This window comes from Populus alba, chromosome 17, assembly GCF_005239225.2.
Source record: "Populus alba chromosome 17, ASM523922v2, whole genome shotgun sequence".
In the NCBI taxonomy this organism is placed as follows: domain Eukaryota; kingdom Viridiplantae; phylum Streptophyta; class Magnoliopsida; order Malpighiales; family Salicaceae; genus Populus; species Populus alba.
Genome location: NC_133300.1, coordinates 20,772,450 through 20,843,704, shown reverse-complemented (window position 1 = coordinate 20,843,704; position 71,255 = coordinate 20,772,450). Strand labels below are relative to the sequence as shown.

Below are 71,255 nucleotides of genomic sequence, written 5' to 3'. Positions count from 1 at the left end.
AGCCCATAAATGTACAACATCATGGACGTATCACCAGAAAGTACATAGTTTAGAAAACGCTCAAGAAAAAGCAAAACAAGGAGGTTTCACCTACTTCTCAATCAGAGAAAAGCTTAGTTTTGTAAATCTGTGAACCAACACAACATAAAACATATATATACACCACATGCATCTGAAAGAGTTGAAATACCTGATGCTTTTCCTTCCATCTTGGAAAAAAGGAAGTCCCTAGCAACTGAAACAAGTGGTCCCTCATTTCATCATTTGTCACCAACAAACACTTATAGCAAACAGCAGCATATAACCAGTACCTGTAAATAAACATGGCACAAATACAGCAAAGGAATTATAAAGGAGAAAGTGCCAAACAACAACCACGTAGATTGCTAGGATGCACCTTAGCATTTGGTTGTGACACTTAGCAAGTTCTATCATACAAGGCCATAACAATTGTTTAAAAAGATGATGGTTTGCAAAGATTCTAGCGTTTGTACTCAAATACCAAATAACTGAAATCATAGCATACATAAGAGGTCGGTATCTTTCCTACTCCCAAAACCTATGGCATGCAGCAGAACCAGCAACTCCACTTGTTACGACAGGCCCAAAGGTCACCTCTAGAACAATTTGAATTAATGCAAAAATTTGATCCTTTGGTAATCCAATCAATAAAAGTGATTAGCTTGCAGGGAATCCTAAATTAAAATAACACTGGATAAAAATTTATTCATCTTGTATGTAACGTTGAAAGAGTAATTCTCTTAGATCCTCACACATCAAGGCAATTTCCTGCTTTTTGGTCCTGAAAACATTGAGCGTTACTTTTCTTTTTCCAGCAACCAAATTGGACATCCAATGGTAATTCTAACACGTTGTTAGTTAGTTGAGAGTTTTGAAAGAGAAGAATTGCAAGAACTTCTGGTACTGTGCCATAAGTGTAGACCTTCAATATTTTTGGATGGAGAGTTATGCAAGACTTTTAACCAATCACATAGCACTGAGACATGTGTTATGAGATAAAATATGATTTTGTTTTGCTACAGTTGGTATAATTTTGTGGAAGCTTTTAGGAGCAATTACTTGTACAGCGACTGGAGTGCACTTATTTATGATTTTGGGATTTAGACTGTCTTCATTGTAAACTTCATAGCAAAGAACTTGCAAAACAGGGCAAGTTCGTATGAATACAACAGTCATATATTTCATGAAATGCACACTCACCAATCATCATTGGAACCAGCCGGAGTAACATAAAGTGCACCAGAATTTTTCCACCTCTCTAACAACTTCTTATTATAAGGACTCTGAGCTGGACCGCCAGTTACACGACTTTTATGCAAAATAACGAGTGGCAATTTCTTGGATGGACTCATGTCGTGTAATCGATGTACAACAGAATTAAGCTACAATTCAAAAGAAGCATTCAGCGTCCCATCAGCATTTCTTGCTATAAAGATATTAAGAAGTGTAATCTCATAAGAGTTACTCAACAGGCAACTTACCTGGGAGAAGCTGAAAGTCTGTTGATTGATAAGACTCAAATTAGCTCCATCTACAACTGCATCAAATGGACCATGCCGCTGAAGCCAATCCTGAATCAGTTCATTACGTAAGTCAGTTAATAGCTTGTTGGCAATTATTTTATGTGTTATTAGCCTTAAGCATACAGACAAGGCGGAATCTACCATTTTTTATTCATTAAAAATTCAGTGACCAAAAAGTTATGGAGCATGTTGAGATTTGAGATTTTGATGGGAAGAAGAATACGATCATAAACAAACTAGTGATATACCAATGATCACATAGACCCATCCAACAAATTCTCATAATGTTGAGCATATTTTGATTAAAGTTCTCATATGGAGACTCTTTTACATGCTCAAGCAGTGGCGACAGAGAAACCAAGAGCTTTAAATTGATCAATTATTTAGTGACCCTTATTATGTTACAGAAGGGATTGTCTCGCACCTGGAACCGAATAAAATCAGCCTTAACGTCTCTTCCCAAAGCCAACTTAGATAATGAGATAGCAAAGTTCTCCGTCTCTCTTGGATCAATATCAATACAAGCAAGCCTCTCACCACAAGAACCACAAACACCCTCCTTGTCCATTTGAGTCCTGACCACTCTCCACTGCCCACATCCTAACCACCCTTGTCCATGCCAACCTCCTCCTCCTCTCGCAACTCCTTCCTTCACCTTGCTCACATCCCAATTCTCCTTCCCAGTTTTTGCAGCATGTTTGCACTTAAACCAATCTTCAATAATCCCTACAGTTGACTCTGTGGCCTGCCTTACAGAGGTTCGCAACCGATGCAGCAACTCATACACCTTGTCAGCATTGTTTACATCAGCACTAACTTTCAGAAGAGCAGAAAGCTCAGGTTCTTCAGCCACAACCCCATATTCAATCATATGTGCATCAACTTCATAAGCTTTATCAGCCATCCCTGTCTTACAAAACCCAAACAACGGCGGACCATAAGACCTCAACTTCGGCAGAATACCAAAACCCTTCATTTGCTTAACCAAATCAAAAGCCATTTCAGGATCTTCCATTGCAGAAGCCAACCTTGCTGCATTTGTAAACGTAGCCTCATTGGGAGGAACTTTATCGATAATCATCTGCTGAAATATCTCGAAACCCTGTTTTCTCAAATCACTTACATTTTCACCTCCATTTTGAGAGCACAGATAAAGCAACACATTATAATGGTGTTGATTAAGCTCAACCCCATTTTTCCTCGCCTCATCATACAACCTAAGCCCTTCAACAACATCACCACGCTTTGAACACGCATTTAGCTTAAACTTAAGCACTCCCTCCGGTGCCTCTCGTCGTGCTTTCTTTTTCTCCCTTAAAGACATTACATTACCACCAACAGCTTTCTCATTTCTCCGCGATGTCCCGGAGATTGCCAAGTTGCAAAATTTAGCTTTTTTATTCACAAACAAATCATGTGCACCAAAAAAGTTCGAATCTTTTATGGGTTTTCCAAATAAATAACTGTAATTACAACGAATTGGGCTGTTCTTAAACAATGAAAGAGCATGGGTTTTCTTAGTAAAGTAAGAAAAAAGATTTGGTGAGGTTTTTGCAATAAAAGAAGGAACAAAAATAGTGCTTCTTCTACAGAGCAGCATTTCTAACAGATACTGATAATTCCTCTTTCAAATTCTTTTCCTAACTAACAAGCAATAATAATTATATACTAAATTAGAAATAAAAAACTACATGAAATTAACAAAAAAATTATATATAAAAAAACATTTTTAGCAGCCAAAGTTTCTCCATTTTTTAGCAGAAAAAACATTAAAGTTTCAATTTTGATGCAATACAGAATCAGAAAGTCAGTGATTTGAGAGAAAGAGAAAACCTTGAGGTTTTGGGGTTCTTTGAAATCCTTGACTTTGGAGGGACATAGCCAAAACCCTAAGACTGGGGGTTTGGTGGAGGAGAAGAAGGCGGTAATTGGATGAATCCGGATCCGGGTGATAACCCAGAAGGGCAAACAATGTGGGTTTTGTGGGTTTTGGCCCATGTTTAGTCCCTATGGGTTATGGGTTATGGGTTATGGAATGATGGGTTTATTCCTTTTCTTTTAATAATTTGACCCAAAAGGTTTTGTTTTTTTCTGTAAATATATTATATGAATTTAATGGCAAATGTAATTTCTTGGGAAATCTTTTGCACAGAAAAAATAGTTTTTTTTATTTTTTTGAACATTAAAATATACAGGATCTCAAATAGAAAAAATTAAATTAGGGAAGCTAGTTTTATAAAATATAGGTACTAAATTATAAGATATAGATAATATAAGAGTTCATTCTTTATGAGTTCTTTTTTAGTACTTTATACTAATATACTCAGTCCATTGATCTCCCTTTTGAATATGGCCCCATGGACTACATCATCCTATCCTTAAAATCGAAGTGGAACTCTCATTTAGAATCGGTATTTTGTTTCATGTGTTCTCTCACTAAATTAGTCACCCTTTTATTCTATGTCTCTAGAAACCATGACTTTTTTAACTTTTATATTGAGTTGCATGTTAGAAATGATGAATCCCCTGCATAATAGTGTCTAGAAGAGGATCTCGCACATTCAACGACTCTGAACCTTCTTCCAGTAGATTTCTTTGGTGATTTTCGTGTACATGTTGCTGCTCTTTCTGCATGCAATTAACAAAGAAAGATGACATATGCTAATAGTTGAAGAAAGGTGTTTCTGTCACAAAAATCAGTATTCCCACTCAATGTACTGGTTTGTAAAATAGGCATTACCATTCTTTTCTATAGAACCGAATAAAATTGGGTGATAAAAATCTCAGTTCATGCAAAAATATACTTGCAAGCTTCGAGAGTGGATGAATCCTACCAAACCCGTGATTCAAATCTTGGTATGGTTTTAATAACTGCTTTCCGCCATGCCAGTCACTTTTCCGGTTGATCTAACTATCATCCTACTCTAGATTTCTTGGATGTATATCAACATCATAAACGACACCCTTTAACCGAAATCATTAAATCTGTTTAATAGTTTCTGTTCTCTTCTTTTCAAGGAAGAATCTAGGTCCACCCCTATCTGAAAAATTGCCGAAGAAGATGGTGACTAATTCCTCATTCCAATCATTGCAAAATTGAAGAGATGGTATACCATATATGCACAGCAAGAGGAGACAATATGGAAAGACAGATTCATAGAGACCAACTCCCTTAAATGCTTGAAGGTAAATACAACAAGTACTGCTTTATGATATTGTACAGAGGCCAAAACAAAGCTAGGTGGCTAAGGGATTCACAGTTCAAAGAAGAAAAAGATATTGTAGGCCTTGGTAGTGAAAGCACAAACTGGGAACACTTTGTAATTGTGAGTTCTTTTAAAGAAGGAAGGTGGCTGGGTGGGGTTTTCTTTAATTTAGGACCTTCACGTATGCAAAGCACTTGGAGGCGAGGAAAAGCTTTCTCTTCACTTTCAGCAACATTAGGAATCCATTCACACCATTGTGGCATCCTCTCAAAAGGCAAGCTCTCGAGTGATTTGAATGAAATGCTTGTGGAAGTGCAATTTCCATAAAACTCACAACCTACACTCTCGACTTTATCGAATGCTTTGATCAGAAGTCTTTTTAGATATGCTAACTGACCGAGTGGTGGCAGGAAGGAACAATGGCATTCACTAAGCCTCAAGATCCACTAAGAATGGGTCAATTAACCAAGCAGCGAATCTTGAACCCCCATAACCAGCAATTACAAGACAACGCACATTCATATTAGGCTTTAGTTGATGAAGCACGCGTTCATCAAGAGAACCATGCGAATAATTGCTCCATCTCAAATCTAACTTTCCCAGATCCCTCATGCCTTCCAAATTATCTCCTAAAACATCTTGGGCGTCGACAACATTTTGAAGCATCCAAGTACGAAGTTTTGCCTCTAGGCATTTGAGCTCTCCTATTTCATTTATGCTGGATCCATTTTGTTTACCCACAAAAAAATCAGTCAAAGTTTGAAGCTTAGACAATTTACCCATTTAAGGAGTCATATGTTGCAGTCTTGTTCCTTTAATATCCAGATGATACAAGTTTGTTAGATTCTTCAGGTTGGTTGGCAACTCAACAAGATTCTTGCACCAACGCAAGATTGGTATCCGTAAGTTGTGCAAGGTAAACGGTTTCAGAAAACCTGTGTTCCGATGATTCTGAGAGGTTCATATACCATGGTTGTTTCAAGCTGCCAATCGAGTTAGGCAACTTACCTACATGGAGCAAAGATAATACACGAAGAGGCTGGAATCTTCCTAGAAAGTCACCGATTTCCTCATCATTCATGTTTGCCGAAAAGAACTTTGATCTTAACAAAATTGTACGCAAATTTAGTACTTCATCAGGGCCCACAGGATTGTTTAGATCTTCAGATCTAGTTCTTGCATGCGATAAGTGACGAGTCTTCTTAGAAACCTTCCAAGAATCACCATCATCTAAACAAACGGCAAACTCTCTATACACAAATTTTGCCAAGTCATTTGTGAGGTCATGCATTACGAATAATGGTGAGTTATCACTTACTTGTTCAAAAAGGGACATTGATACAAGATATTCAAAGCACCTGTATCATGTTTCTGTCATCTCTCTATTTCCCTCATATGGTGCAAATAACCCAGTTGCTCCATTTCCTTCAGTAAGGAATCTAAGGAGCAGCAAGATTGAACTATGAGATTGTGCCCGCATGAAGTCAAAGTCTCTAATTTCACCATATGAGGATGGTCATTTAAAGAGTCCTTTAAAGACATTTTGTTAATGGTTGTAGGCTTTTGTAGTGAAAGCTCAAACTGAGAACACTTTGTAATTATGAGTTCTTTTAAAGAAGGAAGGTGGCTGGGTGAGGTTTTCTTTAATTTAGGACCTTCACGTATGCAAAGCACTTGGAGGCGAGGAAAAGCTTTCTCTTCACTTTCAGCAACATTAGGAATCCATTCACACCATTGTGGCATCCTCTCAAAAGGCAAGCTCTCGAGTGATTTGAATGAAATGCTTGTGGAAGTGAAATTTCCATAAAACTCACAACCTACACTCTCGACTTTATCGAATGCTTTGATCAGAAGTCTTTTTAGATATGCTAACTGACCGAGTGGTGGCAGGAAGGAACAATGGCATTCACAAAGCCTCAAGATCCACTAAGAATGGGTCTATCAACCAAGCAGGGAATCTTAAACCCCCATAACCAGCAATTACAAGTCAACGCACATTCATATTAGGCTTTAGTTGATGAAGCACGCGTTCATCAAGAGAACCATGCGAATCATTGCTCCATCTCAAATCTAACTTTCCCAGATCCCTCATGCCTTCCAAATTATCTCCTAAAGCATCTTGGGCGTCGACAACATTTTGTAGCATCCAAGTACGAAGTTTTGCCTCTAGGCATTTGAGCTCTCCTATTTCATTTATGTTGGATCCATTTTGTTTACCCACAAAAAAATCAGTCAAAGTTTGAAGTTTAGATAATTTACCCATTTGAGGCGTCATCTGTTGCAGTCTTGTTCCTTTAATATCTAGATGATACAAGTTTGTTACATTCATCAGGTTGGTAGGCAACTCAACAAGATTCTTGCACCAACGCAAGATTGGTATCCGCAAGTTGTGCAAGGTACACACAGTTTCAGAAAACCTGTGTTCCGATGATTCTGAGAGGTTCATATACCATGGTTGTTTCAAGCTGCCAATCGAGTTAGGCACCTTACCTATATGGAGCAAAGATAATTCACGAAGAGGCTGGAATCTTCCTAGAAAGTCACCGATTTCCTCAACATTCATGTTTGCCCAAAAAACTTTGATATTAACAAAATTGTATGCAAATTTTGTACTTCATCAGGGCGCACAAGATTGTTTAGATCTTCAGATCTAGTTCTTGCATACGCACACAGGATTGTTTAGATCTTTAGATCTAGTTCTTGCATACGATAAGTGACGAGTCTTCTTAGAAACCTTCCAAGAATCACCATCATCTAAACAAACGGCAAACTCTCCATACAAGAATTTTGCCAAGTCATTTATGAGGTCATGCGTTACGAATAATGGTGAGTTATCACTTACTTGTTCAAAAAGGGACATTGATACAAGATATTTAAAGCACCTGTATCATGTTTCTGTCATCTCTTTATTTCCCTCATATGGTGAAAATAACACAGTTGCTCCATTTCCTTCAGTAAGGAATCTAAGGAGGAGCAAGATTGAACTATGAGACTGTGCCCGCATGAAGTCAAAGTCTCTAATTTCACCATATGAGGATGGTCATTTAAAGAGTCCTTTAAAGACATTTTGTTAATGGTTTTAGGCCTTGGTAGTAAAAGCACAAACTAGGAACACTTTGTAATTGTGAGTTCTTTTAAAAAAGGAAGGTGGCTGGGTGGGGTTTTATTTAATTTAGAACCTTCACGTATGCAAAGCACTTGGAGGCGAGGAAAAGCTTTCTCTTCACTTTCAGCAACATTAGGAATCCATTCACACCATTGTGGCATCCTCTCAAAAGGCAAGCTCTCGAGTGATTTGAATGAAATGCTTGTTGAAGTGCAATTTCCATAAAACTCACTACCTACACTGTCGATTTTATCGAATGCTTTGATCATAAGTCTTTATAGATATGCTAACTGACCGAGTGGTGGCAGGAAGGAACAATGACATTCACTAAGCCTCAAGATCCACTAAGAATGGGTCTATCAACCAAGGAGGGAATCTTGAACCCCCATAACCAGCAATTACAAGACAACACACATTCATATTAGGCTTTAGTTGATGAAGCACGCGTTCATCAAGAGAACCATGCGAATCATTACTCCATCTCAAATCTAACTTTCGGAGATCCCTCATGACTTCCAAATTATCTCCTAAAGCATCTTGGGCGTCGACAACATTTTGAAGCATCCAAGTACGAAGTTTTCCCTCTAGGCATTTGAGCTCTCCTATTTCATTTATGCTGGATCCATTTTGTTTACCCACAAAAAAATCAGTCAAAGTTTGAAGTTTAGATAATTTACCCATTTGAGGCGTCATCTATTGCAGTCTTGTTCCTTTAATATCCAGATGATACAAGTTTGTTAGATTCATCACGTTGGTTGGCAACTCAACAAGATTCTTGCACCAACGCAAGATTGGTATCCGCAAGTTGTTCAAGGTACACACAGTTTCAGAAAACCTGTGTTCCGATGATTCTGTGAGGTTCATATACCATGGTTGTTTCAAGCTGCCAATCGAGTTAGGCAACTTACCTACATGGAGCAAAGATAACACACGAAGAGGCTGGAATATTCCCAGAAAGTCACCGATTTCCTCATAATTCATGTTTGCCGAAAAGAACTTTGATATTAACAAAATTATATGGAAATTTTGTACTTCTTTAGGGCCCACATGATTGTTTAGAACTTCAGATCTAGTTCTTGCATACGCACACATGATTGTTTAGATCTTCAGATCTAGTTCTTGCATACGATAAGTGACGAGTCTTCTTAGAAACCTTCCAAGAATCGCCATCATCTAAACAAACGGCAAACTCTCCATACACAAATTTTGCCAAGTCATTTGTGAGGTCATGCATTACGAATAATGGTGAGTTATCACTTACTTGTTCAAAAAGGGACACTGATACATGATATTTAAAGTACCTGTATCATGTTTCTGTCATCTCTTTATTTCCCTCATATGGTGAAAATAACTCAGTTGCTCCATTTCCTTCAGTAAGGAATCTAAGTAGGAGCAAGATTGAACTATGAGACTGTGCCCGCATGAAGTCAAAGTCTCTAATTTCACCATATGAGGATGGTCATTTAAAGAGTCCTTTAAAGACATTTTGTTAATGGTTTTAGGCCTTGGTAGTCAAAGCACAAACTAGGAACACTTTGTAATTGTGAGTTCTTTTAAAAAAGGAAGGTGGCTGGGTGGGGTTTTATTTAATTTAGGACCTTCACGTATGCAAAGCATTTGGAGGCGAGGAAAAGCTTTCTCTTCACTTTCAGCAACATTAGGAATCCATTCACACCATTGTGGCATCCTCTCAAAAGGCAAGCTCTCGAGTGATTTGAATGAAATGCTTGTGGAAGTGCAATTTCCATAAAACTCACAACCTACACTCTCGACTTTATCGAATGCCTTGATCAGAAGTCTTTTTAGATACGCTAACTGACCGAGTGGTGGCAGAAAGGAACAATGGCATTCACTAAGCCTCAAGATCCACTAAGAATGGGTCTATTAACCAAGGAGGGAATCTTGAACCCCCATAACCAGCAATTACAAGACAACACACATTCATATTAGGCTTTAGTTGATGAAGCACGCGTTCATCAAGAGAACCATGCGAATCATTGCTCCATCTCAAATCTAACTTTCTGAGATCCCTCATGCCTTCCAAATTATCTCCTAAAGCAACTTGGGCGTCGACAACATTTTGAAGCATCCAAGTACGAAGTTTTCCCTCTAGGCATTTGAGCTCTCCTATTTCATTTATGTTGGATCCATTTTGTTTACCCACAAAAAAATCAGTCAAAGTTTGAAGTTTAGATAATTTACCCATTTGAGGCGTCATCTATTGCAGTCTTGTTCCTTTAATATCCAGATGATACAAGTTTGTTAGATTCATCAAGTTGGTTGGCAACTCAACAAGATTCTTGCACCAACGCAAGATTGGTATCCCCAAGTTGTGCAAGGTACACACAGTTTCAGAAAACCTGTGTTCCGATGATTCTGCGAGGTTCATATACCATGGTTGTTTCAAGCTGCCAATCGAGTTAGGCAACTTACCTACATGGAGCAAAGATAACACACGAAGAGGCTGGAATCTCCTCAGAAAGTCACCGATTTCCTCATCATTCATGTTTGCCGAAAAGAACTTTGATATTAACAAAATTGTATGGAAATTTTGTACTTCATCAGGGCCCACATGATTGTTTAGATCTTCTGATCTAGTTCTTGCATACACACACATGATTGTTTAGATCTTCAGATCTAGTTCTTGCATACGCACACAGGATTATTTAGATCTTCAGATCTAGTTCTTGCATACGATAAGTGACGAGTCTTCTTAGAAACCTTCCAAGAATCGCCATCATCTAAACAAACGACAAACTCTCCATACACAAATTTTGCCAAGTCATTTGTGAGGTCATGCATTACGAATAATGGTGAGTTATCACTTACTTGTTCAAAAACGGACACTGATACAAGATATTTAAAGCACCTGTATCATGTTTCTGTCATCTCTCTATTTCCCTCATATGGTGAAAATAACTCAGTTGCTCCATTTCCTTCAGTAAGGAATCTAAGGAGGAGCAAGATTGAACTATGAGACTGTGCCCGCATGAAGTCAAAGTCTATAATTTCACCATATGAGGATGGTCATTTAAAGAGTCCTTTAAAGACATTTTGTTAATGGTTTTAGGCCTTGGTAGTAAAAGCACAAACTAGGAACACTTTGTAATTGTGAGTTCTTTTAAAAAAGGAAGGTGGCTGGGTGGGGTTTTATTTAATTTAGGACCTTCACGTATGCAAAGCAGTTGGAGGCGAGGAAAAGCTTTCTCTTCACTTTCAGCAACATTAGGAATCCATTCACACCATTGTGGCATCCTCTCAAAAGGCAAGCTCTCGAGTGATTTGAATGAAATGCTTGTGGAAGTGCAATTTCCATAAAACTCACAACCTACACTCTCGACTTTATCGAATGCCTTGATCAGAAGTCTTTTTAGATATGCTAACTGACCGAGTGGTGGCAGGAAGGAACAATGGCATTCACTAAGCCTCAAGATCCACTAAGAATGGGTCTATTAACCAAGGAGGGAATCTTGAACCCCCATAACCAGCAATTACAAGACAACACACATTCATATTAGGCTTTAGTTGATGAAGCACGCGTTCATCAAGAGAACCATGCGAATCATTGCTCCATCTCAAATCTAACTTTCCGAGATCCCTCATGCCTTCCAAATTATCTCCTAAAGCATCTTGGGCGTCGACAACATTTTGAAGCATCCAAGTACGAAGTTTTCCCTCTAGGCATTTGAGCTCTCCTATTTCATTTATGCTGGATCCATTTTGTTTACCCACAAAAAAATCAGTCAAAGTTTGAAGTTTAGATAATTTACCCATTTTAGGCGTCATCTATTGCAGTCTTGTTCCTTTAATATCCAGATGATACAAGTTTGTTAGATTCATCAAGTTGGTTGGCAACTCAACAAGATTCTTGCACCAACGCAAGATTGGTATCCGCAAGTTGTGCAAGGTACACACAGTTTCAGAAAACCTGTGTTCCGATGATTCTGCGAGGTTCATATACCATGGTTGTTTCAAGCTGCCAATCGAGTTAGACATCTTACCTACATGGAGCAAAGATAACACACGAAGAGGCTGAAATCTTCCCAGAAAGTCACCGATTTCCTCATCATTCATGTTTCCCGAAAAGAACTTTGATATTAACAAAATTGTATGGAAATTTTGTACTTCATCAGGGCCCACATGATTGTTTAGATCTTCTGATCTAGTTCTTGCATACACACACATGATTGTTTAGATCTTCAGATCTAGTTCTTGCATACGCACACAGGATTATTTAGATCTTCAGATCTAGTTCTTGCATACGATAAGTGACGAGTCTTCTTAGAAACCTTCCAAGAATCGCCATCATCTAAACAAATGGCAAACTCTCCATACACAAATTTTGCCAAGTCATTTGTGAGGTCATGCATGACGAATAATGGTGAGTTATCACTTACTTGTTCAAAAAAGGACATTGATACAAGATCTTCAAAAGCACCTGTATCATGTTTCTCTCATCTCTCTATTTCCACTGTAAGCAAACAGAAAATCCTCAGCCATCCATAAAATAACTACATTCTCGTTGTAAAATTTATAACGTTTAGGAAAAATTGCACAATAGGCAAAACATCGTTTTAGACGTTGCGGCAAACAATAATAGGTCACTTTTAAAACATGTAGACCCTGGTCATCTTGCAAATCCCACATGTTGTTGTTCAATATTTTTCTCCATTCATGAACATTTGTTTTAGACTTTAAGAGACCCCCAAGAAACTTTGCAGCTAAAGGCAAACCCTTGCATCTTCACACAACGATTGAGTGAAACATTTCTTTAAATACTGAATGGGCACTACGATTTGCATCATTAAATGCATATTCTGAAAACAACAACCAGCACTTGTCACTGCTTATTCCCTGTAATGGAATAGATAAAGAGTTTGCAAAAGATTAGGGTGAAGATTTTGCAATGATGATAATCTTGTACTCTTCTCGTGTGTTGTAATGATAATCTTACTTCCCTCTACCCCAGCCATCAAAGGTGTGATTAAAAAATTGCATTCCTCTGGATCGTCATTCCAAAAATCATCTAAAACAAGAAATAACTTGTTGCCCTTCAATATCTCCTGGAGTTTACAGTGAAGACTATGAGGAGGCATGGAATCTGAATCCAAAAACCCAAGCTCTTTGAGAATGTTTTTTGTTAGCTTGAGAACATTAAGATCTTGCGAAACAGAGACCCATGCTTTCAGATCAAACCACTTTTTTACTTCATCATTATCGTAGACAAATCTAGCCAAGGAGGTTTCTCCTTCTGCATCATCAGATCAAAGCAACATCTTTATGGCCTCCTTAGATTGGTCCCTACCATAAACTTGAGTATGACCTAGTAGAGAAGTCAAAGGCATGCACCCATGAGATGGCGGTTGCTTCATTAGATGGAGGCTACAAGTTTTGTCTTCTAACCTTTCAAGTATTTCAAAAATCTTTTCTAATTTATGGGCCTTTCTCCTTCCTCATTCTTGCTTAAGGACAAAGAAAGGAGATAAAAAAGTTTCGCACCTGATACATGCTAGTTTGAGAACCAGCAACCAAAACTATTTGTTGAGCTTCACTATCAATCTTAATCAACAAGTCTTCAACTTCATAGATAACTTCTTTAGCATCCGCAATCCAAGTCTTCACAACCATCACAGTAAACAGATCTCTCCCAGCTTTAGTTATTTGCTTCTCCTCGGCATCATTGAGCAAGCCATTACCATTATTCAATGTTTCTCTCAACTTCTCAAGCTTTTCCTTATTGAGCTTCCCACATGTGCAAAAGCACAGGAGTCAACTGCTGGCCCAGAAAACCAGCAGCACCTTTCAGACATGCTAACGCAATCTCAACTGCCATGATGAATCTTTGCAGAGGGTGTGAGTGTGGACAGGAAAATGGTGAATTGAGCAGTGGGGAAGTAAAGAATAGCAAGATTGAGAATTTGATCGAAAATGTTTAGAATTTGCATAGGCAAAAGTCAACTAGGATTTGTTCTTGGCAGCCACGCATCACCCCGAAACACGTCTTATTAAACAAGATGAGAATGTTTTTATAAAGCAACTTGTTGCATTGCTTCCTATATGGACAACACTCCCCATCCACGGCCTCGTTCTGGCAACGGGTTCGACTTTCTTTGTTGTGCAAAGTGTAAGCCTCGATCCTGATCTTGTTTTGTCTATAAATGTTTTGTTTCTCCTTCAGGGTTTCGTAACAATTATAGTTCCATACGTCCATGACTTTTTAGTATCTGGATGGATTAAAAAACTTCTAATGCATCATGTTAGACCGATATGGATTCAAAAACTTCTGAAGCATCGTGTTGGACTCGTGAGAATTGCAATTGGGATAGCGTGCTCTATAATCTGTTGCATGGTATCAATGCTGGTTGAGACTCGCAAGTTGAATCTTATTAAAACACGTGGAGATGCTGAACCATTTCCAATGAGCACAGTATGGCTGGTTCCACAGTTTATCCTGATAGGACTCGTAGAAGGACTGGTTGCTGATGGCTTAGCTGATTTTTATAATATCCATGTAGATGAATCTTTGGAACATTATGAATCGCCATTCAACGAGTTTGCAATTGGCGTTGGGAAGTTCCTGAGTGCGGCACTTGTTCTTACTTTTTCAGGCAGCTGGTTTAATGACACTCTGAATACAAGTCATCTGAAAAATATTACATGCTGTTAGGTATTCTAAGTTCTGTGAACCTATGCTTTTATCTGCTTGTCATGTACGCCCACGCGTGGAAAGCCCTTCACGTGAATGGTTCCACTGACCCTGAAGTCTCGACTTAGATCACTCTCCTCTCTGCGCTTCAATGAAATTGCCGACCAAGGTAGCTTTTCGAGTTGTCAAACTCCAGTTGAAACATTGAGTACGAACACGCCCTTATTGAATCTCTTCAGATTAGTGATTGCTGAAAAATTTAAAGAAATTGGTATGAAACACAATCCCGTAATTAATTTCAGAGCAAAAATGATTAATCTCCCTCTCCCTCTCTCTCTCACACACACACACACACACTCAATGTACAAAAATTAATTTTGTTGGATCCTCTTCTCCATGGCCATTATGTTGACTCTGGAACCTGGCAATCCAGGGAAGTTACTGGCCATGGAACCACTTTTGAAAGCCCTGTGGCACTGTGTTGCACAGTCTCTACGTGTTGTCACAAGTTTTTTCTGTGTTGTAAAGATGTTGATTTCTGCTGTCCAAAACAAATATCAAAATCAAGTAGTTTGGCAAACTTCAGGCTATACGAATCATTGCTCCATCTCAAATCTAACTTTCTGAGATCCCTCATGCCTTCCAAATTATCTCCTAAAGCATCTTGGGCGTCGACAACATTTTGAAGCATCCAAGTACGAAGTTTTCCCTCTAGGCATTTGAGCTCTCCTATTTCATTTATGTTGGATCCATTTTGTTTACCCACAAAAAAATCAGTCAAAGTTTGAAGTTTAGATAATTTACCCATTTGAGGCGTCATCTGTTGCAGTCTTGTTCCTTTAATATCCAGATGATACAAGTTTGTTAGATTCATCATGTTGGTTGGCAACTCAACAAGATTCTTGCACCAACGAAAGATTGGTATCCGCACGTTATGCAAGGTACACACAGTTTCAGACAACCTGTGTTCCGATGATTCTGAGAGGTTTATATACCATGGTTGTTTCAAGTTGCCAATCGAGTTAGGCAACTTACCTACATGGAGCAAATATAATACACGGAGAGGTTGGAATCTTCCCAGAAAGTCACCGATTTCCTCATCATTCATGTTTGCCAAAAAGAACTTTGATTTTAACAAAATTGTACGTAAAATTTTGCACTTCATCAGGGCCCACAGGATTGTTTAGATCTTCAGATCTAGTTCTTGCATACGATAAGTGACGAGTCTTCTTAGAACCTTCCAAGAATCGCCATCATCTAAACAAACAGCAAACTCTCCATACACAAATTTTGCCAAGTCATTTGTGAGGTCATGCATCACGAATAATGGTGAGTTATCACTTGCTTGTTCAAAAAGGGACATTGATACACGATCTTCAAAGCACCTGTATCATGTTTATGTCATCTCTCTATTTCCCTCATATGGTGAAAATAACTCAGTTGCTCCATTTCCTTCAGTAAGGAATCTAAGGAGTAGCAAGATTGAACTATGAGACCGTGCCCGCCTGAAGTCAAAGTCTGTAATTTCACCATATGAGGATGGCCATTTAAAGAGTCCTTTAAAGACATTTTGTTAAAGGTTGTAGGCCTTGGTAGTGAAAGCACAAACTAGGAACACTTTGTAATTGTGAGTTCTTTTAAAGAAGAGAGGTGGCTGGGTAGGGTTTTCTTTAATTTAGGACCTTCACTTATGCAAAGCACTTGGAGGCGAGGAAAAGCTTTCTCTTCACTTTCACCAACATTAGGGATCCATTCACACCATTGTGGCATCCTCTCAAAACTCAAGCTCCCGAGTGATTTCAATGCAATGCTTGTGGAAGTGCAATGTCCATAAAACTCATAACCTACACTCTCGACTTTATCAAATGCTTTGATCAGAAGTCTTTTTAGATATGCTAACTGATCGAGTGGTGGCAGGAAGGAACAATGGCATTAATTAAGCCTCAGATCGAGTTAGGCAACTTACCTACATGGAGCTAAGATAATACATGAAGACTCTGGAATCTTCTCAGAAAGTCACTGATTTCCTCATCATTCATGTTTGCCAAAAAGAACTTTGATATTAACAAAATTGTACGTAAATTTTGTACTTCATCAAGGCCTACAAGATTGTCTAGATCTTTAGATGTACTTCTTACTTACGATAAGTGACGAGTCTTCTTAGAAACCTTCCAAGAATCGCCATCATCTAAACAAATGGCAAACTCTCCATACACAAATTTTGCCAAGTCATTTGTGAGGTCATGCATTACGAATAATGGTGAGTTATCACTTGTTCAAAAATGGACATTGATACAAGATCTTCAAAGCACGTGTATCATGTTTATATCATCTCTCTATTTCCACTGTAAGCAAACAGAAAATCCTCAGCCATCCACTAAAGAACTACATTCTCCTTGCAAAATTTATAACCTTTAGGGAAAATTGCACAATAGGCAAAACATTATTATTGACGTTGCGGCAAACAATAATAGGTCACTTTTAAAACATGTAGACCCCGGTCATCTTGAAAATCCCACATGTTGTTGTTCAATATTTTTCTCCATTCATGAACATTTGTTTTAGACCTTAAGAGACCCCCAAGTAACTTTGTAGCTAAAGGCAAACCCTTTGCATCTTCACACAACGGTGTAGTGAAACATTTCTTTAAATAGTGAATGGGCACTACAATTTGCATCATTAAATGCATATTCTGAAAACAACAACCAGCACTTGTCACTGCTTATTCCCTGTAATGGAATAGATAAAGAGTTTGCAAAAGATTAGGGTGAAGATTTTGCAATGATGATAATCTTCCGCTCTTCTCGTGTGTTGTAATGATAATCATACTTCCCTCTACCCCAGCCATCAAAGGTGTGATTAAAAAATTGCATTCCTCTGGATCATCATTCCCAAAATCATCTAAAACAAGAAATAACTTGTTGCCCTTCAATATCTCCTGGAGTTTACAGTGAAGACTATTGGGAGGCATGGAATCTGAATCCAAAAACCCAAGCTCTTTGAGAATGTTTTTTGTTAGCTTGAGAACATTAAGATCTTGCAAAACAGAGACCCATGCTTTCAGATCAAACCACTTTTTTACTTCATCATTATCGTAGACAAATCTAGCCAAGGAGGTTTCTCCTTCTGCATCATCAGATCAAAGCAACTTCTTTATGGCCTCCTTATATTGGTCCCTACCATAAACTCGAGTATGACCTAGTAGAGAAGTCCAAGGCATGCGCTTATGAGATGGCGGTTGCTTCATTAGATGTAGGCTACGTGCTTTGTCTTCTAACCTTTCAAGTATTTTGAAAATCTTTTCTAATTTATGGGCCTCTCTCCTTCCTCATTCTTGTTTAAGGACAAAGAAAGGAGATAAAAAAGTTTCGCACCTGATACATGCTAGTTTGAGAACTAGCTACCAAAACTATTTGTTGAGCTTCACTATCAGTCCCAATCAACAAGTCTTCAACTTCATAAATAACTTCTTTAGCATCCGCAATCCAAGTCTTCAAAACCATCACAGTAAACAGATCTCTCCTAGCTTTAGCTATTTGCTTCTCCTCGACATCATTGAGCAAGCCATTAACATTATTCAATATTTCTCTCAACTTCTCGAGCTTTTCCTTATTAAGCTTCCCACATGTGCAAAAGCACAGGAGTCAACTGCTGGCCTAGAAAATCAGCAGCACCTTTCAAACATGCTAACGCAATCTTAACTGCCATGATAAATCTTTGCAGAGGGTGTGAGTGTGGACAGAAAAATGGTGAATTGAGCAGTGGGGAAGTAAAGAATAGCAATATTGAGAATTTGATCGAAGATGTTTAGAATTTGCATAGGCAAAAGTCAACTAGGATTTGTTCTTGGCAGCCACGAATCACCCCGAAACACGTCTTATTAAACAAGGTAAGCATGTTTTTATAAAGCAACTTGTTGCATTGCTTCCTATGTGGACAGCACTCCCCATCCACGGCCTCGTTCTGGTAACGGGTTCGACTTTCTTTGTTGTGCAAAGTGTAAGCTTCGATCCTGATCCTGTTTTGTCTATAAATGTTCTGTTTCTCCTTTAGGGTTTCGTAACAGCTATAGTTCCATACGGCCATGACTTTTTAGTATCCGGATGGATTAAAAAACTTCTGATGCATCATGTTAGACCGATATGGATTCAAAAACTTCTGAAGCATCGTGTTGGACTTGTGAGAATTGCAATTGGGATAGCGTGCTTTATAATCTGTTGCATGGTATCAATGCTGGTTGAATCTTATTAAAACACGTGGAGATGCTGAACCATTTCCAATGAGCACAGTATGGCTGGTTCCATAGTTTATCCTGATAGGACTCGTAGAAGGACTGGTTGCTGATGGCTTAGCTGATTTTTATAATATCCATGTAGATGAATCTTTGGAACATTATGAATCGCCATTCAACGAGTCTGCAATTGGCGTTGGGAAGTTCCTGAGTGCGGCACTTGTTCTTACTTTGTCTGGCAGCTGGTTTCATGACACTCTGCATACAAGTCATCTGGACAAATATTACATGCTGTTAGGTATTCTAAGTTCTGTGAACCTATGTTTTTATCTGCTTGTCATGTACGCCCACGCGTGGAAAGCCCTTCACGTGAATGGTTCCCCTGACCCTGAAGTTTCAACTTAGATCACTCTCCTCTCTGCGCTTCAATGAAATTGTCGGCCAAGGTGGCTTTCCGAGCTGTCAAACTCCAGTTGAAACATTGAGTATGAACACGCCCTTATTGAATCTCTTCAGATTAGTGATTGCTGAAAGATTTGAAGAAATTGGTATGAAACACAATCCCGTAACGTAATTAATTTCAGAGCAAAAATTACTAATCTCCCTCTCCCTCTCCCTCTCCCGCTCCCTCTCTCTCACACACACACACACTCAATGTACAAAAATTAATTTGGTTGGATCCTCTTCTCCATGGCCATTATGTTGACTCTGGAACCTGGCAATCCAGGGAAGTTACTGGCCATGAAACCACTTTTGAAAGCCCTGTGGCACTGTGTTGCACAGTCTCTGCGTGTTGTCACAAGGTTTTTCTATGTTGTAAAGATGTTGATTTCTGTTGTCCAAAACAAATATCAAAATCAAGTAGTTTGGCAAACTTCAGGCTACGAAAAAGACACTAGAATAAAAGGTGGTTTTAGTTGATAAAAAATTAAAGTTATTTCCTCTTTTAATGCACATGCTACCCTCTATTTGATTGGTTGTCGAATAAAAATAACACTTTACTTAAATAACAAGTATTCACTAAAATAAAAATACAAAAAATATTTATTATTTCCATTAGTTGTGGAACTTTGAAAAGAAGGTGAAGTCCAATGAGCAAATACTTGTAATTGCCTTTAATTGTGGTAAAAAAAAAACTCTAAAATAAAGAAGGTTTCAATAGCAAAAAATATTTATTATTGCCTTTAATTATGGAAAATGAAAAAAAAAATCAAAATAAAGAAAGTGAAGTACAATTAGGTGATGCTAAAATAGGAAATGTGAAAATTTCAACAAATTAATTAGAAGATTTGAAGTAATTCTCTTAAAGAAAGGATTTGTTCTATTTGCCTTAATCAACTACTCCAAGACATTGTTCTATAATAGGAAAAAATGCAAATATTTCTCATACAATTAAAAGATATATAAAATGTGAGTTAATTAAAATTCTGATTTATTCCAAAAAAACATGATAATTATTATTTATTTTTTTACAGAAGTAAAATAATAAGAATAAAACATTTTTCTTTCTTTCTTTCATGGATGTTTTTTTCCGCAAAAGTAAAATGCTTTTTAAAATAATTTTTTGTTTGAAGATAGATTAAAATAATTTTTTTATATATTTTCTATATTATAACATTAAAAAATTAAAATTATAAAAATATATTAATTTAATTTTTTTAAGCTAAAAATACTTTAAAAAAAAAACACCTTCCAAAATACACACTAAATAAGAAATAAAAGTATCCCGCCCAAGTAATAGATCCAGGCCTAAAAAAGCCCAAAACACAAGCGTGGAACTTCTTACCCTCTGCCTCCGCCTCTGCCTCCGCTCCCCCACCCAGCAACCTTTCCAGGTTGATTGTAGTTCAAATCTCTTCGTGGCAGATTAATCGAGTAGATGTTTAGCGAGTACTCTCCGTGGCAGGGAAAAAAGCTGTGCTTCCAAGTTGTTAGTCCTACTCAGTCATCATCTGTATCAACCATGGATATTAAACACCACGTAGTATGTATACTTCCATGCAGAATCAACCATGACTCGTCTTATTAGTGCTCCCAGGCGGCTAGAATCTGAGATAGAATGGAACAATTTCTCTACCTGGCCCATTTGCACTTTTCTCTTCTACTCTGATAAATAGTGGTTTTATTTCTTCTTAATAAATCCTGTTTCCTGATTTAAAGAAAATCAAAACTTTCGGAAAACTGAGTGTTTTTGCGTTGGAAATTTGTAGGGTTGTATCCAATCTCCAAGAACAAAGAGGACAAGAAACTGACTGTGGTAGTGGTAGTGAGCAAATTGAGAGAACTGTGTCGCAGTTATTATTGGCTGAAACAGAAAAGGAGCTTGTTAAAGTGGCTAACCATCATCAAACTCAATGACTAGCCTAAGCAAGATCTAATCTGAATTATGATACCCTTTTGTTTACTACAGGCGAGCAGAGGAGCACTAAGAATCACCATGAACAAAACGGGACAAAAGAATAGTGACAAATTATTGCATGCATTTCAAATCATTGCACTAAAATATCATCTCATTCAACACAAAATATTTTCCACCAAAATTTTCGGGGTTCCAACTTCCAACATGTACTGAAAACTGGATTCAAAATATATCAGAGTAGAAGCAAAAGATGGCTACACAGAGCTCCAAATTATAACAATCCCAGTATTCTGCTGTTCTCTTAGTCAATGGCAATCGGAAATGAACTGATTTTAGAGCACGAACGCCTCGGGAGTATTAGCATAGAGAAAGGAAAATCCTGCTAAGAATTCATAAAGCGTCAGTGAGAAATTCTGCCAACATATAACATGGAAATCTTATTCTGGTATCACTGTTGTTAACATAATAAGAAACGTTTTCTTAGTTATGGTACCTTATTGTGGTGGATGAATGAAAGAGAAGCTCAGGGATAACTGCCTTTTCATTTGATCTTTCAAAATTCATCTCTATCTCAGTGTTGTGAGAAATCCTGGGCCAGTCAACACCACCCCATTATCAAGATAACTCGGAATCGTTTACTCAATTCATGCAATTGCACATTTTTAAAACAAATCAATTGGTTCTCACAAAACATAGCAGTATAGTCCATCTTCCACAGTACAAAATACCGCAATTCTTCTCCAAAGCGGCTCGTGTGTGGGCTCAATTTCTGCAATATACTAGCTAACAAATTGAAAACAGACAAAATAGTTGCCCAAACAAGCATATTGGTTTGTAAAATAGGCATTACCATTCTTTTCTATAGAACCGAATAAAATTGGGTGATAAAAATCTCAGTTCATGCAAAAATATACTTGCAAGCTTCGAGAGTGGATGAATCCTACCAAACCCGTGATTCAAATCTTGGTATGGTTTTAATAACTGCTTTCCGCCATGCCAGTCACTTTTCCGGTTGATCTAACTATCATCCTACTCTAGATTTCTTGGATGTATATCAACATCATAAACGACACCCTTTAACCGAAATCATTAAATCTGTTTAATAGTTTCTGTTCTCTTCTTTTCAAGGAAGAATCTAGGTCCACCCCTATCTGAAAAATTGCCGAAGAAGATGGTGACTAATTCCTCATTCCAATCATTGCAAAATTGAAGAGATGGTATACCATATATGCACAGCAAGAGGAGACAATATGGAAAGACAGATTCATAGAGACCAACTCCCTTAAATGCTTGTAGGTAAATACAGCAAGTACTGCTTTATGATATTGTACAGAGGCCAAAACAAAGCTAGGTGGCTAAGGGATTCACAGTTCAAAGAAGAAAAAGAATATATGAGATCAGAAAGCTAATCCAGAAGATAAAAAAGGAAAATAAATAAGACAGACAAAACATGATGCGTACAAGAAAAGGAGGAAATAAAGATATAAACAGTTGAAGGTGGAAAAACCAAGTAACAAGATGAGAATCTAGAGAGTTGCAGAAGATGGCAACTGCTTAAGCACCATTCCCCCTCTGATTCGAGTTCATCCAGCAACTGATGTTCTCAGAGTCCATGATCCTCAACTTGTTCAAAAAAGTTATATGTTCTAGTTAAGGGAAACTAAGGCTGTTCGATGAGGGCTAACTACAGGCAAAGGCGGATTCTTTGCTCTTCCCTCTCTTCGCCAGTTAATGTTGAGGAATGACTGTCTCTTTCTGCAGTCCGTTTCTTATAAGGTACAAACCCTTTCGTGCAATTTTCATTGAATGCTTTTGATCCAGATGAAGCTGATTTCTTCTTTGGCTTAAGCTCCAAAAATGGAGATGGCTCTTTTTCCTCGTAAGAAAATTGGTGACTTTCAGTCTCAGCATCCATAATTTTATCAACATTTTCCCCTTCATTCACTGATCCGGAGTTGGAACCAGTCCAAGATACTTCCTTGTGAATCTCTTTATCTTGGACTTCATCTCCATTTGAATCTAAATTTTCCACCGCAGGCTCATGCTTGTGAAATGGTATGAAAGGAAATGGCATGCCTTCATAAGAACCCCACCAAGGCATTAGAGCAGCAGAGTCGTTTTCTGTGGGACTTGAGTTTTCCTTTTTAAATTGTATTTGATATAATGCTCCATGAGATCCATGAGGCAGCTTGCTCCAAGTGGATTCCTCATTCCTGGACTGCAATTTTGCAGCTGTGATGTTCAGTGTTAATGGTTGCACAAGTTTCTCTTCAGTGGCATCTGGCAGCGACAATTTAGAAGTCCCCATGTTTGAATAAGATGGTTTATGGCATTCTGTGACTAATAGTGTCCTTCCAAAGAGCTTGAGAGTAATGGGTTCTTCAGAAGAGACAGTTTCTTTGGGAAATGAGTCAAGTTTCTGGACCTTAAAGAAAATAGAAAAAAACATTTAGGACAACCTGAGAATTTTTAGACATCAGAAGCAGAGTAAAAACCTTATTTCCTTTGAAGGGGTTTGCCAATACCTTGGGAAATTGCTCGTCAGGAGCTGAGCTAGCAGTTGGTGGTGATGGAGATCCATTGTCTTCAGGTGACGAATCAACATGATGCACACCACCAGCGGATGAAACTGGTGATAAGCTATGGTTTGGCATGTCTGAGTCAGTGGAACCAAGGGCATCTGAACCAACCGCAGACAACACCGATGTAGGAGATTGGTTTTCGTGTTCTGAAATGGAAAAATTTGGAGATGAAGACCTTAGCGGATTCTCAAGAATTAGAAGATCTCTTTCCAGCGGATGTGCCGATTTGCGAGGGTAAGGATGCATAGGTTTTCTTTTTGGTCTGGGAGGAGGAATTTCAATTGGTTCCTCTGAGCTAGTGTTGCTGCCACCAGATTCACGCGCAACCTACCTCAAATAAAAAGATGGTGTAAGAGAAAAATGAACCCATCAAAGATCACTCGCACTCCGGGGGCTCGTTGAAAATCCAACTTACTTTAATTGAGGGTATTTATATATTATGGTAGTAGAGAGCAGAAGTTGGAATAAGAGCAGTAAACCTTAGAGAAGAATTTCTGAGCATGGCTTCGAATCTGAACTGCAGTCTTTGTGCCTAAATGCTCTGCCAAACAAAACACACAATTATTTAGATTCACAAGTCACGGAAGAAATAAACTTAATTAAGAAACTTGACAACAAATTATACCTTCAATCCGTCTCCAAGCACGGCCATAAAGCTTTAGAGCTTCAAGGAACTTCTTATGCTCTTCCTCTGTCCATCTCTCTCTTTGTTTCGTAATTGTGTAAGGTTTCCTCGCCTAATTAAAGTAAAAACAACAATAGAATGAGTATCGAGTAATATTTGTGAAGGAATAAGATCAATCATAATTCATATCCAACATGTTAAGAATAGAACCTTGGGAGAGTAATCACTCCCACAAGAGAACTGCTCCTTTAGTTGGTGGTCAGTTGCCTTCTGTAGTGTAGCACTCGGTAAAATTCCATTGCCTGCTGGGAGAACCAGATTTGATCGAGTCCCTCCACACTGATCCTGCATCAAATTGTGGGAAACAAAGTCATCAGAAAGATATCCCCGCTTCCACCACTACCAGCCCCATCACACTAATCTCCATTCAATAATTGAACTAAGTATACAATTCTTTTAACTTCCAAACAATTCAATATCCATTTAAATTCATTACTTAAGCAGATACAGTAAAATTCTACAAGAAGAATCAAATGATCATCATATTTCATAAAAATCTAAACTAAAATACAAGTAAAGTAAAAATTACAATGTGCTTATGCTGCTTTCTGTTGCAAGAAAATAAGGCAAGAACTGTATTCATAAATAATAACAGGCCAAATGTTCACCAAAGCAAAACCTACCTGAAACTTCCATATCACACTCCCCATAAAACTACACTCGTAAAGAAACTTGCTTGTGTAATTATATAGACCGACAAAAGACACATCAACATGAACCATAAATCTTGCCACTTGCCACAAATAGTCCCTTTCAGACCACACAAGTTCTTACAACATGAATCTTTTTACACTTTAGGTATCGAGACCAGAGCTTTAACACAAGTATTCATTACATGGTCTCACTTTAGATCCATGTTTCCTTAACTTAAGTAAATCAATTCTTGCAAACAGCCACAGCAACAAAAAAGCAAAAAAAAAAAAAAAAAAACATTTTTCTTCGCAACTCTTTTGAATTACAAGATTTTAAAAGCAACCCTCAAAATTTAGCAATTTCATGCACTGATCCAACAAAAATAAACAAGAAAGTTAAATAAACTTAATTTTCATACCTGAATAGCCATAGCTGAAAAAACCACTCAAAATACCCTTCTTAAAGAAACTCTTACAGTACCCTTCTTGATGATATCTTCCTCAAACTCATCAACTAACATAATAACACCAAAAAATATATCTCTCCACTTTCACTTCTTCTCTGACACAAACAAAAAACGCAACCTGACCCTTCAAAGCAATGAAGTCAAAGCTTAATATTCTAACAAAAACCTAGAAAGATTGAAGCTTTTGGCTTCAACCAAGCTAAAAAAAAAGAAACCCAAAAGAACTAAACAAGCAACAAAGTTAAAGAAGTGAAGAAACAGGGAAAGAAACAGGGAGAGAGAGTGAGATAGAGAGAGAGAGAGAGAGAGAGGTGAGCGTCTGCCTGTCTATTTGGCTTGTGATGAAAAAAAAAAATAAGAGAGAGAGAGGAAGGAAGGACGCCACGTCAGAAGTATTTTTTTATTTTTTATTTTCTTAAGATAGGAAGCTTTAAGATAGGAAAGCTCGGGAATTCAATGGAATCTTGTGGCTCACGTCAAAAGAGCAGCTGGACACGTGGCATCTGGGTTTTTGTTTGTGTCTTCCCTTATTATTAGGCAAGCATGTTTAATTCGGTGGAGAAAAACATGGAGGCCAGTTCTTTCTTTCTTTCTTTTTTTTTTTTTTTATGGATAATTAAGCAATTCTTTTTATTATATAAACTTGCACTTGGTCTTGTCCACCTCTCTATTAGCCACAAATATTTTTAGATTTTTATTTTTTTCCATTGTTTTATGGAGTATATGTTGTTTAATTTCCTTAGGAATAGAGAAGAAAAGGTAATGGTGATTCTAGATGCTTTTTGCTTGTTGATAAGATTAAATAGTTCTTGCCTCTTGAGAAAATTCAGTTCACTTTGGCTTGCTATTAGGGCTTGTGAGGAGGACAAATTAAACTAGTTGTTACTTCGTGGATGAAAAAAAATTATGAATAACTTTTTTTAACAAATTGAAATTAATTTATTTTGATGTTAAGAAAATCATGAGATGAAAATATAAGAGTGGTATTTTATGAATTTAAGCTTAGCTAAGATTCTTACTTTTGCAAGGTTTAACATTTTTCATATATATATATATATATATATATATATAGAAGTTAAATATTATAAATTTCCCATTAATAATATGTATTCTGTTAGTTCCTTTTTAATTTTATTTTTAACTAGACAAATATTAATTGAAGTCAATTGTGTTTCTTTTTTAATTCTAACATGTTTTTAAGACTATTTTTCAATTACAAATTATTAGATTAATTTTTTAAGGTACTTTTCAACTACTGTGATGTGCTGATCATATAAATAAAATACTTTAAAAAATTTTAATTAAAAAATATTTGGATCGCGGTATCAAAACAAACTTAGTTTTTAATTGATTTGTTTTTAAAAATAATAATTAATTCAAATAATAAATGAAAAACAAATCTAGGAAATTGAGAGGATGAGTTTTCCATAATCCCAACTCTTTCCCATTTTTTATTTATTTTTTGTATATCATTTTTTGCCAATAGTTTTCTTCCTATTTCCCCTTCTTAATTAGCACTAGAAAATGCAAGAAGAACAAAAAGATGATGCTGACTTCATCGATCTTTCATGAACATGGAAAAGCACCACGTTGGGGAGGCAGTAGGCATCACAAACCCTTCTGTGATTGGTCTAAATTAGCCAGTACATTACCTGTCGTTCATACCTCGTGCTGTCACCTGTCAGTGGATCGCGATTGCTAGAGAAACATTCAATTCATTATCATCAATGAAAAGATATTTATTTTTTCCAATACAATAAATATTATTCCAATATTGTCGGTCCACTTTCCAATAAAAAAAATGCAAAGAATATTTTTTTATTAAATATAGTAAATAAAATGTTTTGTAGCATCATTTGGGTGCTTGTAAGAATAAATAAAAAAAACTCTAACGAGAAACAAATTAAACAATAAAGTTACACTGATTTAATTGAATTAATATTAAAATTAATTTACAATAATTTCAAGTAAAAAATTTAACAACTTAAGTTTAATAACTATATAAAAAACCTTAAAAGTTTGGCTTAGTAATTAAAAATGCAAAAAAAAAATATTAAAAATCCAAAAAAATTAAAATTCAATCCATGTCACATGATTATGATTTAAATTTAATTGAATTAATATCAAATTGATTTAAATTAAACTTGATTAGGATTTAAATTGTAAATTTATCATTTAGATTAAATTTAATAATTATTGTAAAAAAGACAGCTGTGATAAAAGGAAAGCTTAGCTTAAAGATGCAAAAAGAAACAAATTTTGTTTATAAAAAAATCCGAATTGATATTTTGTGACGAGGAAAAAGATTAAAATATCTACAACTTGTTTTTAAAATAATCAAGAAGGAAAATAAAATAAAATGTGCGTGACCACGAGAGAGAGAGAGAGAGAGAGAGAGAGAGAGAGAGAGTTGTGGATTGAAAAAGAGCCAGGTGACTTACTTTTGCACTTTTTGCCACGCAAGCACCACTGGCCGCCCTTGCTTATCAACAATGCCACGTGTATTTTCTAAGGAAAGAAGAGAGAGAAGAAAAGGGGATACGCATCATTGCTTAGCCATTCATTTTTATTTCTTTAAAAAAAAAAATCTAAAAAATCTATATCCACGAGTTTTGTTTTTTAGCTTTGAGAGTTTCTTGTTGGGAGGAAAGGATGACCTCATTCTTAAGTGTAGAGTGAACTTTTTGCCTTTTCAACCATCTTAGATCCATCATGATCTCATATGATGCACTAATTTGACCATGTCCTTCAATTTTTTTTTTTTCTTTCTAAAACCTAAAAGTACGGGGTTTTTAACATGGTTATCCTGTCTAATTTAAGATTTAACCTGAAAAAATATGTTAATTGAGTTACTAGATTAATCTAAAAAAAAATTAAATTATTGAGATACCTATAGGGTCATTAATATTTTTTTAAAAAAAATTTACTTTGTTTTGTTTAAAAAAATAAGTTTTGCTTCGGTCAAATTTGAATTGAGTTTCATTACACTAGTAATTTTTTTTATTTAAATTAAAATTCATTTAGAGTCAGTCTTGAATTACAAAGTTTTTAAATCAAACAAGACGAAATTTAATAGCTATGTTTAAAAATAATTGGAAAAGTTTTATAAGTGCCATGTGCATGATGATGAACACTCTCTTTTATTACCCGATTCTTTTTTATTTGTTTTTAAGCTATGCTAAGTTTAAATATTAAAAAGTAATAAGAAAAAACTTTAAAAACACACGAGAATCGGAAGATTTATGAGATTATTTAATGGTTTCATGTTAAAATCTCAATCTAATGACTCATAATGTTATTGAATTCATTTGTTTGTTTGTTTTGTTATTTATATTTTTTTTATTAAAAATTATATATTATTTTAAAACTTAAACTAGCATGGAGAGTTGATTTAGAGTATGCGCTCTAACCAGGTTAAAAATCCAAATAAATATGATGATTTAATCGATCTTGCGTGACTTAGTATAAGCTTAGTTTTGAACTTGTTAAATTTTTTAAATATATATAATGTTATTTTAATACTTTTTTAAAAAAAGTTATATTTTATAATCAATAAAGAATTATCCAAGTTAACGCTGTCAAGCTATAACTCGATAGCTGTCACAATGAGGATTTTAAAACTATAATTCTCTAATAATTTTTGTACAATTTCCTTGTAAAGGGAGATCCCATTTCATTTTTATCTGAAAGAGGTGGCCGACATTGAAAATCTAATTGGACACCTCCTTTTGCTTTTACAGGTGTCTATGACAGCACAACTATATCAAATCAAAGTATCTTCACCATTACAAAAAAAGGAGAAAGATAACGTTTGGTGTCCATCTATCTATAATTACAAGTACGATAATAATTTTGTTCTCTCTACGTCATATATATATATATATATATATATAAATAATTTTTGTTTATTTTCTTCAAATCTTAACAGTTTTTTCAATTAAAAAAAAATAAATTTATAACTTTTATATTCATATTTAATGCTTGGTTTACAGTAATTAATTAAAAGTTGATAATGATGAGAATTAATTCTGATTATTATTAAAATTCAAAAGTTAAATTAGAATTAATTATTTAATATTTTAACTTCCAAAATTAACTATAAAAAATGAGAGATAAAGAAAGAGTTTTTTACAGGTCTTTCTCTAAATTTTTACACTATTCCTCACTTCATTTTTAGTGTTTTTCTTTCCCTTTTTTGCTTTGTGTTTCCTTCTAAATCTAGAGCTTAAGTTTATTTTGTTGAGAGATAATTAAATTATTTTATTTTAGTTTAAAAATTTTATTTAGAAATATATCTAAACTAAGATGGTGTTATTGAAATATTAATTAATTGTTTAGAGTAATAAATCTTTAAAGACAAAGAATTCATCTTTGATAACAATAAAAGTTTCATTACTTTAAAATATCTTATTAAGTAAGTATCTTTTATATTTTAATTTTTTTAAAAATATATTTTTATTATTAGTATGCATGCTTAAACTTTGAGTTGATATCAATTGCAAGTTTGAATATATACTTAATATATATGCTGAAATTCTATTATAATATTTGTGTTTGAAAATATATTTTTTATTTTTTTATATTTATAGATTTAAACTTGTCAAATATATCAAAATATGTTTAGAAACCAAGCACTTGCTTAGATCATGGTTAAGTAAAATTCAAGCCTTCAAGGGGTTTCAACTACTACTCCTGACTAGCACAAAGTCATTCTAACCATAGTTTTGAAAAAAATGAATTTGTTTTAGCTTTAAATTTATAGTTAAAATATTTTAATGTTAAAAATAAAAAAATATATTATATTAATATATCACCAAACTAAATTTTTTTTTTTTTTAAAAACAATCTTATCGAACATAAAAAAGCTCAAAATCCATGCTTGTAGAAGAGCTTGGAAGAGACTAGCATGATGCATCATAATATCTGCCTTAGAGTTGTCCCATTCACCTAGGAGATTCTAAACTCCTGTGGCCATTAGCCTTGATGACAATACATGTTCCTGTCAAAGCAAAAATAAGGATAACATGAAGGAGAAAATTAGGTGCGGGGAGAAGAAGGGGAGCCATCCAAAATAAAAAGAAAAGCAAATGAGAAGATATACATATATATATATAAAAGCAAATATTGATATTAAGATGCTCATTTTATATAGAAAAGAAACCAATAATAATAATAATAATATCAAGGAAGAAAAGGAAGTCAAAATTCAATAAAGGGAGAGTTGAAAATTTGACAATCACAGCAAAGAGATAATACTGTAAGCCACAAATTCATGATGTTGACCAAACATGACCCACACACACACACCACCATTCAACCAACCAACCAACCAAGCGAAGAGGGTGTAGAGATAAATCAAGACCAGAATAGTGATGGCTAACATGGCAGAAGCATTTTGCATGGAACCACTAATAAATATTTATTGGCATTGGACGGAGAAGGAATATATATCTTAGAGAAAGATCTTAGCCTCTCATTTCAATGTTGATTGATTTCTTCCCCCATGTTAGGTGACACCTCCTCCTGCTTAAATTGCTCCATTGTATCTGCCCCTTTTCTTTTCCTTTCCTTTTTTTCTTTTCTTTTACCTTTAAGAGCTTTTCTCTTAGGCAACTATCACATAGTATCGGACTTAGGCTTTGTGTTGACATATGTTACACATGTACATTAATGTTTTGATGGATACCGTCTTGATTATTAAACTTAGTTTAGGCTAGCAAGTTAACCTGAAATTTGATTTATTTAACCCATGTTCTAAACTTAATTAAAAATAATAATTTATAATTAACGTAATTGATCTAATCAAAATTCAATTTATTTTTTTTTCTTAAAAAAATTATTTCAGCTATTTTTAAAAAATAAATCTTAAAATAAAATGGTTTTAAACTAACCTAAATCAATTTGAGTTACATTACCCAATCAGTAACCCAAACTTTAATTCGAGTTATGTATTGAATGGGTTTAATTGCTTTGCACGATGTTAGCCCCATCTTTGACTTTAGACTTTCAATCCTTTTCGTTATAATTGTTGTTCAACGTTCCAAAGGATAAATTGTTTATCACAATAAAAACATTCAAAACATAAAAGATATTCAAAGAAAAGATTAAATTTCATGCATTGTTTTGATATATTTGTTCTTGTTTTATTATGTTAGTTGAGTTTTGGCTTTTCTTCAATATATGTAGGAATAATTGTTTTGTGTGGGAGAAATAGGGTTTCCAAATTTTTTATGGCCATCTCTTGTAGTGCATAAAACTGCAAGAATGATAAGTCAAAAATAATATATTTTCAATTTATCTTTTCATTTACCATCAGTATTGCAGATGCTCTAAGAAAGATTCTCCAAAACTTAATGGAGATTAAGGTTTTTTTAGGTTTGTGATTGTGGTTTAAAGTATTTTTCATTTGAAAATGTATTAAGATGATGCTTTTTTATTTTGTAAAAATTATTTTTAATAGTAATATATCAAAACGATTCAAAAACATTAAAAAAATTAATTTTAAATAAAAAAAATTAAATAACCCAATACATAAATTTTTCCACCATCTCAGCACAATACATAAATACATATGGGATGGAGGAGGGAATAACCCAAACCTAAACATGTCCCATTACAATTCTAGCTTTTTTTATTTAGTTATTAATTATTTATTATCCTACTACAAGAATACAAGAATAGACTAAGTTTTTTTGTAAACGATTTTAAGTACATCATCCGTATCGTTAAGGCAATTCACCGAGATTTATGAATCCATTAATCAATGAGCATGTATTTATACATCAATTAAAGTTAAAAATGCCGTTTATATACATACATTAATTAATAGAATATTGAAACACTGAAATCCCAAAACAAAATCTAACAAAAACGTTTGAGAGTTAAGACTTGATGAGACTCGATCGAGACTCTAGGACTGGCCTGTACATAGCCTAGTCCCACAGTGGATTAGGGTTTCAAGTCCAGCCACTCAAAATGATAAAATATAAACCCTCAAAATATTATTTTGTATTTAATTCTCTATGTCTTAACATTTAAGAGGAGACAAGACACATAGTTTGCAACGAAATAATTTCATTTTTATATTCAATTTAGTTAAATTTTAAAATTCTAGTTCAGGTGAATCGGCTTATGCTCATGCATCCCAGCCTTACTCAGGGATCTATTTTCAGCCCATTGAGCAAGAAAAACACCTGCCTTGAAATCCTGTATATATGTAGATCGTTAGGGGCCAAGTTCATGTTGAAAAGAAGTATTGAAAACTGAAAAGCATTCTCCACCCTTCAATCCTACAAGTGAAACGGAGAAGACGAGAAGGTTTCCTCTTTTTTGTGGCTCACAAAGGGTTATTGGTGTGAAATCCATGGATCAAATTGCCATGTAACCTTCTGAAAATTGGTTTGAGCTTTGATTTGGATACACCAAACAGCAAAAAGGGAAATTGTCTCTTGTTTAGATCTCTTAATAAATTAGTCATTCACTTGCAAGAAAGACATCTCATCGAACAACTGAAACCCAAATTTCACCAAACTTAGGTTAACTTTGCACTTTCCTATACATGTGCGTGTATCTTCCTTAAATAGGTTGGGTGTGATAGGTTTTTTTTTTTTAATGTATTTAATGTACAAAACATCACCATCAAAGCTATAATACTTAACCATACCAGGGTCCCAAACACATGTTTCATAAAACAACAATACATATTCAAGATTATAGATAATAATAATAAATATTATTTATATGGTTCTTAACATGATTATTAGATCCGCGTCGAGATCCAACTTAACCTGATTAAGAGTTTGAATTATTAGTTGATTGGTTAATTTATGAGTTAATTTAAGTTTATTATTGTTTTTATTTTATTTTTTTTTTTTTAGAGTTTTCAATTAAGTTGGCGATTCCATGTATCAAAGTAGATTGAATTTAATAATTATAATGGTTAAACATAATTTTTTTTATATATATAATAGCTTGTCTTTTCAGTGAACTCAATGTAATGTCTTTTTAATTTATCTCTTATGCTCTTGTACCATGGACTTATGAAGAGCAAAGTTCTGATTTTAATATTTTTATTTGGTGAGATACATCGTTTACTTATTGCCAACCCTCTCAAATCGCAATTATTTTAGCATTTCTCCCTAAAATTTAATAACTAATAGAACCAGAAGTTTGTTTCGATATCTCTTAATTGAAACTAAAATTAAAATAATAAATAAAAATTTATCAAATCTACTCATAGCACATGAAATTATTGTTTTAAAACTGATTTAAGGCAAATTTATTTTTTAAAAATCAAAATAATATTGTTTTGGTTAAAAAAAATTCCCTGAAAAAAAATAACTGTATTACCCAATGAACTCAGATTTTTTAACTAGATTAATTTAATTTTTTAACTTAAACCATTTAATAAAATCCTAATACGGGCAATGCATGAAACACTTGTCGAGACATACGTGGAGTGGAGGGCTTGTTCAAACCCTCGCGTGAAAAAAGGCGTCACCTCCTTCTCCTTCCCCCTTGTTTCAATGCTATCTCTATGGGCTAAAAGGGAAAAAAAACGTTATATTCGCCTGCATATTCTCTTCTTTCAATCTAGAACAAATTGACCCTTCTTTCTTCCCTGTTCCAAAACCATCGTCTCTTGCCCACCAAAATCCATCACTCCTTCCTTACCTTTCACAATTTTATTTTATCCAAATTCCACAGACAAAATTTTATTTGATCCAAATTCACTCCCTCCCAAATCTTATTATATAATTAAAAAATTCAAAAAAACTCTGCTTTCTGCATTTTCCTTACACCATACCTTATTACAATTGTAAGAATGTAAGAAATAAAATAAAGTATTTTCTTATGAATGTATCGAGTATATATAGCTTGTCTTGAAGTCTGAAGATATTTAATTTGATTGGTTAAAATTAAAAAAAAAAATATATATATATATGAATTTTTCAGTCTAAATGTGGATGATTTTCTTCAAAATCATATTAAATACAGATTTAGTTTGATTTGCTTAGAACGTAATATTTTTTATTTATTTGATGAATAATAAAAATCTTTGAATTAGCTTACATTTCATTCACTCCATAAACGAAAACATTTGATTTGGTTTTGGTGGGAAGATGATTGAAAATAACTCTAATTAAGTCTCTACACTTATATAATAATTTTCAATTGAGTCCCAAAATAAAAAAACCATCAATAAATTCTTAGCAACAAACAAATCTCTCAATCGGTTATTCAACAGTATCTATTAATATTTTCCATACACAATGTGCATAATTTATGCACAAAATGGCTGCACTTCCAAGAAATTTGACATAAAAATCAATATTTGTAAGAAAAAAAGACTCGATTGAGAAATGAGTACAGCTTTAGGGACTAAGTTAGGTTTTAAGAAAAACACTATCACTTATATATACAGGCATCCATCCAGTTCCTCGAATCACCTTTCCTCCCAAACACTCTTAATTCCTGTTCAGTTATAGAATCAAACCTTTATCTGTAGCTTCTTAAGCTCAAATCAATCAACAATGGCTACTGATACAGCCAAGATCTCTCAGCTCAAATCAGCTGTTGCTAATCTCGATCAAATCAGGTACTCTTCTTCCCTCCATTTCAATTGATGATCAAAGTAATCACATTTCTTTGATGGATTGATGAATTAAGAGGTCCGTTTTTCGATTCTCTAATCTGAATTGCGTGTTTTCTTGCAGCGAGAGTGAGAAAACTGGATTCGTCAACCTCGTTTCTCGCTATCTCAGGTCATTCATTTTTCTTCCGTTTTTTTAAATTTGTTTTGTTCTGTTTTGTTGCTTGAAAATGAAAAAAAAAAGATTTCTTGAGCTGTTTTTGATCATTGTGATGTATTAGCGCTTTCAATGTGATCAATTTTATTTATTTATTTATTTTGGGGTCTGGATGGATTTTTTTTTGTTTAGATGATATGAGATCTGGGATTTGAAATTTATTGAATTATTGTTATTAATTGTTGAGAATTTGTGTGGTAAAAGTGGGGAAGCGCAGCAAGTTGAGTGGAGTAAGATTCAGACACCTACTGATGAAGTAGTGGTTCCTTATGATACCTTGGCGCCAACTCCGGAGGGTAATCAATAATGATCTAAGTTTATTTGGGATTTTTTTTTAGAGCTGAATTTGAGTGGTTATGGGTTAAAGTGGTTTGAATATGTTGCAGATCCGGAGGAAACAAAGAAGCTATTGGACAAGCTTGTTGTTTTGAAGCTTAATGGAGGTTTGGGGACTACAATGGGATGCACTGGTCCTAAGTATGTATAACATTCGCTTTGATATGGACAATGCATTTTAGTTTGTTGATCAAATCACTGCAAGGAAAAAAAGTGGCAACTTTCAGATTGATGGGCCCCACTGTGGGCTTGTTGTTGTCTGTGTTGAATAGAACTGCCCTTTTGTTTGCGGGGCAGAATGTATGTTTTGGAGAGGTAGATGATGATGAGCTTGATTTATGTTGTTGTATTTTGCAGGTCTGTCATTGAAGTTCGTAATGGATTGACATTTCTTGACCTTATTGTCATCCAGATTGAGGTTAGTTTTTGTTATTTCTCTTGTGTTTTAATTTGATTTTGGTTACATGAAACTAAATGTTTTGATTGCTGCAGAATCTTAATAAGAAATATGGGTGCAGTGTTCCCTTGCTTCTAATGAACTCATTCAACACTCATGATGATACACAGAAGGTGCTCTATCCTTACTTTTTTTCCCTGCTATATGTATTTTTTCCTTGTTAGACTTTACTTGTACACTAACCTACTCTTTTGTCCAACTTAGATTGTTGAAAAGTACTCGAACTCAAATATTGAGATTCACACTTTTAATCAGGTTTGTGATACTACTGCTTGATCAGTTCTTTGAGATTCACCTTTCACTTTGCTGAAAATGTGAAATCACAAATTTACACAGAGCCAATACCCTCGTCTGGTTGTTGATGATTTTGTTCCATTGCCTTCCAAAGGACATACTGACAAGGACGGATGGTATGGTTTCTAATTCCTGTATGATAGCATCTGAAGTGCAATGCTCTTTCAGTCACTCAATTTTACTGTTTTCCATGCGCCATCTTTATATATTCCAACAGATGCACTGTGGACGTGATAGATAAACTGCCTGTTTGAGAACTGAAGTGGTTTTTTATCTAGCTTTACACATACATTTGCCAAAAAAAAGCACTGAAATGCCTTTTCTCCTCTGTAATCATGATATATTTAGCAATGGAGGCCTCTCTGCTGTAAAACTTGGGTAGAGCTTGATTCCTTTTGAATTCCATTTAAGAAAGTAATTGAAAACTCCTCCATTAACTTGTTGCTATGAATTTGTGAAGCCCCATTAGTCAATTTCACTCTTTGCTTCTTGAGTTTTATATAAGCTTTTCTTGTGATACGTGACAAGGCTTACCTATTATGCCATCATCTGTTTATTGGAAACTGGGTGATGAATGTAACCTAGCTTAGTGAGTGGAGTTTGTGGATCACCGGCCAGTGAATGAAGTATATCTCAATTGGAAGATAATGTACAACATGATAAATGTTAGCACATCTATGATGTTAGCTGTTACTCTCAAAGATTTTGCTAGCAGATAGTATCCGATCAAGGTTGCTCACCTCGAAAGAGAAAAAAATACTTCTTCAGTGTGACCCCCCATGAGCAAATTCTTAAAATTCAGAAATGAATGCAAAATAAAACCTATGCAATATTTGGAATGGCATAATGCATGGAATTGGTTTGAGTGAATGGTCTAATTTATCGAGAATTCTTATTAAATATTAGTCTTCTTGCTTGTTCTAAAAAAATGTCTTTAATGGTGTTCTCTCGTGTGAAGGTATCCTCCTGGACATGGTGATGTGTTCCCATCCCTAAAGAACAGTGGCAAGCTTGATGCTTTATTGTCGCAGGTTGGACTTGTGACACAGCTTTTGCTTTATCCTTGTAATGCTGGTCTGTTAAATTCTTCTTATCCCTACATGTTACCTTGCAGGGTAAAGAGTATGTGTTTGTCGCCAACTCAGACAACCTCGGTGCTGTTGTTGATTTGAGTATCCTGATTTTGGTTCCCATTTTAACCTTCGACTTCAGGGTTTTAGTTTTGTAACAATCTGTTCTAGTTTCATTGATGAAAATGCTTGGAATTGAAGTCTTTCAGCCTGCTATATCCTTGATTTAGTGCTACAGAAATCTTAAATCATCTGATCAGAAACAAGAATGAATACTGCATGGAGGTACAGAAAGATGAATGCAGCCAGTTTTGATGAATTTATGGATTCAGAATTTTTTTTCTTGTATTTGTGCTTCTGCAGGTGACACCCAAAACCCTGGCTGATGTGAAGGGTGGTACTCTCATCTCTTATGAAGGGAAGGTTCAGGTACACACCTCTCACCTAGTGTTTACAACTCATTTCTTTCCTGCCTCGAGTTCAGCAGTCCAACAAAAGTGGATAAAATTCCGAAAAGACCTTTGCATAAATTATGCTAAATTGCACTTGCTTAACTTGCAAATGACTTGATTATGTTGACCTTGGAAGTGCCTTCATTTATCCTATCTGACATTTTTGTCTTGTTTTTTCTTCTTCACCCTAAATTTCAGTTTTGAGGTTACATATTTGTTTTGCTTGTGCCATGTTTGTTCCTTTCTTTGGGAATGCAATCATGATGGGCTTTCTTTTCATACAAAAACAGACAGCATTACATGTAATGCAGCCATTCACTTTATTCCCTCTAACGCGCTAACAGCCCTCAAGTCTCTCCTTTTGCCCCCCTTAATCAAACCCACCATAGAAAAAAGGTAGAAAAAGATGGCTTCTGGCACTGACTAATGTTTTTCTCCTTGATTATGTGATGCAGCTCCTGGAAATTGCTCAGGTCCCTGATCAGCATGTAAGACATACTCTGATTTTCCATTTTTAGATAGTTTGTTCCTTTAAATTTCCCTGTCCTATCTCTATAATGGATAGCTGGCAGTGCCTTTTTGCCATATATATATGTCGTAGATCAGTAGCCTTTAGATAAAGGCAAGGGACGCTATTGAGGTGCTAGCATACAGTGTCAAGGTAGATTTGCCCACTTTGAGGCTGGCAGCATTTCTGTAATCGAAACTGATTTATCCATTTCCTTCAATCCATCTGGCATTTGTGAAGCAGTGTGCCTTGGTGAAAATGGAATTAGCACAGCTTTAAATATTTTTGGAGAATATCTTCAATGAGTTCATGCCCAATTGATTTTGTTTGAAACAGGTTAATGAGTTCAAGTCAATCGAGAAGTTCAAAATTTTCAATACAAACAACTTGTAAGTCAACCTTGCCATCAATGCAGTAATGATACTTTGATAGACTACTAACAATATATGCTTTAACAGGTGGGTGAACTTGAAGGCAATTAAAAGGCTTGTGGAAGCTGATGCACTTAAGATGGAGATCATTCCAAACCCAAAGGTATATAGTCATTTCTTTCCTTTCATCTACTGTTTCTTTGTTTGCAGAATGATGAGTTTAGAATAGCTAATTATAATAATGTTGATCTCACTTTCAGGAAGTGGATGGAGTCAAAGTACTTCAGCTAGAAACTGCAGCTGGAGCAGCAATTAAGGTACTTGTTACTCAAAATGATTTTCCTTGAAGCTTTAATGTTGAAATTGCAATTCTGATATTATTTTTCTCCTCTTGTCTACCAGTTTTTCGATCATGCAATTGGTATAAATGTACCTCGTTCTCGATTCCTTCCAGTGAAGGCAACTTCAGATCTGCTTCTTGTTCAGGTTGCTTTCTTTTCTGTCGCTGTCATTGGATCTCGGTGAAGTGTTAGACTTGTTTAACTCATTTAGTTGCCTCTTTTGCAGTCTGATCTTTACACTTTAGTTGATGGTTTTGTCATCCGAAATCCAGCTCGAACAATTCCTGCAAATCCTTCTATTGATCTGGGACCAGAGTATAAGAAGGTAAAACATTATTTATAATTATTCTTAGGAGTTCTATTATTGTTTTTTGTGATATCGTTTTTTTTCCCTTGTTGTCAGGTTGCCAACTTCTTGAGCCGATTTAAATCGATCCCTAGCATTATTGAGCTTGATAGTCTAAAGGTGGCCGGTGATGTATGGTTTGGTGCTGGTATTACTCTCAAGGTATTCCATGTTCTGGTTTTTTTTTTTTTTTTTACTTTTCTGATGTTCATTCTTTAATCATGTGCCCCCCACCATATATATGTGTGTGTACCCTTGGTATGTGTGTTTTTTTTTTTTTTTTAAAAAAAAAAAATTAGCAGATGTAGTTGCAAGTGTTTTGAACTCGACTAACTTGAATGTTTATCCTTATTCTAGTATAATGTTGTAGGTGAAAATGATATAATTTGTAAGGTGGTTATATCTTTGATATACTTCTGTCATGATACAAGCAACCGATTAGTGTATAAAAAAAGGTCATTAAACTGTTGTAGTCCCATGAAGGTCGTTTCATATGAGGGAAAATTTGGAGATTAACTTTCCCATTGAAATTGTCTGAGGTTGGTGCTTTCAAGAGATGTCAGCCCTTACTTTCAAAAGTTCTCTCTGGTGTCTGATCCCAATTCTGTTTACTCACGACACTCCCAACCTCTTGCTAAAGACCTTTTTTACCCTTTGCTGATCATGCTACGAAAACTATTAAGGGACTCTTCACTTAGCATTGTTTTTGAAGTGTTTTGATACTTCACTTAACATGGGAATAGATGACGGTTGTTGACCGTATACTGGCATGTTAGTGACCACTGAGCTCTACACCTGCCCTTGCCGCCAACTTATTTTACTTCCTATATCTGTAATATGTGACCTGTAATCATCGCTTTGCTCCCTTGTCTTTCTTTGGTAGAAGCCTTCATAACTGACTTGAAATTCTGCTTTATCACCTCTGTAGGGGAAAGTGAGTATCGTGGCAAAATCTGGTGTGAAATTGGAAATACCAGATGGAGCTGTTCTTCAAAACAAGGTACGTTACTAAACTTACATAACTTGTTGCAATTAAACATTCTTTACAATGACTCACTATGGAGTTACCATTTTTTTGTTTTTCTGCCCAGGAAATCAATGGCCCGGAGGACCTCTAAGAAGTTGCTTGGCGCAACTGTGTCTAAGAAAAGCTGTGCGCAGCCTTGTGTTCATGTTGCAAATCTCCTTAGTTTGGTAGAACAATAAGAGATGAGTTCAGTTTGCAGTGTGTCTGAAATTTGAAATTATGTCGCAGCAGCATACTATTAATCCCAAGTTATAAAATACCCGAGGATGTAAACTGCTACATATGAGTATTTGGAACTGTATGGTCCAATTTTTGGTTCAATTATCCATCACTTTTTTCGGATATTAAAGGTTTACAAGTATCTGCATTTTTTATTGCCTCTTGGAAACTTTGGTCAGCGTCAAGACCTGGTATTTCCATTTACTATTTCCAGCAAGGGTTCTGAGGAAGGGGTGGAGCTGTGATCTTGAGATTGAGACGAGCTGGATTTTGAAAATGATTTTTATTGTAGCCTCGTGATATCATAGAAAGAGAGGGTATTAATTTAAATTTAGATAAAAAAATTAATGCAAAGTAGAGAATATATATATATATATATATATATATATATATATATATATATATATATAAAAGAGGGTATTAATTCTTTAAAAAATAATAAAACAAAAGGGGCATGCATTGCTTGGCAGAGTAAAAAATACATAAAAATGTATTAATTAATTTTTAAGAAAATAATCAAAAATAAAAAAATAATAAACAAAAGAGGTCATGCGATGCTGTTTTTTATTGGAGCGGATGGCGTGTTTTTCTTTTCGATTGTTTTTAATACTCAATGACATAATTACTATTTTACGACATAAAAGATTAAATAAAAAAAATATATTTTCTTATTTATTTTTCTGTTCTAAAAGCACAAATATTTGACTCCATCAGCGGTGATTTCCTCTTTCTCTTAAGGAAGTTCAGCTGAGCTTCATTGACGACCAATTAAGACAATAAAGCAATGGAAAGTCCGTAAATCCTTAGTTCTCATCAGTTAGCGACAACAACATAGCTTGAAATATATATAAACAAGCAAAATCAAATATCCCACTGTTGAATGCAAGACCATCATCCTAGAGATAAAATGTTTCAAAACAACTGATGAGTTGACAGCCAAAAGTTATGGAAAAGTAGCAGCTGATTATTTTTTCTGTTTCAGTTCCCAGGCAGAAATCATATGATAAATAACTAAAGTCTTGTCCACAGCATCACCAAAGCTCAATCCAAATCTGAGCAATTAAAGCAGATTTAATTTTCAGAACAGTGGTGCTGATGAGGGTATTCACTGTTGCCACAGATTCCATGTTGAATTCTGTGGAGGATGAGGAATTAGGGCCAGAGACCAGAATTTGGAAGGCTATTGTTAGGAGTGAACCTCCCGAGTTTGACCCAGTAGAACTGGTGGAACTAGAGCTGTTCCCTCTTGTGTCCATCGTCGCCAGATATTACAAAACCTGATGGAAGTATGGGAATGATTGATGAGTCTTCACCGCTTATCGCCACGTTCATGGCTGGAATGCCTACTGGAGCGTATACTACCATTGATACCGAGGAGTCTGTGCAGCTCTCTTGCAGTATCAGCATGTTGTTCTCAGCAGGAATGAAAGGCTGTTCTAATTTGATAGAAAAAAAAATCAGTAAACTTGCGTTGATAAACTTTCTGACAAGACATTGTTATATGAGGAATATCAGCTATTTTCTACACACCAGAATAGGAGAGAAAGGATGAGAAATTACGCGAATAATGGATATGCAGTTCCCTGGATCAGCCCCGTTGGAAATGCGTGAAATCTCACGCACAGGATTGCCATTCGACAGAATATCCCACTGTTGAAGACAATGGAAGGAAATGCTAATTTTTCCATTTCTGTAAACATCTGAATGTGCAAAACATGAACGTATCTATTGATCACAGAATGAACCATTTGTAAACCTGAGCTCGCGATTTCTCAGCTTTGAAGAAGTTAAACACGTTCTGAGGTGAGAGTGGAAGCCAAAAAGAAGTAGCAGCACTAACAACTGTGCCAATCGGCTGGCCTTGTTCTGCATTCTTACAAATAGCCACCCGAACTCCACTATTGTTCCCTTCAGACAATTTACGGAAATCCAGTTTTCCTGACATACTCAAACTTGAACAGAAAATCTTCACCATCCTGTGGGCTAGGTTTACTATGCTCTTTCTACCCTCAGGGGAAGTGACCACTGAGAAAATGGAAGATGTTAAAGCAGCAATATTGCAAAGATTGGGAATCAGAGAAAAGGAAAGGCCAAAAAATTGATTATTGTTACCTCCTCCGAGTTCTCGTGGAGGCACAGCTGTAGAGAAAGCGAGCCTCTCACAAATCCTCTGGAGACTAGCAATCCATCTTTCTGCCCCATACGCATAACTACCACATATGAGATCTCGGTACAGGCGGTGAGTTTGAATCCTATCATTCGCTTCCACATGTTCTACCCATATTATCTATCAAAGTTCGAGCAACAAGAAATTAGTCCTCCACGCGATTCCCGTAAATTATTGTCAGACAAGTTAAGATATACAAATGCCTGGAGACGCATACAAATGCCTGCTTGTGACAGAAAAAGATCATAAATGATATTTACCAGTGATGAAAAAGTTGGTATCATATTAATGAGGTTCTGCAGATATGCTTGATTTAGAATAGTCATGCTCATTTATTGATATGATCATTACACTAAATGCAGCCGTTAATCAAATCGTGTCCTGTTGTGGTAGAAAAAGAGTTCAAATATTCTGTTAAAAAAGGATAGAGATGCTAGGCTCCATTCATTTCATAGTTCATTGATTAACTGACAACTGCGCTTCCGAACTTCGTCGTTATTCGTCAGAATTGGTATCATTCGATGATTGTAAACTCATCAGGAATCAGCCCTAATCTGCTTGATCTAGGACAAGCAGTTCTCAGAAGTGCTGCTTGCTCATTCATTTGATAATTTCTGATACAGAGATGCAGTTACTAATCACCTTGGAACATCCATTAGGCATGTCTTGGATCATGCATCCAGAAGGAAGCCGCCAAGCGCAGGAAGGGGATCCGCTTTCTTTCAATTAGTCATAAGATACATCTGCTATCACCCATCGCCCAGGTTCAAGTTGCTGACAAAGGCGAAGGAAGTAAAATTCCCTAGGCGGAACCAAGGGTGATAGTATGTGCATTTGTTCATACATCTGCATTTAACCTCTTCAAATCAATACATAACTCATGCTTTCACAAAATTTAAGGAATGGTAGAAATAATTAGCAACTTAACATACCATCTGCAACGAACCATGACGGTTCCCTACTGTTCCAGCTTCAAGTACTTGAATTGTTCTTGCTTCGGTAACTATTGTCGGAAAAAGATCCACCCATTTGTTCTGTAAAATCAAAGCATATAGTTAAACTTGTTTCCTCTTTAGCAAAATATTATCTGGTTTTACAGGATGGAAACTAACAGCCAATAGTGAGCACTAACAGGATCCAAGAACATGTCAACCAAGTCCATTCCAGGCATGGTCACTGTTGCCGAATCCTTGGATGATTCGACACGAGCATTGCAACTTATGAAGTGAGCGGCCCTGGGGTAAATTCTATCATAACCGAGCCGATCAAGGATGAATCTTCCATCAAATGGAGACTTGATCCAAAAAGGCTCATTTACTCGCAAAAGTCTGTCAACTCATCCATGGCGCCGGCAGCAGTCTCAGCCATGAGTGCATTTTCCATATCTGGAATTCCTTCAAGTCTATATGCCAAATGACTAATGTCCGATCCTGGATTCCGTCCTAAATCAATGCCAGGGTTTCCCATCCTTTGATTCTGGACAAATGTTGGCAATTCTCCTTGTGAAGATCCAGCGTCAGACGTCAACAAATCAATCTATGACTTTGGTTTTCCAATATACTTGGCAAGAAGGATGGATACTTTTTCATGCTGCACAACAATCATAAGTAACCATCACCAAAACTAAATCCTTAAAACTCTCGAGACAAGAACCTTCATGTATCATTAAAAAGTATGAGGTGATATTAGAAAGGGAAGTTAGTTGAAAAAAATCCAAACTAGCCTCTTCTCTCAATCTATCATTTTCCTGCCTCAGTTTCTGCAAATTAAGTTGGCGTTCTTCTTCTTCGAAAGGGGGGTCTCCACAAGCTGGCCAAATCACGTTTTTCATTGCCTCTCTGATTGCAAGATTTTCACAATGAATGCTCTCATTTTCTGTCCGAAGAACTGAATTATCTGATCGCTCACTTTGCGCCTGCGAAATGGACCAGAAGGTATAAGAGCATTAGTCTATCATTAGTTAATACATAGATTAATTAAAAAATATATTTTAACTTCGATTAAAAAACACAAATACACATTTTTTCTATAATAACCACGGATCAGAAGCTAATTTATTTTTTTAAAACATCGTTTTTTCATGAAATTTATTATTCCAAAGAAATTAATTTTAAGAAAAGAAATGACGTACGGATTAATTGGGTTATGTTTTGATTCTAGGGCACTGAGTCTACTTTTTCTCTTAGTAGCATCTCCCTTCTTTCTTACCATTGCAAGAGCTCTCAGGTCTCAGCCCATAGCACAAGATCACACCACCTGCACCTTCCCTTCATGCATGCAATTCTATCCAGCACAAAAAAAAACCTAGCTATTCGTGCATACATCAACTTTTGGCTATAGTTCTATTAAATAGAATTGAAGTTCAATCATTTCGGTAATTTTATTGGAAAAACATTTAGTTTTGGATAATAATTCAAAAGATAAAAATTTATCTATTTTATTTTCTTATAAGGTATTAGTATTATTAAAGTTTTTTAGTTTCTTTTATATAAATAATTACAATAACCTTTTAGCTAATAGAAATTGTTGAATAAAATTTAAATATTTTATATGTCTCCCCGTAGTTATAATATTCTTTATCTTTAAGGAATATAAAATATAACAAGCCTCATTATCTTTTGTTTTTGGCTGTATTAGTTAGTATCGAATCTCAACTTTCCAAGTGGTTTTATGTTGAGCTGTTTGATTGCCATAACTAGAGGTCGTCAAAGACGTGTTTATGATAGAGGGCGATTTCTTATGAAGGAGGTCTTGTTCCAAAAACATTATACTTATTAGACATGTTCATGGAGGAGGAGGATGATTTCTAGATGAGGAGGTTTTGCCCTAAAAACATTATATTCAATAATTGATGATTGAGGATTCGCAAAAGTAGATTGCAGAGTTGCCCTATTTTTTGATGGATTGAGATCTAAAGGATCGGTAGATGGATGATCGTGACTCTACATGTTGCTTTGAGAACTCATATCACATCGCAATCGGAGAAGACATTCTCGTGATTGAGATGATTACCACTAAGATTTAGATTTTTACCGGAACTCTTATAGAGTTCAATTGACTTCACGAGGTAGAAGAGAATATGACATTTGGTGATCCTATTTAGGATAGATGTTGATTCTATGTGAATTTACGATGTTAATTTTGATGATAGTTTTAATGTTAATTATGACATAAATAATGATAATAATAGCAGCAACGTACAATGTCATCAATGACAAGCCAAAAGTTGAGTGTAAAGAGAACATAAAAAATATTCAATAAAATAAAATTGTTGATTTAGGCTTTGTTAATCATTTTAATTATAATTTTACTATTATCATAAATACATATTTGTTCAAAGATTATATGGATATAACATATATTGATAAAAAAATGTTCAACTTTGCAATTCATTACGCTAGAAGCCTATAAAAAATAAATAGTTTTTGAATTAATGTTTCTTATATATAATTTAACATTAAATGACTGGAGCTGATATTTAAAATTTATTATACCCATGAAGCAAGAAAAAATAAAGTTATAAAAGTCTTGATCAGACAATTACGAGATTGAAACAAGAATAAGTTAAACTTGATCACAAGTCATTTTTTTTTTATTTAATTTAGGAATTTTATTTTTTTATTTAGTATTATTAGGATTTTGTAATTTTTTTATCTAAAGAAAATGATTTTATTCAGTATTATTAAAGTTTTTTTTATTTTTTGACAAGTATTTTTAATATCTCCCTATGATTATAAGATTCTTCATCTTAAGCATCATTATTTCATCAATAATTATTTAGAATTGATTCAATAATAAAGAAAGAAAAAAGACGTGAACAAGTGGCCTTCTCACGGTAGACGTGGGAAAACAAATACAGATAGTTCGGATAAGCTGCAAAAGAAGACAAGGACTTATTTATTTATTTATTTGGAACAAGATATTTAATTTGATTTTTATTCGTGACTTAGACATATCCTCCAATACATTTCACCTTAGAGTCCAATTTTTCGGATTGGGGCTTTGTCATCGTGTTAGGTGGGATAGCCTGGTAGGACTGCACCACCCCAAAAATTATTGCCCATCATTAACACTATTATTACAATATGGTATCATGCTTTCTAATAATAATAATAATAATAATAAAAACAAGAAAGAACATTATCCATTTTTTCGATTTCGTAGCTTAAAATGTTTGGTTTCTTCTCTCTTTATTTTTATTTTTTGTTTTATAATCTTGGATTTAATCCTTAATTTGTAATTCTTAATCCCATTGTTATGTGCATGGATGTTTTCTTCATTTCTTTATATCCATTAGCTTTACCCACATAAAGTTTCAAGCTCTATCTTTTAATGTATTATTAAGATTGTTAGAAAATAAGACTTATTTTTAATAAATGTATAAGCTATTGTAAAAAAAAAAATGATATTCAAATTATTAATATTTTTTTTTGGTATAATGGACCACATTGCCGATCAAATATAAAATCTCTATTAACTTTTTTTAATCTTTATAAACATTATTCTTTACACTATCTCGAGCTAGTTCAAAAAGATTATGGTTTTGGGTTTTGATTGGTCTAATAATGATGAGGAATTTACAGGACGAATTAGTTCAATTCACACGTGAAAAGTAGAGGAAGATCTTGATTTCGTGGAACATACCAAGACCTGATTTTTTAGTAAGATTTGAGTTATAAGAAAAAAATCGGTTAAAAAAGAGCTCAAATTTTATTTTCTTATGTTAATATACAATTTAGTTAAATATTTCTAGTGTTCTATAACATAAAAAATAAAAATATATTTAATTGTTGAGATAGAGATGAAAATGTATATAAAAAAAATTATCATGAGATAATTTTAAAATGAAAGACATATTTATTATTATTATTATTATTATTATTATTATTATATCTTCTATATAAGTTAAGTGATGGGGAATAATGAACAAAAAAATTAAATATAAGAAAGAAAAAAGTTTTTTTTTTTTTATAAAAAGCTAAGAATTAAAAGTAAAGAAAGAAAAAAAAAATTAGGAAGAAAAAAAAAGGTTTCTCATTTATTTTTTAATCTAGATCAACTATTTCTAATGATTAACCTAGAGATTTTCACAAGTCTTGATAGATTATTTAATTGTAAGAACAATTAAAAACTCAAAGTTTTTATACGAAAGGTAATACGAAACAATGAATGAAAAAAAATTAAAACAAGAAAAAAAAAAGTTTTTTAAAAAACTAAGAACTAAAAGCCAAGAAAAGAAAAAATCAAGAAAAAAAAGATAATTAAAAAAGGAAAGTCTTTTTTTCTTCTGTCTAGATCAATTATTTCTAATGATCATTTTATAGACTTTCACAAGCCCTAATAAGTCATTTAATTATAATTAAAAATTCAAAGCTGTAATACCAAAGTTAATGCCAAAAAAAAAAAAAAAGAAAAAAAAATATTTTTAAAAAATAAGAATTAAAATTAAAGGAAAAAAAAACAACAAAAAACTTTAAGAAAAAAAAATCTATCATTTTTTTCTTTGATATAATAACGAAACAATTCTCGAGCATAGTTATTAGATAGATGGTGTTGCTATCATATAATCTTATCCTCAAACTGACAAAAAAAAAAAAAAGAATTTATGTTTGCCATGATTATCATATCGTTGTCACCCTTTGTTTTTGTGCTCCAAAACTTTATTTAGTTTCTACTCCCACCTACCACGAGAGAGGAATTTGGGACAAAGTAAATGGTGCTCGATAGAAATGAGACAGGGAGGTTGAAAAATTCAACTCAAGATGGTCAGAAAAATCAATTACTAAGATAATTTACCTGCTACAACATTGACCAATTTAAATATTATTGGGACAAAAGTTATTTTCAACTGATGTGAAAATTAATCAAAAAATAATTAGGATAATTGAATTACAAAAACATTATAAAACCAAAGATAGAAAGTTTTATCTTCCATTCAACATTATTGATGTCTATTATGAGCACATTAGCAAATAATTTCTCCTTAATGTACCTTTTGATTTTAATAACTAATAAATATGAAAGTGAGATCATAGGGTTCTTCATGAGCAACACATAAGAAGTAGTTAATAGTTTTTCATTCTTGGATCATGTTTTATACATTGAAAAGGAAATCTTTCTTAATGAATCTCTAGCAAATAATTTATATTGTGTGAATGAATAAGAAAAAATTATTTATCTTAATATCTCATCCATTTAAATTCAAAATAATAATATATATATAAATATATTATAATTATTTAAGTTGTGAAATAATTTGTTTCCTGAACATATTTTTAACATCAATTAATATTATAATTATTAAATTGATGATGAATTAATTATAAATTAACTAATTTATTTTTATAACCTAGATTAAATTTTAAAAAATTATTTGGAAATTAATACAGTATAACTCAACAAGTCAACTCATAACTTAATCAATGCAATTAAAATTTAAATTAATTTTTTTATATAAAATAACATTATTTTAACTTTAAAATTAAAAAAAATATATATTTTATTAACTAAGTCAATTTAAATTAAATCAGAACTCATGACTTGTGCAGTTTAATACATTCGAAATATCTATTTTTTATCTTTTCAAAAAAAAAAAAAAAGAAGCCCAACATTGAATAAATTTGCCATGCTGGCATATTGGTGGAGAACGTTAGGTTGGCCAAATGTGTAATTCAAACAAAACACAAGGACAAAGTGATTAGGAGGACAAAACACTCCCCAGTTGAATATACTTTTAAAGTTTAAACCAGTTCCTCCTTCCTCTTGTCTTTTCTCTGCTCTCTGTCTCGTTTTCCTTCTCTGCTAATTTACGGGAGGAGAAAGATAGAAAGACAACATAAAAGTTTCAATCTTTAAAACTCTTTGAGCTTCATTAAAAAACAAGACAACATAAAAATGGCTTTCGAAAAGATCAAGGTTGCTAACCCCATCGTTGAAATGGATGGTAAGGTTTTTGTTTCTTTTCTCATTTGACGATCAAATCAATTTTATCTGTTTTTTTTTTTTTTGTTCTTGACGAGTGAAAGTCTAGATTTTGATTGGTTATTAGTGATGTAGTAGTGTTATGAAGTGAGCATCTTTGCTTTTGGAGATTCATGAAAGTTTGCATCTTTATGTTTCTTTTTCCAAAAAAGTTGATGGGGCATGGCTAGGATCCGATGTTGAATCTGGGTTTGATTGATCTCTTTATTTGAGATCTGGGTTTTACTGGAATCTTCATTTGTTGATCACAAAGACAGTCCTTTTCTTTCTGTGTTTTTCATGCTGTGCTTGTTTGTTATTGTGATGACACAGGAGATGAAATGACCAGAGTTTTCTGGCAATCAATAAAGGAAAAGGTGATTTTAATATTTGTTTGTACATTTATGATTTGGATTGCTGGTTGCTGAAGGTTTGAGTTAATTGATTTAATTTGTGATGCTGCTTTTGATGTGATGATGACAGCTTATTTTCCCATTTTTGGAGTTGGATATCAAGTACTTTGACCTTGGCCTTCCTCATCGCGATGCCACTGATGATAAAGTCACTATTGAAAGCGCAGAGGCTACTCTTAAGTGAGTGTTTTGGACATTTCTATATGAACTCCTTCAGACAAAAAAATGTTATGTATAAGCTCCTAACATTGATCGATCCTTCTTTTCATATTCATGAGTATTTTGGTGTACATAATAGGTTATTAGTATTAAACTAGCGAAGGTTTGACTTGACTCTGATCGCATTGGGGCCTAACTTTATTAAAACAACTCTATCTAGGTACAATGTAGCAATCAAGTGTGCAACTATTACTCCAGGTATGCATTCAATTCTCTTGGGATGAACATTGACGTAATGAATATGGAAATAATTTTTTCCGAAAATATCCTTACACAAATCTTATATTCAATGTGCAATTGACAGATGAAGATCGTGTCAAGGAGTTTAAATTGAAGCAGATGTGGAAGAGTCCAAACGGAACAATTAGGAACATTTTGAACGGTCAGTGGAGTTGCACTTGAGGCAGGCTATGTGTCTACGTAAAAGTTCTTTCATATTTTGCTCCAATAACATCTTTGTTTTCTGCAGGTACTGTCTTCAGAGAACCAATTATTTGCAAAAACGTTCCCCGCCTTGTCCCAGGTATTTCCATTTTCTTAATATAGCAGCTCAACACTTTCTGTGGTGGACTGGGCTTTAATGATTGTTGCTGTTCTCAGGCTGGACGAAGGCAATTTGCATCGGAAGACATGCTTTTGGTGATCAATATCGAGCAACTGATGCAGTCATCAAAGGAGCTGGCAAACTCAAGCTAGTGTTTGGTAAGCTTTTTTATCGACTCAGCTTTTTTTTCAGAATTGTACTGATTAATTTCCCATTTGTTGGTCTTTTCTCATTTCTCATTTATCTTTCAATCTGCAGTGCCAGAAGGACAGGATGAGAAGACAGAGTTGGAGGTGTACAATTTTACAGGTGCTGGTGGGGTGGCATTGGCCATGTATAACACCGATGAGGTACAACTCTGCAAATTCTCTAATGATTGTCATGCACTGAAATGCAGAAAAATTAATTTTCCTTTTTATTCCTGAACCTGAAATGCAGTCCATCCGTTCTTTTGCTGAAGCTTCTATGAACACTGCTTACCAAAAGAAGTGGCCACTTTATCTCAGCACAAAAAATACTATCCTTAAGAAGTACGATGGAAGGTATGGCACTTTCATCGCTCTGCATACCTTTTAGAACTTTATACTTGGCTTTCTTGAACCTACCTGCACTATCATTTGGTTATTTAGTTGATATATCATCGAGTTTTTTTTCTATTAAATGAAGATTCAAGGACATCTTTCAAGAAGTCTATGAGGCTAACTGGAAATCAAAGTACGAGGCTGCAGGAATATGGTGAGCGACCTAGTGTCTTGCGCTTGAAATGATGTTTGTTTTGGCTGCATTTGTATTTATTAACAACTCGGATGGTTGAATTGTAAGGTATGAACACCGACTCATTGATGATATGGTTGCATATGCTCTCAAGAGTGAAGGAGGTTATGTATGGGCATGCAAAAACTATGATGGGGATGTGCAGAGTGATTTCTTGGCCCAAGGTATGTGAAACAGACTGTTAACACCTGGAATATTCAGCGCACCAAAACTTTTGCAGTGTGCTTATCTTATCCCTCAGAATTTGGATTGAATTTGGCTGCTATATTAATTATTCATCTTGGTAGCATTTGCTATATTAATTATTCATCTGGCTGTGTTTTTACAGGTTTTGGATCTCTTGGCTTGATGACCTCTGTATTGGTATGATTGTAGACCTACTTTCTTGTTTTATTTTTTCAGTTGTCGTTTGTTTCAATTTTGATAGTTGTCTCTGTTACTCTGTATTCTCCCTGTACTCCTGCAGCAGAGTAATGCTCTTTCTTTATTAAACTGTCTTCCTTCCTTTTCTCTTTATAAACGACTTTTTACATACATAAAGCATTGGTCGAAGCAGTTTTTAAGGTTCGATAATTTTCATATGCAACAGTTAATAACGTGTTATAAGTGTATGATCTAACTAATGTTTAGTTATAAGAAATAGGTTATTGCTAGTGTGGGAGGGAGTGATTTGCAGAGAGAAATTGCAGTAACATCTAAGAGATAACATATTGTTTGCGCTCATCTTTGACTTTGTTGAAAGTGGTATGGTTCAGGTGTGCCCTGATGGAAAGACCATAGAGGCCGAGGCAGCCCACGGTACAGTTACTCGGCATTACAGGGTTCACCAGAAAGGTGGTGAAACCAGCACAAACAGTATTGCCTCTATTTTTGCTTGGTCAAGAGGACTTGCCCACAGGTATATATTTATGATTTTGCAAATCTACACTATTGGTCTTGAAGCATCTAAGAATGCTGGAAGCAGTGGTCAAGAATTGAAACGTGTTTTTCTTTTGTCCAGGGCTAAGTTGGATGACAATGCTAAACTCTTGGATTTCACTGAGAAACTAGAGGCAGCTTGCGTTGGAGCTGTGGAGTCTGGCAAGATGACCAAGGATCTCGCGTTGCTTATCCATGGATCTAAGTAAGCACCATCATTAAAAAAGTGCTTTCTGAATGTTATCAATGTTTATACTCTGCTTTATATGATGTTTATGTGTATAATGTTCTTCTTCTGTGTGATGCAGGGTTAGTAGGGATCAGTACCTCAACACTGAAGAGTTCATTGATGCTGTGGCCGAGGAGCTGAAAGCCAGACTTGGCAGGCAAAGTGAGCAGTGCATTAAAGCTTGATTCGAGCTTCTTATTGGAAGGAAATAAAGGAGATGAGAAAGAAGGAAGAAAGGGGATGATTAGATGATTCATGAATTTAATCAACTCAGCTTTATTTTTCCTCTCTTCGGTCCCTTGTTTGATTTTATTTTCAATTTGGCTTTTTTCGGCCAACAACTTTGCTATAACGTGTTTTTGATCGTATTCTCTGCTTACTTGCGTTTAGGGCTGCTTTTTTCTCGTTTATTTTTGATCTCTCGGAAGGAAAACAAGAAAAGGACAGTCCTAAACGAGATGACAGTTAAATAAGAAAGTGATATAACCCTACTTTATATTTATATTATTAAATAAATAATTTTGGTGTAGTTTGTTTCTTTACCAGGGTTACAATTCCTTAATTAAATCTCTAATCAAACTAAGAAACTTGAAAATAAAGAAAAAAACAATAAGATTTTAAGCAAAACTTGAAAGATGAATATATGAATCTCAAATCAAATAAAAAAAATTGTAAATTCAATTTAGAAATATAGCAAATTTTAAATAATTATTTTTTATTTTAATTTGAAGGCTTTTCTAATCTTTAATGGATATAAAATCTTAGTCCAAAAGAAAATAGGGTTTAAGAACACATTCGCAGGCGAAGGGCACTCTGTCATATTTCAAGTGTGGTTTTTTTAAACTGTAAAAGTATATACCGCCGGAATTATGGATGGAAAAAATTCCGTTGGTAAGCTTGACCTTAAATTACCGATATGAATATTCCTTTAATAAATCTGTTGGTTTAAACGTTCTGGCAGTGAACTACGAGAGCAGCAACATGGAACAAATTGAAGTCCCCGAATAACCATCAGCAGAAACCCCAGCGAAAGCTGGGAAAAAAAATCAGACAAACATAGAATTTAATAATGATTTAGCAAGTTAAATTTGCTAAATGAATTAGTTATCTTTTAATTAGGATGCAATATCGTGACGTACTCTGTCTTGTTCTTTTTCTCTGGCAAAGCTGATAGAGTTCCATTTGAGATCAACTCGCGCACATGACACAAGCCAACATGTTCCAAGTTGTTGTTTGGATATCTGATGATTGTATGAGTCCATGTGCCATCCAAGATTGCCCCAGTAAGAGATCCATGAACTTGGGGTCCCTGTAAAGAGAAGATGACATGGCATTATAACTGCGTAGGTTGTTTAAAATGCAGACAGAGCCTTCAGCCTTCACCACAGGGCCTTGAACAGGAGTTGGAACTGTCTGTGATCTATTTATTATATTGCATGAAGAATATTCATCCATTCATCATTAAGTATTAGAGCAAGCATGAGGTGATAAAAACCAAATGTTCATCAATATCTAATATCCAAGTAAAGGCAACACAATCGCCTGCAATTTTACTTTCTGACATTCCCTTATTCCTTACTTTGGTAGCAGATAATTTATCTCTTATTTTGGAAACAAACTTCCTAAGAATGTATCCTTTAACTTCCTGAGCAGCAAGCACAACAGTATGAAGAACGTTTGTACAAAAGCAAGTGATGATGTCTCTGTCAGAATCTGAGGTGCTTTTGACCTATCCTATGTTAAAATATGAAGAGTTGTCACTTGTGATAGAGATGATGTACGTATTAAAAACTTGTTTTAAAAATACCAAGAAGTCTTAAGTTGTATGAAGCAACAGTGCATGAGTCTCCTTTATCGTAAAAAGGACAAAAAAGTTCAAAAGAACAAATTTATATATCTGTATGTATGTATATATATGGATGTATATGTTCACTTACTAGACTGTGCTCTATAGTCTATATATCAAATAACAACAAGGGAGTCTGCCAATTTTGAATTAATTTTTTAACAGCTTATTAATTTTTCTTGATCAACGAATTCAGGACATTATTGTTTTATAAGGTGGGGGCAGAATGCTTGCATACTAGAGTGGACTGGCTGGATTGTATGTAAAGAAGATTACTGAACTTAATTTATTTGATAAGTAGAACTTCTATTTACAAGGGCTCTAAAAGGTGGTTGGTGTTTGTTGATACACGACATTGCTTGGTGACTTTAATTTTTTTTATTAACAAAATAATTAATTGAAAAAATATAGATTTTATTAGAGTTGCAATCTAGTAACTTGAGAAAGAAAATTAGAAATTTCAAATTAAACACTGGTCCAGATATTTGTACTCGGTTTGTTATGATTAATTTCAATTTTGATTATTGAAAAATTAATTTCAAACATCGAAAAATATTTTTTGACCGGTATTAACTCAAGGGACTTGGTTTTGACAAAAAAATAACAATCTTAACCCAAAATGGTACTCTGAAACTCATTTTTATCTCGGTTGACATGGTTTGATTTGTATTAACCCGATGAGCACGATTTTGACTGAGAATGATGATTTTGACCCAAAACAACCTCAAACTCATTTTTTACCTCAATTGATATGGTTTGCCCTGTATTGTCCCGTGAACACGATTTTAACGAGAAATGACAGTTTTGACCCAAAACGACGTGAAATTTATTTTTTACCCCATTCAACATGGTTTGACTTGTACTGCCTAGTGAAATCGGTTTTCATTGAAAATGACAGTTTTGACCTGAACCGGCCTAAAACTTAGTTTTTACCCCAATCAACATGGTTTGTCTTGGATTGACTCTTTTTTTTTTTTTTTATGGAAAAAAGGTGATTGACCCAAAAAAAATATTTTTGAATTTTAAAATTTTTCTTAAATTTTTTTTTGGATTTTTTTGAATAAAAATAGAAATAAAAGAACATACAAATTTTTTTTGGAGAATTCAAAATTGAGTTATTACAGTTGCCCTTTCTTTTAAACGCTTATGACGCAAAGTCTTGAAAAAGACTTTGTATCCTAAGCTTATAAAGAAAAAAAAAACAATAAAGTTAACAAAGGATATATATACTTGAAAATGAGGTAGTATCAATCCACAGATCTACTTGATCTGTGGATTGAGACAAGATCGTATCGTTTTAGCAACTTACCTTGATTGAAAAAATAAATGAGAAAAGAATTGTATCATCTCATCGATTCTTTTTCGTTGATTTAAATCTCATGGGTAACCTGCCCGAATGTTGAAAAATATGAAGATTTTTTAGGAGGTCTATTTTTATGGGCAACCTGTCCAAGTGAAAAACATGAAAGTGTTTTTAACATTGGTTTTATTTTTCAAATAACCTACTCATTTGTGAAATGCATGAAAGAAATTTCAATAGTAATTTTTTGAAATACATGAAAGTGATTCGCCAATGCTTTTATATATTTTTAACACTTAAAAAAAAATCTAATGAGCTATTCCAAAGAATAAAAAATAATGTGCCAACATGATATCCATACAAAAAAAAAAAATATACTAATAGTTCAGTCATACAACAACTCCTGCTTATTCCAACAACTCCGACTCATTAAGGATGAACTAGAGTTGTATCAGCTGAACCTATTTTAAAAAATAAACATGCATTCAAAAACTACTCGAAACTAAATCTTATATACAAACGAATTGAATAGAATTGAAAAAGATCTTATTATTCCTTAAACTATCAACAACTAAAAGAAAAAACAATTAGCCACACCAAAAAGGGATAACTAGTCGACTATATTGACCAACCAGTTGACCATTATACAAACTAATCGGTCAGCTGATAGCAACAAGTGAACCGCTTAATCGGTTTAATAGGTTCAGCCCAACTGGTCGATCGGCTAGTTTGCTAATCGAAAATCTGCAAAACCCAATCCTATAAACACCATGTCATTCAAGAAACTCATAATCCAAACATTAACTCAGTTCATTTTAAGCAATCTAACACAAAATAAATCCTTAAACTATGACATCATCAACGTAAAATGAAAACCCTAAATCTTCTTTGGTTCTTCCACATTCAATTCACTAATTGTAGGCAATAAGGAGAGGAAAGACTTACTTGTTTTCTCCAACCCTTCTTGAACCCAAAATCTCCAAAACCGAAATCTCTTTGCAGTGGGAGAGGAAAGTCACGGCATGGGGGAAAAGCAAGCAGAAGGAGAGAGAGAGAGAGAGAGAGAGAGAGAGAGTAAAAAAAAAATCTGACGAGCTGTTCCAAAGAATAAAAAATAATGTGCCAACATGGAATCCATACAAAAAAAAATTATATCCTAATAGTTCAGTCCAACAACAGCTCCTGCTGATTCCAAAGAACGTTCTTATTAGCATGATGAAGTGGGTAAATTAAAAAACAAGATAGCCAGTTGTATTGGACAAAAGCCAAGATGGTATTGGTTGCTAGCAGGGAAGCCACCATCAATGTATGATCTTCAACACCTTCTTTATATTGCAAGGAATATGACTGTGTATGCACAACTATTTAGACCAACATTGTTTTTTGTTTTTGAACAGAAATATTTAACTACTTGGGCTGACCAATGACCATCGACCTTTCCTTTTCATCTCTATATAAACCTACCCATGGTATCACTTTCCTCACACATCTTCATTCTTGACTTCTTCCTAATTCATCAACAGTACTGAACATTTCTCTTGATCACCAACCATGGTTCTCTCCAAGACAGCTTCTGAATCTGATGTCTCCGTTCACTCAACCTTCGCCTCGAGATATGTCCGAGCTTCACTTCCGAGGTACTTGATCATGTATTTTCTTTATTTACTGTTCCATTTCCTTCAAATCAGCTATGTAAATACATGACTAAATGGAGTTTCTTTATTTTTCTTCACTTTTGGATAGGTTCAAGATGCCAGAAAACTCGATCCCAAAGGAGGCAGCCTTTCAGATCATAAACGACGAGCTCATGTTGGATGGTAACCCTAGGCTTAACCTAGCGTCATTTGTGACCACATGGATGGAGCCTGAATGTGATAAGCTTATCATGGCTTCTATCAACAAAAACTACGTGGACATGGATGAATACCCTGTCACCACTGAGCTTCAGGCAAGTCATCACCTCCACACACGCACACACACCATTTTTTTTCAAAAAACAAAAAAAGAGGTTAAATAATTATCCCATGACCAACTTTTGGAAACTAGCTAATTTTATATATAGATCATCTTAATCTGGTCAAGTTCACACTGATCGATTTCAACATGGGGTAGGGGTGATCCATTAAAATAATGGATTGGTTCTGGCCACGTTGTTCCTTCTTAATTATAATTAATTAATAACATTAACTATTGCTATAACTTTTCGTGGGGAGTGGGGATATTAATTTCAAAGTAAATCCAATAGTGTTTATAAGCGCACAGCAATGGTGAAGAAATTTAATTTTGACGAGTAACCTAATCATGATAGGTTTGATTCTTGAGATGAGTGTAGAGAATGTAATATAGATTGGACGGTTAATTTCTTTAGTATAAATCTAATGTTTGAGCTGAACTTCTTGGTGATAACATTTAGGAACTGGATGATCTCAATACTGTTCGTTGGTGCCTCCATCGTTTTAATTAGCATATTATTTATTCCTAAATCTTGATTATAACTGAGATTACGCCTTAAGAGTATACTGTTAGGAAAATACTAATAATATCCATGTCCACTTCTCGATCGGCAGGCTTCGGCCAGCCACATCGCTGAACTGTATAATAATTAAATAAAGACAATTACTAAATTTCAAATTTGCTAAAAGCAATGTCATTTCCTAGATATGACGTAGTCAAATGGAAACAATTATATATATTCAAATAAAAAGTCAAGAAGGTGTGGCTGTTTGATCAATACGCGGCGCAGCCAATGAAAATAGAAGAAGAATATCTACAATAAATTAAATCCTTTTTAAATCAATCAAACTTTCAAAAGCGCATGTCAGTCTCAAATTTCTTTTTCAAAATTCTAGATCATATGTGATGATATCTATTGTGAAAAGCAGAGGAGAGTAGATAAATTTAGGTGAGGCAAGTATAATAAAATAATACTTTTCAACTCAAAGAGAATATAAAATAATGTTTTTCAAATTACTTTTTCAACAATTTGATTTATAAATTTATAAATTTTGGTTGTTTATATGTATTCCCCAACTTAAAGATTATATATGTGTGTGTGTGTGTGTGTGATCGGAAAAGTCATAGTGAATACTTGAATTACTTTGAAGGAATGGTTTCACTTTGGATTCAATTATATATATAAAAAAAGTTAAAATAAATTCAAGTGAAATAATGATTATTTTTTTTAATCAACCCCTTAATGTGTCCATTTGTTTTTGTTGTGAATTATGAGGCCGGTGCCTGCATACTTGTTTCAATCAATTATTGACCCACCAAACAGAAATCGGAAGGAAGCTACCTTATAAAGTACGAAAATCAATCGAATTGGATTCGGAATAGTTAATGCTTTCAAATTGAATTACTTTAGTCTTCATTCTTGCCGAAATTGAAGCCATTGATTTGTAGTTGTAGGTCCCAAATTATTTATTGAACTATTAGCTGTGTAGATGGTGATAGGACGAGCCATCCAAAACACACGGCATGAATATTCAACTGCCGGCCATAGAAAGTTAGTAATTAATTATAGCTATTCACTCTCTGAAAATCTATGAATTGAACGTGTTATTTTGTACAAAATTCTGCTAATTTGCTTGATTTTTTTCCAAAACCAATTGCCAAATGCAAAGATTTTCTTAGCTTTTTGACACTTTTTTCCTCATACAAGTACTTTCAGGACTTTTTCCATGTTTTATCATATCGAATTCCACTAGACCAAGTGCCCCATATCAGAAGTGCTTTTTCATCTTATCTCTCAAAATGGAATTAGAAAAATACAACTATACTTTTGGTCCATGTAGCCAGTGATGATGATAGATGAGTGAATGGAGTCGGTGTACTGTATGGACCAGTCACGGCTCTTTAATTCTTGGTTGTTCATGATTTGTGTTGAACATATGCTCCTTTCCCCTAAGAAAATCTGATTATTCCTCGAGGCTTAATGATTTTACAAAAAAAAAAAAAGAGAAAGGAAATCTCTTCTAGAACAAGTTTTAAGAGTAATGATTTTACAAAAAAATTGTATTGGATAGGTTCAATGTAATTTTAATCAACAAAAGTAATGGATTCATGAGCTACACTTAAATTCGTCTTTGCAAGAAAAAATCTAAAAAAAAATGGTAGCAATTACTATCTAGAGTGAATTATTGATTGATACATTTGTTTGTCTGTCTTCTAAATTGGATCGATGATTTATTTCAAATGGTGATGTAGAAAATATGAAATTTACAAGAACATTTTGACCAAAGGAGCTTAACAGTTTGATGATTGTTTATGCAGAAACCGATGTGTTAACATAATAGCCCATCTCTTCAATGCACCACTTGGAGACTCAGAGACAGCAATTGGAGTCGGAACCGTAGGATCCTCCGAGGCTATAATGTTGGCTGGTTTAGCATTCAAGAGAAAGTGGCAGAACAAGATGAAAGCTGAGGGAAAGCCCTATGATAAGCCTAACATTGTCACCGGAGCCAATGTTCAGGTATTCTAATATGATTAATACATAACATCACAAGATAGCTTGTAAGTTATAACTTAGAATCATAATGCGCTAACAATCATACCAAATAATCTGATGTTCATTCGTGTTTGAAGGTGTGTTGGGAGAAATTTGCAAGGTATTTTGAAGTGGAGTTGAAGGAGGTGAAGCTTAGAGATGGTTACTATGTGATGGATCCAGAAAAGGCTGTGAAAATGGTGGATGAGAACACAATCTGTGTTGCAGCTATCCTTGGCTCCACCCTTAATGGAGAATTTGAAGATGTTAAGCTCTTGAATGATCTCTTGGTGGAGAAGAACAAGGAAACTGGGTAATTAATCTCTTTTTTCTTTTTCTTTTTTGTAAACTTCATGATATCATGGGAATGAAAGAATTTATCAATCTGAGTATTCCAATTTACATATTGTTTAATGCTGATTTTCTTCTTCTGTAGATGGGATACTCCGATCCATGTCGATGCGGCAAGCGGTGGCTTCATTGCTCCTTTTATATACCCAGAACTTGAGTGGGATTTCAGGTTGCCGTTGGTGAAGAGTATCAATGTTAGCGGGCACAAATATGGACTCGTCTATGCAGGAATTGGTTGGGTCGTTTGGAGGAACAAAGAGGACTTGCCGGAAGAACTTATTTTTCATATTAATTATCTTGGAGCTGATCAACCCACCTTCACCCTCAACTTCTCCAAAGGTATAAATCATGACAAACATCCATAATTCTTAATCTTTTCTTCAGTATTTCATGATTGGAAACTAAACTCAATGTGCCTTAATCTTTATCTTTCGCAGGATCTAGTCAAGTTATTGCTCAATATTACCAACTCATTCGCTTGGGCTATGAGGTGAGTCTAACCATGTGCGGATAAGCTTGTAGCTTAACTCGCATCCACGTTCCTTTTTCATCGAGAGATCTCGAGTTCGAACCCCTTTTTTATATAAATATATAACAAATTTTGTTTACCTACAGGGATACAAAAATGTTATGGAAAATTGCAGAGACAACATGATGGTGCTTAAACAAGGACTGGAGAACACAGGCAAGTTCAACATTGTCTCAAAAGACAATGGGGTGCCATTAGTGGCCTTTTCATTGAAGGACAATAGCAGCCATAAGGAATTTGAGGTATCCGAAATGTTAAGGCGATTTGGTTGGATTGTGCCTGCCTACACCATGCCCCCTGACGCTCAACATGTTACTGTCTTGCGTGTGGTGATCCGTGAAGATTTCTCTCGGACACTCGCCGAACGTCTTGTTCTTGACATTGAAAAGGTCTTACATGAGCTTGAGACATTGCCATGCAGGATCAGTACCAAGATTGCTTTGGCTAATGAAGAGAAGGAAGCTGCGGCCAATAAAGAGAAGAGGGATCTGGAGAAAACAAGAGAGATTACTACAGCTTGGAGGAAGTTCGTCATGCAAAGGAAGATGAATGGTGTGTGTTAGAGAATGGAAAGATCATGATGGATTGAGCTGGAATATTTTACTTTCGCAATTTTATTATCTCTAATGTTGAGCGTCTTGTCAATCGGATTGTTTTTTTTTACCATCTTGAGTTTATTTATAGCGCAACTACTTGATTATGTGTATCTTGGAAATCGAAGAATGGATTTATGCTTCGAATACTAATCAACCAAGGATTACGAGGAATTTATATATTTCCTACTTCTCAATAGGTTCTTTTACAAGTTTCTATTAATCTTGTCATCAATTGTATAACAAACATTGACGAAGGGATACAATCGAGAAATTAAAACATGTGAGACCTAATAATCAATAAAACATTTTGTTTTGGTACTCAATTGAGAATAAGTTTATTTATTAGCGACTAAAATGAGTTCTCCCGATAAAACAATGTTATGATATGCCTTTCCACTAAAACTACAATGTTCACGAGAGTTGCCTTTCCCCTCTGTTCCTCCCTTTCAATGCATCTAAAGCCTTGTTCGGGTTGGTTTGGGAGTGGAGGCGAAGTTTGGAATTATTATGTTTTAAATGATGTTTCATAAAACTTTAAGAAAAAAATTGTTTAAAATTAATTTTTTAATATTTTCATATCAAGTAAAATATGACCGGTGGGAGAGGGAGAAGGATTTTAAGGGGGCTGAGAAGTTCCTCTTCCTCTGTGAGCAGGACCAAAGGGTTCTCTTCTCCTTTCTCTTTATTTTTCTTATATCTGTTTTTTTTCCTTCTTTCTTTTCTGTTTCTTCCCTTTTCTTTTTGCTTTTCCTCCGTCATGAACTTGCTAGTCATCTCCAAAATTTCACTAGGAAGACTAGGAGAAATCAATAAAACCTGAAGCTCAAATGCGAGATATCTTCATAAATTCTATCCTTGAACCATCTGCTCAACTTCTAATCAGATTCATCAAGAACTAGTACTCTAATGGCTATTGTACTTAATGACCTACTCTTGATAATGTCACAGGCTCTGCCTGGAGTTGCAGAGACTACATGATTCTAGTTTTCAAATATCCTCGCTGTTTTGTGTCGTCCTGCACTATGTGATAATGAGAACGCATATTAATTAGTAAGAGGTAGCAGACTGTCCTTTTGAAAAACAAAATATTACCACTGTAGCAACATAATGGTTTTTAACAGAAGAGAGAGCACGGGAGAAAGAAAGAAAAGAGGTAGTGAGCAGTCTGTTTTTATTTTTTGATTTGCAGCTCGTTAACCATTAGATTGAGCTGCGATTTCGATAGCTGATTCTAAACACTTTGTTTTTCATTATGAATGGTTAGATTGAAGATTGGTGGTGTACAAACTAATTTCTTGGTCAGAAAACAAGGCTATTAGTGTTATGAGTTTTTCTCAAACATTTCTCTTTTTAATCTTGTTGTATTCAAAGAATATTTTGTTTTTGATAATATATATGTTGTAGTCAAACATTTTTATTTTTAGAATACAACAAGATTAAATAGAGAATTATTCGAGAAAAACTCATAACACTGACAATCATGTTTTTTAATAAAAAAACTAGTTTGAGCATCATTAATCCTCGATCTAACCATTTAGAATGAAGAGCAACATATCTATAATTGTCTGGAAAAATCTCATCTCTATCCAATGTTAATGAGCTACATATCGAAGAATGAAGACAGACTGCTCACTGCCTTTTTTCTTTTTTTCTCCCGTGCTCTTTTTTCTCTGTTCTATTTAAAACCATTCTGTTGCTACAATGGTAATATGTTGTTTTTCAAAGAGACAGCCTGTTGCCTCTTACTAATTAATATGATGGTTCATTATCATATGGTGCGGAACCACACACAACAATCACTTCCTTCAATTATTGGCATTAAAGCTCTTTGTTGTTTCAAGTATAGTCCCTGCAACAACCCTCTCTTGTTTTCCTTTCTCAGTTGCTTACGAAGGTCAACAACATCAGGAGTCTCAACTCCAGTTGGTGTGCTAGAAAGGCTATCAACGGAATGAACAATGCCCTCCAACTCCTCTTCATCAAGTTTTTCCTCCTCTTTTTCTTCCTCTTCTACTTCCTCCAAATCACCCCAAAAAATCTTCTTTCCGTACTGAATTGGAACCAGACTAGCTGAATCGAGAAGCTTCACTAAGGGATGGGTTGTTAAAGAACAGTCTCAATTCAAAAGAGTTACCTCGTGACCATTTATTTAAGAATATTTTGATGTTATGTTAAAAAACCATCTCATCTAAACAAATTAAATTATTAAATAAATTTTCAAAAATATAATTTATATATTTCTCACCTGGACTATTGTTGTTTGACTTCGTACCTTTCTGTTGCTATTGTTGTTGTTTATCTTCTTTGGGCATGGGTTTTCAGCCTCTCTTCTTTTCTGTGTTTGGGGCTGCATCCCTTGCAAAAGACGGAAATTGAATCCATGGCTAGGTGGAGTGTTCTCTGTCAGGATTGTTTGCAGCACCTTCTTTATGTCAGGATTGTAACAAATCAGAACTCGTAACTCAACTCAGAAACCAAGTTCTGCCACGGTTAATTTGCTGCCTTCAAAACTGTCTCCTTTTAATTTTGAGCTTTCCTCCTCCTTTTTCCTTGTAAGATACTTCCTCTTTCTCCGCCGATCTACAGCTGCTGGAAGTCCTTCTCCACCAGGACTGTTTGCCGACCTACTGACTTTGCTGCTGTTTCCTTGCTTCTGCTTTCTGCCGTAGCTTTTCCAGCCTAGTTCTCATCAACAGTGTACAACTCCTGAATTACTGGAGATCTCCCGTTTTCTCCTTATTGCCACCTCTCTCTCGTTCTCGTTCTCTTTCTCTCCATATCTGATCTTTTCTTGATCATGACTCACTCCAAGACTGCACCAGACAACCATGTTTCTGTCCACTCAACATTTGTATCTCAATATGTTCGAGCCTCATTTCCAAGGTGATACTATCTTTTTTTCCTACATTTCTTTATCACTAATTGAATCTGTCCACTCAGCATTTGTATCTCAATATGTTCGAGCCTCATTTCCAAGGTGATGCTATCTTTTTTTCCTACATTTCTTTATCACTAATTGAATCTGTTTAATATTGAGTTCTGAATAATTTTTTTCTGTGGTGGATTTTCTTTCAGGTTCAAAATGCCAAAGAATTCAATCCTAAAGAGGCTGCCTGCCAGATCATAAATGATGACTTAGTGTTAAATGGTAATCCTAGGCTTAGCTTGGCATCTTTTGTGACCACATGAATGGAACCTGAAAGTGATAAACTCATCGTGGCTTCTGTTAACAAGACAATGTTGACATGGATGAATATCCTGTCGCCACTGAATTACAGGCAAGAGATTTAATTATTTACACATAATTAAGAGAAAGACTCCACTTTTGATTGTTATGCAATGATATTTATTTTTCTTGATATTCAATTATAATCTTGTGTTGCAATCATAAATTATCTTTATGCATGGATTGCACAAATAATTATTTTTAAAATGCATGTTGCATTTAGATCAGCAACTTGTTTCAGCTATTTGGATCTGTAATCTTTTAATTCTGAATTACTGTCATCTTCTATATAAAAAGAAATGATATCAAGACATCAAGACACGTTCACTGAACAATTTGTCAGAGACATCCAGAAAGTTATACATGAGCTCGAAGCCCTGCCATCCAAAGTTTGTGGCAGGATTTCAATTTCTGTTGATGCTGATAAAGAACAGCAGGAAACTGCTATATATAGAGGAACAGAGGGAGATCACTACAATTTAGAAGAAATTTGTAATGGAAAAGAAGAAGATGGATGGTGCCAAGATTTCAATTCCTCTTTTTCCTCTTTTCACCTTGTAATGGAAAACAATCAAAAGAGGTGATGGCATTATACAAACCTCTGCCTCGAGCATGATTGAAGAGGTAATAGATATGTATAATTGTTGGATTGAATTGGCTAGCTGATTAAAATCAAAAAGATTTTGGCATAAAATTTGTTATAAAAATAATAGAATATAATGGAGCAATTCATGTGCTATTTTATTCAACTGATGTGCTTCAAGAAACGCAGTAAAAGGACAGTCCTTTTCCCAGTTTCTAAATCTCCTCCACTTCAACAACTTGCGCTCACATGACTACTTATTCCAAGGAAAACAATCTACTTTGCCACCATGATCCCTGCATGGACCAGTTGGGCGTATAGACCAGCCACATTCACCACAAATAAAGCTATCCCTCTTTCCTGTGTAGACGTCAAACCACTTGTTTCCTCCATTCCATACCACATTACAAAAATACGAAGTAACTCCCCAAAAACTAGAACAAAAATCAAATGACCAGCTACCTTGAGGAGCGAGGTGTTGTTGTCCGAGATCAACACTCCCGGATTTGCAATGAAGGGAGAGCTGCAAGCCTGGTCCCAGATCATTAGTGAGGTTAAGGTATGTCCTTTTTGTCCAGCAAGCATCACCCATGGCTGTGAACAACGTAAACAATACAGATAGTGCCCTGAAGTATTTAGTGAAGGAATTCATGTTTATCAAGTAGTTTTTCCTTCAAGTATTTGGGTTTTTTTTTTTATTGTTTTCAACTTATTTATAGGAATTATTCACGTTTGTTTATTTTTTCATACGAAACAAAAGATAACGTTTCTAAGAAGGAAATACAATCAGAAAATATGCATACACACACAAACGTCATCCCTTGATGATGGACAAGTGTAGACATTTACCTTTTTTTGCATGTTTATCTGTAATTTTTGAAACGTATCCTTTGATTTGTAATCTGGAGAAAGTGTTGGGTAGACTACAGATATCTTTGACAGATGTATTTCTATAAAGGACTAGGTAGAGCATATCTGTCAAATCAATGTATATTTCATATATTTGTGTTCTGGAAACAGAACAGAAGGTGTGATGGATGAATTGTCCATGAGCGTGTTTGGCAGTATGGTAGCGATTGCTTTTTAAATAACTTTTCATACCGAAATGCATGCAAATGATATTTTTTTATTTTTTAAAAATTATTTTTGATATCAGCACATCAAAACGATCCAAAAAGTATAACCGTAACTTAATTTTAGTAAAAAAAAAAAAAATTGAATTTTATCAAAACACGAGTTTGACAGCAATGCCAAACGGGCTCGCACATCAAGGCAGTCAGGTGCATCTGTACTCGTGGGTTTTCTTAAAAGACTGAAAAAGGAGAAGAAATTAAGAGTCAGTGGAAACTCGATTTCATCCCCAATTCTTTTTCCTATTCTCAATGTCATCCTAAATGTAATTATTTTTTAGTAATTTCAAATCATTTGATATTATGGTTCAAATGCTTTTAAAAAGATTTTTTTTCCAAAAAAAAAAAAACACCAAACTAGAATGTTGTTATAAGTCATTTTCAATGGTTTTGATATATACGAGATTGAAATATATTAAAAATAATATTAATTTGATAATTTAAAAAAATTATTTTAATCGAATTATTAAATACACTCTTTATCATAATTTTCTCCATTACATTCTAAATTTAAATATATATCAAATTATTAAATACACACTTTCTAAGACGGAGAAAGAATAGTGAGGATTTAAGAGGAAACCTTCATTTTTATCCCAAGCAAACAACCTGATCCTCATTTTCATTTTAAATTAATTAATTTTATCAATACCATTTTCAGTGTGTCTGATGTTACTTAATTGGGTCCAAATGTTGAACGTCACTATAATACCCATGAATGGAAAGATCTAATTGAAAAATATATGATACTTTAAGGACCAAACTAAGAAAATATTAAGTTTAGGGATCCAATTTAGATTTATGGAATTTTTTTTTTTCCAAATTAACACACTACCAAAAATGAATTGAAGCAGGCCTCCACCACAAATTTATGATTGGAAACACTCCCTAAATGTGCATTAATGTTTGTGTCGGGTTTTTTAAGAAAAAACTGAGAGTACAAGTGAGGAAAACAAATATCTATGTATTTATTATATTTACTTATTTGATGAGTGTTTATATTCTTTAATTTTGGTTGTCAGAGAGACAAAAAGAGAAAATTAAATTTATATAAATTTTATATGTGTGTTTTTGATACGAGATTGAAATATATTTAAAATAATATTAATTTGATAATTTTAGAAAAAAATATTGTAATCAAATTATTAAATACACACTTTATCATAATTTACTCAATTAAATCCTAAATTCAAATATATATATATATATATATATATATATATATATATATATATGCACATGAATGGAATGGGATGACTCAATTGAGGAGTGCCCGAACGGTCACTCTGTTTTTTTTTTTTTTTCCTAAGATGGGGAAACAAATATCTATGTAATTATGATATTTACTTATTTGATGAGTGTTTATATTCCTTACGTTTTGGTTGCCAGAGACAGAGAGAGAAAATTAAATTTATATAAATTTAATATGTGTTCTTGTGTGATTGATTATAATTGTTGTTTTTCATTTTTTTTTTATGCTAATTAATTTGAGATTTTAAAGGTGTTTTTGGATGGAGGCGGTGCATATTAATATCAATATGCTTTGGCATATGACAAAAGGAAACTCTTTCTGCAAATGCATAAAAGAAATGGGCTCAAATTATAAGGGAATCATTCATATAAACATCGCACTTTCTTCACGCCATCACTCCTAACTTGAATCTACTGATCTTACCAAATATGTATGCGACAAGATAAAATACTGTAAGAAATAGATGAGAGCATGCACACAAATTGAGCCTCATAATATTGCCGTCAATCCCGTTTTGTGCCACAGAAGACAGATTCTTGAGGACATTAGGGTTTGGATCCCTTAACCACGGTGACTGGACATGAAGCATTTGTCACCACATAGTGGCTAACACTCCCAAGCAAAACCCTGCAATCAGCATAGTTGAAAATGAGTGTTAACTAGTAATTTTTTTTTTTTTTTTGATAACCCGGGATATTTGGGCTAGTTTACACGTACCATGACTAATTCTCGGATCCACTGAATATCCTACAAGCCTAGTAAATAAGTAAAACACCACAAGAATGACATGTATATATGTTAAGGCTTGAATCCAGGATGTAGAGGCAACAAAATCTTTGCCAGAACCGTCGGGTTAAAAGCCTCGGTGAATGTCAACTAGTAATTTGATTGAGAGCATGGATATAGATTGGCTGAGGTTCGTGCCTAGATTTGGATTTGGTCTTATTTGGCGTAGAAATCAACTCAAAATTTTTTAAACAAATTTATGCTGACTTTTCTGAGTCAACCCATCAACATTTATCCAAATTAAGTTGCTGAAATTGACACCCAACAAGTTTATCTAATCAATTGCTAAGCCGGGTTTAATTACTATAATATTGGAGACAAGAAATCACTCAGCTAAATTTGTTTCCCTTCATTAGCTCGTGGATGATATAAAGAAGAAGTAGAAAATAACAAGAGAATCGATCCAACTTGATATTGAGAAGAAGAAGAGCTAAACTTGACTCATGAAATCAAAACGAGGGAAAGAATTCAGAAATAAAGTAGTTAGTGGTGAAGAAAAGTACCTCTTGATAGCACCTAAACCCCTACTTCCAATAACAAGAGAATCCAGCTTGAGATCATCCACAGAATCAATCAGCTTCTCCCTTGGATCTCCCCAGTAAACCTTAGCCACCACCTTAGCCTGCGCTCCCCACACCATCATCAATACATCATTTTCTAGCTGGAGATTATAAAGAGAACGTACAGATCAAAAGATCATGCTTACCCCTTTGGTCTTCGAAACTGTATCAAGAATGTCAAGCACTTCAGGATCATGAGTAAGCCCATATTGCTTTGAATAATTAATCTCCCTGAATTCCTCAAGTGGCACTAAAGCTGAACTCATCATGCATCCCCGACAAAAAAAAAAAAAAAAACAAAAAAACAAGAAACATTAGCTTCATAAATAATAAAAATAAAATATGAATGTATACCAGTACTGTGCATGATCCTGAATCTTCAGGGCAAGAAATAGTGGTGAAATCTAGAAAAATACTTACGTGATCCATTGTCCTCGAAAAGCTGCTTCCTGGTATGATCAGCTTTAGGAGGCTGAGCTTGGATTAGAATAACTCGGTCTCCCTCGTCTATCAAATTCTCCGCTGCCCAACGGAGGGCTGCCTTGCTTGCAGGGGAGTAGTCCATGCCAACACCAAACGTACGTGCTTTTCCCATCTCTAAAATGCTCTCTTTCTCTAAAGATATTGTTGGAGTTGCTGTATTTATTGAATGCTGGATGGTCACAATCTATATGCTACTTGAAATTCCCTTTGGCTTTTGATTATTTATTTATAGAGCTGGAGGGGATGTTCTTGAAGCCACTAGTAACATATATATATATTTGGAACAGGAATTGTAAGACTTTATTCTTTCTTGATAAGACTGATCATAGAAAATAGGTTTTGGATGAAGGGGGAGGAATTTAGCATCATTAAAGGTTGCTACAGTACTGCCCGTTGTCTTCAAAGAGGTTTTCCCCGGCCCTTTATAATTATATCAGTGGCATGCCAGGAATAAATTTATCTTCCAAAATTATATTCAATTAAGGTTGTTTATATTCACAAAATAAGTTTTGAGAGATAAAATCTCCATTTTCAAAAGAACAAGGAGTGTTTTTTATATATAAAAATTCTTCAATAAAGATGACCTGTATTTGATTAAAACAAAGAAATAAATTTAATTTTAATTATATGAAAAAGTTAGTGAGATACTGCATAGAACTAAAAAATTAAAAAAGATAAAAAATAATTTTGAGAGGTATAACTCAACCGGTCAGTCCCTAAATTTGTTTTTTAGAAGTTACTAATTAGAATTTTACAATAAATATTTTAATCACCGAAAACTTATATACTTATTAATTTCAAGATCTGTAAAATTAATTTAAATACACCTAATCTCTAAGAGATGAATTCAAGTTCTATATACTCATATAATTAAAACAATTTAGAATGTCCGCTAGTAATTGACTTGTTTTAAGATATACAGTGTCTTCGTCATGTTTCCATAAAAAAATAAATGTGTTATTTCACTGTTGGAAGGAATACAAGGGGCGACTACATGCTGATCTTCAAAGTAACAAGATGGTGTCATCGTCCCTGTATTCCCAACACCCACTAGACAGATCATCTTCCTCTTGCCCTTTTAAAGATAAGCATAAACAAATAAATACATAATGGAATTTGAGTTACAGAACACAAAGCAGTGGAATTCATATTAATAAAGAAAAATTACAGGAAATGGTCTCTCGCTATATTCAAATCTCAATAGCAAAGAAT

The 71,255-nt window shown here is 34.6% G+C and overlaps 6 protein-coding genes and 1 pseudogene across 6 annotated transcripts in view; 3 read left to right on the top strand and 4 right to left on the bottom strand.

Annotated features, from left to right (window-relative positions):
* Window positions 1–3,513, bottom strand: part of LOC118037129 (proteinaceous RNase P 1, chloroplastic/mitochondrial) — a 4,669-nt gene extending 1,156 nt beyond the window's left edge. Inside the window, exons 1-4 of the mRNA XM_035043023.2 lie at window positions 1,969–3,513; window positions 1,503–1,592; window positions 1,222–1,403; window positions 191–311 (exon numbers count right to left, since the gene is read on the bottom strand). Coding sequence (XP_034898914.1) covers window positions 191–311; window positions 1,222–1,403; window positions 1,503–1,592; window positions 1,969–3,144 — 1,569 coding nt within the window. The 5' untranslated portion in view covers window positions 3,145–3,513. The remainder of the gene's footprint in view (window positions 1–190; window positions 312–1,221; window positions 1,404–1,502; window positions 1,593–1,968) is intronic.
* An 18,832-nt stretch (window positions 3,514–22,345) lies between these two features.
* On the bottom strand, window positions 22,346–25,777 carry LOC118037130 (protein REVEILLE 1). The gene is made up of 6 exons (XM_035043025.2): window positions 25,411–25,777; window positions 24,510–24,644; window positions 24,300–24,411; window positions 24,154–24,215; window positions 23,618–24,001; window positions 22,346–23,517 (listed from the first exon to the last, which is right to left on the bottom strand). Exons 1-6 carry the CDS (start codon window positions 25,420–25,422, stop codon window positions 22,777–22,779), a joined length of 1,446 nt encoding a protein of 481 aa, XP_034898916.1. The 5' UTR covers window positions 25,423–25,777; the 3' UTR covers window positions 22,346–22,776.
* Window positions 25,778–34,895: 9,118 nt separating this feature from the next.
* LOC118037131 (UTP--glucose-1-phosphate uridylyltransferase) lies at window positions 34,896–40,818 on the top strand. Its single transcript, XM_035043026.2, has 21 exons — window positions 34,896–35,056; window positions 35,175–35,222; window positions 35,472–35,563; window positions 35,654–35,744; window positions 35,961–36,021; window positions 36,096–36,173; window positions 36,265–36,315; window positions 36,397–36,470; window positions 37,313–37,385; window positions 37,469–37,526; window positions 37,663–37,709; window positions 37,788–37,853; window positions 38,332–38,364; window positions 38,721–38,773; window positions 38,843–38,918; window positions 39,016–39,072; window positions 39,158–39,241; window positions 39,323–39,421; window positions 39,500–39,604; window positions 40,371–40,442; window positions 40,534–40,818. Exons 1-21 carry the CDS (start codon window positions 34,992–34,994, stop codon window positions 40,558–40,560), a joined length of 1,410 nt encoding a protein of 469 aa, XP_034898917.1. The 5' UTR covers window positions 34,896–34,991; the 3' UTR covers window positions 40,561–40,818.
* Window positions 40,819–41,729: 911 nt separating this feature from the next.
* LOC118037206 (homeobox-leucine zipper protein HDG11-like) lies at window positions 41,730–46,864 on the bottom strand (annotated as a pseudogene).
* A 2,743-nt stretch (window positions 46,865–49,607) lies between these two features.
* Window positions 49,608–53,301, top strand: LOC118037132 (isocitrate dehydrogenase [NADP]). The gene is made up of 15 exons (XM_035043027.2): window positions 49,608–49,798; window positions 50,149–50,192; window positions 50,299–50,408; window positions 50,608–50,645; window positions 50,752–50,829; window positions 50,917–50,970; window positions 51,048–51,149; window positions 51,250–51,341; window positions 51,430–51,533; window positions 51,658–51,726; window positions 51,814–51,929; window positions 52,094–52,128; window positions 52,521–52,663; window positions 52,766–52,888; window positions 52,992–53,301. Exons 1-15 carry the CDS (start codon window positions 49,750–49,752, stop codon window positions 53,095–53,097), a joined length of 1,263 nt encoding a protein of 420 aa, XP_034898918.1. The 5' UTR covers window positions 49,608–49,749; the 3' UTR covers window positions 53,098–53,301.
* Window positions 53,302–57,520: 4,219 nt separating this feature from the next.
* Window positions 57,521–62,202, top strand: LOC118037133 (glutamate decarboxylase). Its single transcript, XM_035043028.2, has 7 exons — window positions 57,521–57,695; window positions 57,802–58,006; window positions 60,332–60,532; window positions 60,646–60,860; window positions 60,984–61,237; window positions 61,336–61,388; window positions 61,514–62,202. Exons 1-7 carry the CDS (start codon window positions 57,610–57,612, stop codon window positions 61,988–61,990), a joined length of 1,491 nt encoding a protein of 496 aa, XP_034898919.1. The 5' UTR covers window positions 57,521–57,609; the 3' UTR covers window positions 61,991–62,202.
* Window positions 62,203–68,539: 6,337 nt separating this feature from the next.
* Window positions 68,540–70,283, bottom strand: LOC118037135 (universal stress protein PHOS32). Its single transcript, XM_035043030.2, has 4 exons — window positions 69,981–70,283; window positions 69,707–69,816; window positions 69,504–69,622; window positions 68,540–68,841 (listed from the first exon to the last, which is right to left on the bottom strand). The coding sequence occupies exons 1-4, from the start codon at window positions 70,153–70,155 to the stop codon at window positions 68,760–68,762; spliced, it is 486 nt and encodes a 161-aa protein (XP_034898921.1). The 5' UTR covers window positions 70,156–70,283; the 3' UTR covers window positions 68,540–68,759.
* Between the last annotated feature and the right edge of the window lie 972 nt (window positions 70,284–71,255).

Coding starts and splice junctions, on each gene's coding strand:
- LOC118037131 (XM_035043026.2), top strand. CDS start 34,992: ATGGCTACTGATACAGCCAAGATCTCTCAGCTCAAATCAGCTGTTGCT. Junction 35,564..35,653: donor CTTGGCGCCAACTCCGGAGG/GTAATCAATAAT, acceptor AATATGTTGCAG/ATCCGGAGGAAACAAAGAAG. Junction 38,365..38,720: donor CTCAGGTCCCTGATCAGCAT/GTAAGACATACT, acceptor TGTTTGAAACAG/GTTAATGAGTTCAAGTCAAT.
- LOC118037132 (XM_035043027.2), top strand. CDS start 49,750: ATGGCTTTCGAAAAGATCAAGGTTGCTAACCCCATCGTTGAAATGGAT. Junction 51,727..51,813: donor TACGAGGCTGCAGGAATATG/GTGAGCGACCTA, acceptor TTGAATTGTAAG/GTATGAACACCGACTCATTG. Junction 52,889..52,991: donor TTGCTTATCCATGGATCTAA/GTAAGCACCATC, acceptor TGTGTGATGCAG/GGTTAGTAGGGATCAGTACC.
- LOC118037135 (XM_035043030.2), bottom strand. CDS start 70,155: ATGGGAAAAGCACGTACGTTTGGTGTTGGCATGGACTACTCCCCTGCA. Junction 69,817..69,980: donor TTTCGAGGACAATGGATCAC/GTAAGTATTTTT, acceptor TGATGAGTTCAG/CTTTAGTGCCACTTGAGGAA. Junction 68,842..69,503: donor GGTTTAGGTGCTATCAAGAG/GTACTTTTCTTC, acceptor TGCTGATTGCAG/GGTTTTGCTTGGGAGTGTTA.
- LOC118037133 (XM_035043028.2), top strand. CDS start 57,610: ATGGTTCTCTCCAAGACAGCTTCTGAATCTGATGTCTCCGTTCACTCA. Junction 60,533..60,645: donor TCACCGGAGCCAATGTTCAG/GTATTCTAATAT, acceptor TCGTGTTTGAAG/GTGTGTTGGGAGAAATTTGC. Junction 60,861..60,983: donor GAGAAGAACAAGGAAACTGG/GTAATTAATCTC, acceptor CTTCTTCTGTAG/ATGGGATACTCCGATCCATG.
- LOC118037130 (XM_035043025.2), bottom strand. Junction 24,412..24,509: donor GGAGTGATTACTCTCCCAAG/GTTCTATTCTTA, acceptor TACTTTAATTAG/GCGAGGAAACCTTACACAAT. Junction 24,002..24,153: donor CTCAGAAATTCTTCTCTAAG/GTTTACTGCTCT, acceptor TATTTGAGGTAG/GTTGCGCGTGAATCTGGTGG.